Source organism: Elephantulus edwardii, unplaced genomic scaffold, assembly GCF_000299155.1.
Source record: "Elephantulus edwardii isolate Elephantulus edwardi_28Jun2011 unplaced genomic scaffold, EleEdw1.0 scaffold00015, whole genome shotgun sequence".
Classification (NCBI taxonomy): domain Eukaryota; kingdom Metazoa; phylum Chordata; class Mammalia; order Macroscelidea; family Macroscelididae; genus Elephantulus; species Elephantulus edwardii.
The window spans coordinates 11,135,962-11,196,909 of NW_006399765.1; the positions used below are offsets into that span (position 1 = coordinate 11,135,962).

The window sequence follows — 60,948 nt, forward strand, 5'->3', positions numbered from 1 at the left end:
TGGAATACTATGCAGCACACAGGAGCAATAATTTTCTAAATTATTACCTAACTAGGGAGGGACTGGACAGCGTTATACTGAGTGATGTAACTCAGTCCCACAAGGACAAATATTGTATAAAACCATTATTGTAGAATGAGCATAAGGATCCAAGATGGGGGTGGGGGTGGGGTGGAAGCTGAGGGATAAGAATGTGCATGGGATTGGGGTTATTAATCATGGAGTTGTACAATTTGATAGGTGGGGGTGGTGAGGGAAATTGGAAGAATCTGTTCTGGAAAACAAGGTATTCGAATTTTGTAAATGAACTGTTGTTAAGTGCCGTCGAGTTGTAGATGACTCATAGCGACCCTATGAATGAAAGACCTGAACACTTGTATAACTCTCATCGTTTCTCCAAGTTTATAGAGTTTCCAGAGGCAAACTTTCAGAAGTGGATGTCATTCCTGCTTCCAAGCTTGTTTTAATAAACTAGTAAATAAACTAATATGAAAGAGGGGGAGAGAGAGAGAGAGAGACAGAGAGAGACAGAGAGAGAGGAGAGAGAGAAAGAGAGAGAGAGAGAGAGAAGACTCTTAAAAGCAAGAGAGAAACTACCTGGGAATCAACAAGTGGCTTCTGAAGATATTTGTCAGGTGAACTTGGGGCCGAAGATGACACCCTTGACTGAGCACTGTCCCAGGCACTTTCCTAAGAGTCTGCCACATACTAATTAATGTAATACTTACAACGAGCCATTGGAGGTCTCATCAGCCTCAACAGGCAAGGAAACCGAGGCACAGTTTTGAGCCCAGCAGGAAGCTGGCCCCTTAACTGCGGGTCCCATGTGATCAGTACTCTGCTGCCACACTGTCCCTTATGCTTGGAGGCACTCAGATGGAAGTGCTGGCCAGCAGTCCCCAGGCCTCCAGATACAGCCCAGGGCACAGCCAGAACAGGCTCGCATATCTGCAGCCCACTTGCTCAGCCAGCTCCTGTTTGAAGGCCCCCTTTGAGATCTGGCAACTGCTGGCTTCAGGCTTTCTTCTCAACCACACAGTGTGGTGGTCCAGGGTTTGAGCTGTGTGTGGAGTCCTTGAGGGAGCTCTGGTGGCATAATCTGTAGGGAGTTTCACTGCTAGCACAAAGGCCTTATCTCCCTGGTGGGTCTAATCCAGCAGTAGCTCTCTACCTTGAGGGCCACGTCAAGCCAAACCAGGGCCCAGGGCACACGATAATGGCCGGACTCAGCAGACAGCAGAGGGGACAAAGCCCACTGTCACTGCAGGCCCGGCAAGCATCAAGTCCTCAGGCTGACACTGCGGTGTGGCACCAGGGGAAGTGATGAACCTCCCTGAATCTCAGTTTCCGCCTCAGTAAATGGAGTGGCATTAGTAGTGCTCACAGTGGCTTCATAGACCTACTGTGAAAACCACTAGGCCTTCTTGTTGTTGCGTGCCATCAAGTCAGAACCAAACCCTCCAGCAGGTTTTAGAGGTTAATCTCATGGGAGGAGATTGTCCATCCTTCTCCTGAGGAGCAGCGGGTGGATTCGAACCATGTGCCTTAGGGACTGCAGCACAACAACTTTTTACCACTGAGCCACCAGAGCTGCCACAGTCTTGTAAAGCCTCATAAAGGGCTTCTCACAGGGCTAGGCACAGTGAAACCCCCACTCTAAGCCCACTGTCATTGAACCTATTCTGCTCACAGCAGCAGCACTCCATCCGTTTTCTGAATCTGTAAGTCTTTTTGAACAAAGACTTCCCACTTTCTTCTAAGAATCATCTGGTGTATTCAAACCATAAATCTTTTAGTTAGCAACCTAATATGTTATAGACTATACCAGCAGGGCTCCAGGTGCAAAGAAAAGGCAAAATAAATGCTAGCTAGTTATAGTATTATTATTATCAGCCATTAGATCATTTTTATTATGCTTCATATCTGTGCTCCCATCTCCCCAGGGCTGCTATAAGCAGACATATAGTTGGGAATGTAGTTCTTTCTAGAAACAGAGGGACAGATATACAAGGTCACCTTGGAAGCCCCTCACCCCCTCCTCAGTCTCCTTCCTTCTCAACAGTAGCTGAGATCTCTCAGAAGTCAGTTTCCTTACTTGCACCCCAGATTCCCTGGCTCCTTGCCTCTGGCCCCTACTGGCTGGATGCAGTTGCCATGGCAACAGCATCTTAAGTGCCTTTGGCCCCCTTCTGAGCAGGCAGGCATGGATAGAGATGGCTGATCAAATACCTCCTGTGTTCTTAGGCGGGTCTGAGCAGAGGAGTGAGACATGGGGAAATGGCTGGCTCAGGGATGGGTCTCAGCTCCCAGATGTTTCTCACTGGTACCCCACTTTCTGAGTTGCATGAGGAAACACCTAACAATTTGTTGCCAATCAGCTTCTGCCAGCAACCCAACTCCCCCCCAAGCCACCTTGCCATCAGCTCTCCTCAGAGTTCTAAGACAAGCGGGGCCATATGCACCTGGGCAACTCTTGAGTTTTAGAAGATTCCAGAAAGCTTTTTCATTCTTGAGGTTGGTGTGGCCCTCTCTTTGCTGAGGGAGGCCTTGTCTCAAATTCTGCTTCCTCTGGGACCCCAAGACAATAAGCCACTCCCAAATCTCTCCATCCCGTTGATGCAGTGGGAAGGCAAACATGTCCCTCTTGCCGAGGAAAAGTGGATATTTTCCTGTCCTCCAGGTAGGTGCTAGGCCTATTAAGAGACCTCTGGAAGGGTCTGTAACCGCTTCATCATTCTGTAGTTGGACCTGGAGTGATGAGACAACCACAAGCTTTATTGCACCTGGTCCTGACCCCAGGGGCACTTCTAAGACAGTGCTGGCTAGGGGTTTCTGAAGCTGGGATCAGGTCCACTGTTCAGATCCCTCATTCTCATCCTCCCGCTCGGACCAAGCATATAATCAGAGCTCAGCAGCCACGTCAAGACACTGGCCATGTCTCCCCAGCATCCTCTGAGGCTAGGTCCCCACAACTCCTGGGGACTCGTAGCTACAGGGATGCAGGGGGGCTTGTCTGGGGCGAGTCTTCCAGAGACGTCTGGGAGTCTGTTCCCTCTGAGGAGAAGCTGCCCCCCGGTGGGTGGGAGACCTGGCTGGGAGGATTCAGCCATGGCTGCCTGGGGTGTTGGTGCCGGAAGGGGCTGGCAGCCGAGGGGTCGAGGGCCAGGTCCAGGGGTTCACGGGAGCCTTTGCTGTCATCAGCCTGCACAGCCTGGCCAGCTTCCTGGGGCTGAGGGCCTGGCTGGGAATATCTGCTCTGTCCCCTTGCGGTGGCCCGAGAAGCCCAAGGAGATCTGGGGAGACGGTCCACATTCAGAAAGTCCTGCAGAGGCGGAGCCCACCTTCCCTTGGAAGAGAAGTCTCCATTCAGACCCGGGGCCTTGACAGCTGCCCCTCCCAGTTCTGGCTGTGCCAAGTGGGCAGTGGGAGCTGCCTGGCACGGACAGTGGGCCAACGCCTTCTGCAGGAGGGCCTGGATGTCCTGGTGCCGGCCTCGGGCCTCCTCCCACAGGTCCTGGCCCAGGCCGGTCCAGCGTAAGGAGGCCACCTGCAGCCCCATGGCAGTGAGCTTCTCCGCTGGGAACTCCGAGGCCAGTCGCTGCACATAGCGGTGGAGGCGTCGCTGGTCCCCCGGGCTCGCCCCAGGTGTCTTGCCCAGCCTGAGCTGGGCCATCAGGTCCTGACAGTCCATGTGGAACCAGGTCATCTGGGGATGAGAGAGAGGCAGAAGACTCAGGCAAGAGGGCAAGGATGTGCTTCTCTGAGCAGAGGGGCAAAAGCATGAAAATGAATTATTATCTCATTGAGGTGGTAACAAGTGACCAATTAATGCTAGGATCGTCTTTAGCTGACCCTCCAGCAAGTTTTCAGAGACTGTGAGTCACATGGAAGGAGATTGTCCATCTTTCTTCCCTGGAGCAACTAGTGGATTTGAACTACCTACCTTTGTGTTAGCAGTGCAACTCCTTACCCATGGATCACCAGAGCTCCTTGGATTTTCTTTTGTGGCCCTAATTTGCTCTGATATTGATAATGAGAACAGTAGTTTCCCTCCTTCCCTGGGCTAGATATACAGTCTCCAACACCCATAGAATCATCCAGAACCTTCTAATAGACCTATGGGCCCCAGGAAGGACTTATCCCTCTCTGGGACTCAGTTTCTCCTTCTGTCAAATGAGTAGTGGAATGCCTTCTGTCAAATGAGTAGTGGAATGAGAGCTGAAAATCTGGAATGTGGGCCTGAGCTGTGAGGGGAGTAGTGGGTGTCTGTCTTGCTTAAGGAGAACTGTGCACAAGGCGGGGCGCATCTTCTGTAGCAGCAGCCTATTTTACAGAGGAGGAAACTGAGGCTCAGAGAGGTGAAGCAACTTGCCCAAGGTCACACAGCAAGTCAAGGCTGAGCTGGTGCTTGAAGACAGATCACCTGGCCTTTGAGGTGGTGTCTTCCAAGCACCTCCTGGTGTCTGAGGATTTGGCCCAGGGTAAGGATATGAGCCCCCAACACACACCTGGCCCCATTTTGCAATTCTTCCTGTCCCCGCTTCACCCACAAAAAAAAGCCTGCAGGCTGCAAAGGACGCCAAGCGCGTCCCAGCCGCTCGTGAAAAACATAATCTCTCTCTCCATTAATTTAGGGCCCGACAGCGAGCTGTTAGGCTGCGGGGATCGGAGAACCATTTTCTCCGAGGAGGACCATCTTTCCGCGGATTAAGGGAACTTGTCTTTAGATAAATGGCTTCATATTCGCGGAAGCACACGGAGCTCATGGCCGGGAAAGGGCTCCATAAATCTCCGTTAGCGGCACAATCGTGTTATGATTATTTAGTGCCAAGGCTCCAGCACGCTCCCCACCCGGGCTCAGCCAGCCCCGGGCTGGGCAGGCCTGTCTGTGTGGGACCTTCTGGAAGCTGCCGCCAGGGATGGGTGGATCCTCGGAAATTCTTCTGCCCAACTCCTTGTATGGTTTAATGTTAGGGCCTTAGAGGAGATCTGCCCAGGTGCCTGCTGTTGGCAGAGGGGGACTCGTCCTCAGGAATGCTCCCTCCCACTGTTGGATGTGCTAGTTCCAGTCCCCACCCCGCTTCCTCCGTGCCCTCCTCAGCCACCCACAGCCCTCACTGAGCACCCTCTGTGAGCACAGGACACTGGGGACAGAGCCAGAGCAAGTCCAGCCAGGCCCTACCTCAGGGGCTCACCTCAGGGGCAAGGGGCCAAGAGACAGGCAATGAAGCAACAAGATCATTTTTTATCACAATGAGCCCCGTCAAGCCCTAGAAGGGGGCTGCTTTTACAAAGGGCAACTATCACTCTGAGGAGAGGATTTGTAAGCTAAAAGCTGAAGAAAGACAAAAGAAGAGCCGTTAGGGGAAGAGCTGAAGGAACAGCACCCGCGAAGGTCTCAGGGCTGAAACAAGCTTCGTGAATCTAGGTTGGATCAACGGGGAAGAAACTGAGTGCAATTGGGAGTGAAAGAGAAGCTTCTAGATGCTGTTAACCCTTAAGACATTATTATAACTATGTCAGCCTGGAGCCTCGGCACATCTGATCCAGACCATGGTCTTTGCAATTACTTGCTATGCCTCAGAAAGCTGGACGGAAGTAGAATTGATGCCTTTGAGCTGTGGTGCTGGAGAAGGGTATTGAATATACCATGGACTGCCAGGAGAACAAAAAGGTTCATCCTAGAGAGAATGAAACCAGGCTGCTCCTTAGAGGCAAGGACTCTGAGGCTTTGTCTGACATACTTTGGGCATGTTGTAAGGAGTGGCCAGTCCTTGGAGAGGGACGCCAAGCTTGGGAGGGTGGAGGGACAGCGCAAGAGAGGAAGACCCTCGATGAGATGGATTGACTCAATGACTGAGGTAATGGGGATAGGTGTGTCAGAGACAATAAGGTTGGCACAGGATAGAGCAGGGTTCAGAACTGTTGTATGTAGAGTTGCTGTGAGTCGCAAGTGACTCGACAGTACATAACAACAACAACATTAAGTTGTTTCAATAAGTGGGCCTGGAGAAATAGGATTTTCCTATGCAGAGGAATAAAATAATGTATGCTTCACAGCACACACAAAAATGGATTAAAGATCCAAATGTGAAAACTGGAATCATAAAGTTAGAAGAAAAGGCAGGGGTAATGTTACCAGGCCTAGCTTTTAACAGTGGGTTGTCCAATACAGTAGTAACAAAAGCACACATAGCAAAAGACAAAGTAATAAATGGGACTTTATAAAAATTAGGAAGTTTGTGTTCATCAAAAGATTTCACCAAAAAATAGTGGAAAGACAAGCTGTTGACTGAAATAACATCATGTGCCTTTAGGATTGTAGCACAGCCTCCTGCTATCAGAGCTCCCTACAACTACGTTACGGGCCAGCAATTCTACTCCTAGGTACATACGCAAAAGACTTGAAAGCAGAGACTTGAAATAAAAGACTTATATATAACAATGTTCATTGCCGCACTAACCAAAATAAACATGGAATAGCAATGGTGTCTCTCTGGAGACTAAGGTGCGTCTGATACAGGCCATGGTCTTTGCAATTACTTGTTATGCATCAGAGAGTTGGACAGTGACTAAGGAGGATAGAAGGAGAATTGATGCCTTTGAGCTGTGGTGCTGGAGAAGAGTATTGAGAATACCATGGACTGCCAAGAAAACAAACAGATTCATCCTGGAAAGGGTCAAACCAGGCAACTCCTTGGAGGCAAGGATTCTGAGGCTCCATCTAACATACTTTGGACATGTTGTAAGGAGGGACTGGTCCTTGGAGAGGGACATCATGCTTGGTAGGGTGGAGGGACGGTGCAGAAGGCGAAGACCCTCTCTGAGTTGGATTGATTCAGTGACTGGGGTAATCGTGATGGGTGTATCGGAGACGGTGCGATTGGCACAGGACAGAGCAGAGTTTAGGGCTGTTGTACATAGGGTCGCTATGAGTCGCAAGTGACTCAATGGCACATAACACCAACAACAACAACAGATATAACCTAAGTGCCCCTTGATGCACGAATGGATAACCCCAATATATATACAATGGGATACTACTCAGCCAGTACAGAGACACTAAACTTTATTAGTGGTTACCAGGGGCAGGAAAGAGGGAGAATAGAGTGGTGGTTAAAAATATTGGAAAATGGAATTAAGGACAGGGTTGCACAACTGATTATTGTCCTTTTTTGACAACAAGCTGTACCTCTGTAAAACGTTGAACTGGCAAGAGATGTGAGGTAGAGGGATATTTACAACAAGAATGAAAAATGAATAACTACTGAGGCTGTTTACATACTACCTCATACATCATGGACCTGGTTCCTGGTTTGGAGCTTTGGAGTCATCCCACTTAACTTGCCTAGTAACGGTGTTTAATGATCTCATCCTACCTCCTACTTTCTCGTGTGGTGCCTGGGATCTTAAAAGCTCGCAAAGCAACCATCCAAGGTACACTTGGTCTCTGTTTACCTGGAGCAACAAAAGGTAGGAGACTCAGGAACCAGAGGAGAAAACAGACTGTGTAGCTAATTGCCTCTGTGAATAACATTCTCTTTCACCGGGAGACCAGAAGAACTGGGTGGTACCCAGCTACCATTACTGAACATTTTGATATTCTCACAGACTCTAGACTTTCCGGAGCCATGGGGGCTGGATGAAGCCCCAAAAGTAATGCCTAGAACTAATGTTTAAAACTTAAACCAAAATATCCCATTAAGTCTTCTTCAAAACATTCGTTTGCTTGACTATTAAAAATGTCTGACCCCCCCAAAAAAAATGTCTGACCCATGCTCGCTTCGGCAGCACATATACTAAAACTGAAATGATACAGAGAAGATTAGCATGGCCCCTGCGCAAGGATAACACACAAATTCATGAACTGTACAGCTTAAAAAAAAATAATAATGTCTAACCCAAGCCACAGCATTTTGGATTTTTGGTGGTTGGTTTTGTTTTCTTTTAATTGCTTCTTAAGCATGCCAGATAAAGCTGGCCTCTGAATAAGGAAAACGAAGCAGAATCAGTGCTTTGGAACGGTGTGTCTATGGATAGTATTGCATGTGTTATGGGCTGTCAGAAGAACAAGCAGATCTCTCTGGGAGGAAGAATAACAGGATGCTCCTTAGAGGCAAAGATGGTGAAACTTCATCTCATAAACTCTGGGCAAATTGTCAGGAAGGGCCTGTCCTACGAACAAGGCATCATGCTTAGAACGGGAGAGGGTCAGTGTCACGGAAGAAGACCCTGGACGAGGTGGATTGACGCAGTGAGTACGACGTTCTTCAGTGTGACAGAAATCGTGAGGATGACGCAGATACGGCAGAGTTTGTATCACTAGGAGGTGTATTTGAATTACACCTAGCAGCGACATTTGAAAATGTCTACCTTGAGTATTATCTTTCCCCCGCAAAAAGTTATCTGTATAGGATCAAAACGGCAAGAGCAACTCAAAAGGTTAAATTAGAAACTTTAGGAGTTTAGGAGTTTTTACTAATAGAGAAGGAACTACACAGAAAAGGTGGAGCTCTGGTGGCCTAGTGGCAAGAAGCTGCACTGAAATCCCAAAGGCACAAGGTTCGGATCCACCAGCTGCTCAGCGAGAAAAGGATGGGCAGTCTCCTCCTGTGCGATTAACTGTCTCTGAAAATCCACTGGAGGGTCGGCTGTGGGTCGGTTCCAACATGATGATACACAACAACAACACAGCAACAACAACCCAGAAAAGGAGGGCAAGAATAGTTGTACAACCCAAAGAATGTATTCAATGTTACTGAATTGTACATTTCTTAGTTTTGGTCAAAGTTTTGCTGTGCATATCCTTACACAACAGCAAATAAAAGGATTTTAAAAATCAGACTGCAAGCTTAAGAAATGTGATGGACGCTAACTCTGTCAGCCACGGCAGATTAGTACTGTTGTTAATAGTTACTCTACTTTTGTGAAAACAAGTAATCCCTGTGCAATAACTGGGGGTGAGGGAGGAGAAGAATATAACATGTGTACAATGTATAAAGAAGTTGTTGAACAAGAACCTATTTTAAATGTACATTTTCACCAAAAAGATAAGAAAATATTATTTAAAAGCAATAGTGTCATAATTCACACAATGAAATACTACACAGCACACAGGAGCAATGATTTTGTAAATTATTCCCTAACTTGGAAGGGACTGGAGAGCATTATGCCGAGTGAACGAACTCAATCCCACAAGGAGAAATATTGTATAAAACCATTACTGTAAGGCAACCATTGACTTGTTTTCATCAATAAAATTAGTAAGTATTTTGTATAAATTGAGTCATATGCTGTGCATTCTTTTGGGAGGGAGACTGTTCTTGCTTTTTTCACTCCGCATAAACATTTTTAAATTCATCTCCATTGAGTATATCAATGGTTTCTTTCTTACTATTGCTAAATACTATTATATTACTATTGCTAAAATATATTCCAATGTCTATATCTACAAAATTTTGTTAATTTATCTATTGATGGACATATGCATTGTTTCAAGTGTTTGTTGTTGTTGTTGTTTAATGCCGTCGAGTCGTAGACGACTCATAGCGACCCTATGAACGAACAGCCTGAGCACTGTTCGTACATAGAGTTTCCGGAGGCAAGCCATTTTGGAAGTGGATGCCGCTCCTGTTTCAAGTGTTTAGCTATTAAAAATAAAGCTACTTTGAAAAATTGGAAAAAAAACCCCACAAACAAATAAACAAACAAACAAAAAACCCCATTATTGTAGAATGAGTGTAAGGATCCAAGGCGGGGGGAGGGAGGAAGCAGAGGGATGAAGATGTGCAGGGGGAGGGAGGATTAATCATGGGGTTGTACAATTTGATGGGGGGGGGGAGTGAGGAAAATGGGAAGAATCTGTTCCAGAAAATAATGTATTTGAATTCTGTAAATAAACTAGTATTTAAAAAAAATAGTGTCAGTGTTAGGTTCCCTTGAGTCGAGTAAGACTCATAGCGACCCTATAAACAACAGACCTGAACCCTGTCCTGTCCTGTGCTATCCTCCTCATCTCTGAAACACTTGAGCCCACTGCTGCTGTCACTGTGTCAACCCATCTCATTGGGGGTCTTCTCTTTCACTGACCCTCCACCCTTCCAAGCATGATATCCTTTTCCAAGGAAAAGCCTCTCTCCTAGCAATGTGTCCTAGGAATGAGAGATGAAGCTTTGGCATCCTTGCCTCCAAAGAGCACTCCGGTTTGCCTCATTTCCAAGATACATTTATTTGTTCTTTTGGGTCCCAGACCTGAGTCCACCTCTGAAGCACCTTGTGCTTTCTGTGTGCTGAGCCAGCCTGAGGCTGGAGACAGCCTCTTCCCACACAAAGAACCTAATCACATAATCAAATCATCTTCGTTAACCTCATCATCATTTTCATGTCTGACTGGAAATTAAAATCTGGTGCCACTTTCTCATCTCTGGAGATGGTGGCAAGGCATGTACTGTAACACGGACACTTCTGTGTTCTCACCCAGCTTCTCTCTCCACCTCTAGGGTCTCAGGCAAGGTCCTCCTCTCTCTGGGCCTTAGTTTCCTCATCTGTAAAATGGGGCCAGTCAGCCTTGTTGAATGGAATTGCCAGAAGATGACAGATATGGAATACAGGCATACCACAATGAGATGACTATCACAATAAAGGAAGCTGTGTGAAGCTGTGTGACTTTTTTCATTTCCCAGGGCATACAGAAGTTGTGTTTGTACTGTACTGCAATCTATTACAGACTATGAATAGGTTAAGTGCTGGGCTGTTAATGGAAAGGTCAGCAGTTAAAAATCCACCAGCAGGTCCTCGGGAGAAACATGAAGCAGTCTACTCTCTCAAGAGTTAAGATTTACAGCCTCAGACACCCAGAGAATCACCCTGAGGCAGAATCAACTCAAGTGCAGCGGATCCGATTTGAGTTCAGCAGGCTATCAAGTCGGAAGTGTGAGAATTACCAAAAAATGTGCCAAAGAGATGTGAGGGGAGCACATGCTATTGAAAAAATGGTACTGAGACCGGCACAATCAATCAGGAAGGCCCTAGAGAGCTTCAATGTGTAAAAAAGCTCACAACGTCTGGATACTGTTGTTGTTTCCTTCTGTCAAGCTGGAGCCCGCTCCTAGCTGACCCTCCTGCACGTTTTCAGAGGCTATAAATCACATGTGAGATTAGCCATCTTTCTCCTGAAGAGCTGCTAGTGGATTTGAACCAGATGCCTTTGGGTTGGCAGTGCAACTCCTTAGCACTAGGCCACCAGAAGTGCAATAAAATGAGATATACCTGCAATGCGAGGTCTTCTTCCTTCACACCCCAACACCTACCTCCTTCCCAGTCCCCACAGACAGTAGGCACACTCCCTTCTCTTCTGACCACAGGAGAAGCTTCTCACTGAGGTTTCTGATCTGAAGGTGCTCAGAGCAACCTTCGGGCCCCACCCTCAGCCAGCCAGCCCCTAGCTCCTGCACTTTGTTCAGGAGACAGAGAAAAGAGCACTGGAACAGGAGTGCGCCACTGGCTTGCTGCGTGACACCGACTTGGTGTGGGGCCTTCTCTGATCCTGTTTCCCTAACTGCAGAGGAAGAGTGAGAATTCCTAGTCCTTATCCTGGGGTGGTCCTGGCCTCTGACTCTGCCTGTAGAGATCTGTGTGTGAGAGAGAGAGATTGTTGGGGGCTTTAAAGGACTTTTGGAAAGGCTCTGGATGCTGCCCCATCTGAAAGGTCACAAGGAGGTGGTCCTGTGGTCTTTGGAGAGCATTCTGGCCACTATAAGGCTGCCTGCTGTGATGAGACAAGCTGGGGTCAGGGGTCAGCCAGACTTGCTTTAGGAGGGTCATTTTTCCTTCTGGAACATCAGGGTCATATCCCCTCCTGGGACTGTGGTGGATCGTGCACTGGGCCAAGGCTCCTGCCTGCCCTGCACCTGCCCGGATCTGGGCAGGCGAGGGCCACCTGCCCTCACCCACTCACCCCCCACCCCACCCCCGCCCCCTGCTTGTCCCGAGCCTACCCGGATCTGGGTAGATGCCTCTGGATCTGGGCAGGTGAGGCCCCTGCCCGCCCCACTCTGCCCGGGTCTGGGTAGATAAGGCCCCGGGATCTGGAAGGCTGAGGCCCCCTCCTGTCCCTCATCTGCTTGGATCTGGGCAGGTGAGGTGCACACAGGGCTTACCTTCTTGCAGAAGCGGTGCAGGTGAAGCAGTGTCTCCAGGTCTGTGCGCTGTCGCTCTGCCGCCATGTAGAAGTGGGTCAGCTTAGCCTGGAAGGTCCGCTGGGTGGAGGCAAAGGCCACCATCTCCGGGGCCCCTGCTCCACCCAGCTCACCGGCTCCTCCAGCTGCAGCCTCCAGCTGGGCCGCCTGCTTGGACAGCTCTAGGCCACGGCGGTACTGCGCCTGCACCGGAGAGAGGGCCAGGGCCTATGATCAGCTCCCACCTGGGCGGCCTCTCCCAGTGGCCAGGCACCTCCCAACCTCCCAGGAGACAGACTTCCTGAGCACACTGTCCTCATCTATACAGGGGTCCCTAAGAGGAGCCCACCCACTGGGGCTTTAGGGGAAAGCCCACTTCTGATTATCAATCTTTGAAAACCCTGACAGACGAGGCCACAACTGGATAACAGCTGGGTGGCTGGTCCCCTCACCGTCCTGGGAGTTCTCTGAGGGGTGCTGAATCACTCTGTGCCCAGGGCCCAACATTTCCCCTCCCTGCTCACAAGGGCTGATTCAGGAGGTCTCAACAACAAGCTCACTGCCATGGCATCACCACCGACTCATAGCTGACCTTTCAGAGGTAAATCACATGCTCATCTTTCTCCCTCGAAGCAGCTAGTGGATTCAAACCACTTGCCCTCGGGTTGACAGTGTGACTCCTTAACCGCTGGGCCACCAGAGCTTCCTTAGGAAGTCGGTGGTTTTACTGCCATCAAGTTGGAACTGACTCGTCGCTGCCCCTCCAGTGGGTTTTTGAGACTGTAAATCACGTGGGAGAAGATGACCTATCTTTCTCCCACTTAGCTTTTAGAGGTCTGTTATAAATCGTTGTGCAGTTGGTTGGATTCATGGTGACCCCCAAGGGTATGAAGTAGAACTGTGATCTGTGGTCTTAAGGAAACAGATCAATAGGACTTTGTTCTGAGGAGCCTCTGGGTGGGCGTGAACTGACAACCTTTTACCTAGTTGAGTGCTTACCCATTTCTGCTCCCCACTCCTCCCTGGGCCTCTAAGTCTAAGGCAGGCCCATGGAAATCGTATTTTAAGAAACCCTCTAGAGTATTCTGAGGCAGGCAGTCTTCAGACTCATTTGGGAAGGCCTCCTGGAGGACAGAACATCTAAACTGAACCCTTTGTGGTGGGAGTGGCTTTCTCACAGTCTCTGGAAGTCTTGTACTTTCTCACCTTTACCTGACCTCTCATTCCCCTTGCTTATCTACTAAGGTCCCCTCTGTGCGCTCAGCCCTGGGGCTCAGTTGTTTGGAACACACCGCTGCCTGAAGGAAGAATTCCTCAAACTCAGTGTGGGCTTTTTCCACTGTCTCCAAGCTTCCATCCCTCGGGGTCAGTGCTTGCAGACACCGGCTTCCTTCTTGCTCCATCCAGTCGCTGACCTGAGGCAGGGAAAGGAGGCCTGGGTGTGGCAGGCTGCTGGGAACACACCCCTTCCCCCAGCTCTCCTGTTTCCTTAGAGGACATTCAGGAGCTTGGCCTGTGACCATTGGCCTGGACTGAAACTTCTCCAAATTTGGGCAGGAGATAAAACCTCATGGGAAGAGGACCCCTGAATGGAATCCCAGAGGGCATCTCTGGGCTGGCCCAGGGCACACTCGCCTGTATGATGTCACTGGATGACATATTTCAGCTTATTCTAACCTTTCGGTGCTGCCCAGCCATAAAAGGGGCTGACTCAAGGGTGGTGAGCTGCCCATCTCTGGAGGCATGCAAGCAGCTGTGGAGGGAAAGCTACATTCTTGGAGTAAAGTTCATGGGCCAGCCTTACACCAGCTGTGGGAACTGGCAAATCACTCCTCATCCTGGGCCTAATTTACTCAGTGGCCAAATGAGGCTCGCCATGGAGAGTCAACGAGCAGCCAATGACCCAAAATGGTGCTTGATCCCAGGAGCCGAAGTCCCCTTCCTATTCTGGGGTCGCTTACATTACTACCCTATTAGATAACTTTTCTTTACAAAACTTAACATAGTTAGTGTCATGACCATTTTACAGATGAGAAAACTGAGGCACTGAAGAGTTAAATAAATTTCTCTAGAATCACACCACTGTGTAAGTGGTAGAATCAGGTTTGGAATTGGGCCATCAGGCTCCCGAGTCCTCACCACCCCATGCCTGTGACCACTGTACCCCTATTCCCAAACCTGAAGGAAGGAGGTGGGTCTATGCACGAGCAGATGGACCAAGTAGTGTCAAGTGTGGGATTCACGGTCAGACGCCCAAGTATGCCACTTAAGCAGGTGATGTCCTGTCTCCCAACTTTGGTTTCTTCAATATGTATGGTGGGAAAGTTGTCACACATAACCACGTCAACAATAGATGAGGTCAGAAAGCAACAACACAAAGGGTCCAGCCTAAGTAAGGCCTGGTATTCAGTTAGTGCTGCTCTTGGGTTTGTGTCTTTACCCAGCAAGCACTTAGTGAGAGCCACATCATGTGGCGTCTCCACCAATCCGTCTGGTTGTCCTTAGCTACGTCTGGGTCCCCAACAGCATCTGGCTTAGTGATCCGTCTCCTCTGTCCCTTATATGCTGTATAAAGGCAGGCCTGAAAAAAATCTTGGCAGTATGAAACTATTCTTAGAGGCAAAGTGCTGAATAAATGTGTGTGTGTGTGTGTGTGTGTGTGTGAGCATTTGATGGAGCTTCCCGATTAGAACAAGCTTGGAAGCAGGAGTGACATCCACTTCCGAAATGGCTTGCCTCCAGAAACTCAATGAACACTGCTCAGGTCTTTCGTTCATAGGGTCGCTATGAGTCATCTATGACTCTACAGCACTTAACAACAACAACAACAACAACATCATTTGACATATCCCAAAGATGGCTGTCTGCCCCTTGAAGGATCCCAGGGCAAACTTCCTGGCTGGGATAGTCTCTGTGGGGGGCAGCCACACCCCGCCACACACCTGATGGATAGCGGCCTCCAGCCGGCCCAGGCGCACTCGGAGCTCCAGTTTCCCCAGGAGGTGGTTGGAGGCGGTGACCAAGACATGCAGCTGCTCCTCCACGAGGCCATACAGGGCAGCGGCTTCAGCCAGGTGGCCCCTGGGAGGCAGACAGAGGTGGTAAGAGAGGACCCAGGACCCCACTCTGGCTCAGCATAAGCTATTGACCCACAAGTCCCACCAACTCTCTGGGTCGCTCCACCCTGGGTATTTCATTTACCAACTTGCTGTGTGATCTCAGAGAGGGCTCTATCCCTCTCTGGACCTCAGCCTCCCATGGGACTGGGAGGACTAGAGGACACACAGGAAATGAGGTAACCCCCTCCCTTCCCTACCAAACCCCAACTCGCAGCCTTTGGATCCATTCTGACTCAGCCCAACCCTCGATGGTGTCTCCAGGGCTGGAAATCTTTATAGACCTAGACTACTTATCTTTCTCCTGAGGAATTGCTGGTGGATTTGAACTGATGGCCTTTTGATTAGCACTATACCACCAGAGCCCCTCTCTCCTTCCTCTCTTTGCTGTTAGGCACCTTTGAGTTGATGCCAGTTCTAGCAACTCTGTGTTCAACAGGTCAAAGCCAAGCCCAATCCCTCTGTGACACAGCCTGGGGCTGAGGGCTTACTAAAGCTTCACAGTCGTCCCAGGGTGCAGCCAGGGTGATGGCAGCCCTCCCACCGTGCACAAGATACTCAGCCCAGCTCCCACCAGATGGACAGTGTGTGCATGCATGGCGTTTATCGGTGCTTCTTGTCCCTATCATGATGATGGTTTTCCTGGAGGTAGCCTCGCCAGATAGCCGGAGCTCTGTATCTGATCAGGATCACTTCTCCAGGGGAGGGGGGAGATCCTGGGGTGCCTGAACAGGATGGAAAACTCCAGGCTGCCTGGCAGAGGGAGGCAAGGAGGGGGACGAAATGGCAGGAGCTGCAGGGGACCTTCTGCAGAAAGACACTCTGGGAGGCTAGTGTGTGGCCACAGCGACCCCTGGTGGAACTTCTGGGAGGCCAGGGATCTGGGGGGTCCAGGGTGGACAGGAAGGGTCTGGGATAAGCCTGTGAAGCCGAGAATGCCGGAAAAGACAAAGCCTGCTCCATAAGGCAGAGTGAGGGCCAGGGAGATGACTTCACACCCAACACATGGACCCCTGCTTTCAACCTTCAATCTGAGTGGCTGTAACATCGCTCAGGATGGAGTGTTCAAAATTCCGGAGTCATGTTGCCTGGGTCCAAGTGGTGGCTCAGTCTCATTCCAGCTTTGTGATCTTGAGCAAGTCATTTAGCTTCTCACTGAGCCTCAAGTCTTCCCACTATAATATGAGGATAATGCTAAGATCTATCTTATGAATGGGAATCAAACAATACTTGTTAAAGCCTTGAGGGAAGGCACTGGGCATTAAACAAACAAGCAAATAAATAGGTGCTGGTGAACTGGCACTGACTCATGGCACCCCCAAATACTGCAGAGCAGAACCGTGTTCCACAGGGCTTTCAAGGCTGTTATTGCCAGACCTTTCTTCCAACGTGCCTCTGGATGGATCTAAACCCTCAACCTTTAAGTTAGTGGTAGAGCACTTAACGGCTTGCTCTACCCAGGAGTATTAGCATTGCACAAACTAAGTGACACTTGCTATTGGGTGATTGCCGTCGAGTTAAGGTCAATTCATAGCGACTCTATGAAGAAAAGACCTAATGCCTTTGCATAGCTATCATTGTTTCTCCAAGTTCATAGAGTTTCCAGAAGCATGTGATTTAGGAAGTGGATGCCACTCCTACTTCCAAACCTGTTTTGCAACTGGGAGCTCCACCAGACACTGTCCACAAATGGGAAACCATTCTGGTATTTGATATCCCCACGGCACAAGGTTCAGCATCATAGCAAACCCAGGTTACCTCATACATTGACAAAGAGTCATGTGCAAAGTAGAAGAATGTTTCTCCAGATATAACAGCACTAATCTCATTTAGCAGTGGGTAAGTGTTGTTGAGTAAAATATGACTCAGAGTAAGCTTTGCACAAAAGACCTGAACTCTGTTCTATGATTAATATAATTTCTGTTCTATGATTTACATAATTTCTGTACATTTATAAGAGTTTATAAAAGTGCTGTTAAATCAACCAATTGTTCTTAAAAGCTTATGCAAAGGGAGCTCTGGTGGCCTAGTGGCAAGAAGCTGCACTGCAATCCCAGAGGTGCACAGTTCAAATCCACCAGATGCACTGCTGGAGAAGGAGGGGCAATCTCCCCCTGTACCAGTCAGATCCAATTTGATGGTATACACACACACAAAAATGGTAAAAGAAAGTAAATGTTTTTTAAAAAAAGCTTATGCAAGCTTTCATTTAGTTCTTAAATATAAGTAAGAAGATTTGTTCTAATAGAAACTAAATAGCTGTAATAGCTTGCCAGTTTAATAACTGATTTTTCCCCACCCAAATCTCCCTAAATTAAAAGAAGTCCAGGAATTTAGATTATTTTCTCTGTGTTTCAGGGACCCCAGCACACTGTGGGGCTCTCCCAGCCTGGCTGAGGAAGCGGAGGGCAGCGTAGGGGTTAAGTGCTCAGACGGTCTAGTTCAGATCCCAGTTTGACCATTTCCTAGCTGCTGTTTATGTCACTGGACCTCTGTTACCCATCAGTCGTCGATTCCAGCCAGCTTCATGGGGCTCTTGAGAAATAAGTGAGCCAGGAAGGGCCCTGCCGACTATCTGAGTCAGGGAAAGTATATGGAATGACCAGAAACAGCCAGGAGCTGTCTTTGAGGTCAATTCCCAGTTAAAGATGGCGAGGACTGAAGGAGAGGAGCAGAGAGGTGAAAACAAAGTGGTCAAGACCCAGGGGGGTCCTTTGACTAGACCTGTGCCCTAGGACGTCCCCTGTGAGCACCCATGTCCCGGGCACCCTCAGGATTCTCTCTCTATGTATATCTTTGGGGGTTGGTCAAAGCTCTGAGCACCTTGCAGCACAGGACAAGAGTCGGGTCAGGGAGGAGAGGCACAGGTAGGCACAGGTGTTCATACCTGACGTCGGGGTTGAAGTTCAGCCTGCCAGCCTCCCACTGAAGCCTGGCCAGGATGGCTCCACCTTCCCGCTGGAGGCCCAGCAGGCCTGGATCCCTCAGCACAGTCTCCATCAGCTCCTTGGACTTGTTCAGGTATCTGACAGCCTCCTACCAGAGAGAAGACGCAGTCTAAGGTCCAAACCCAGGCCCCTTCAACAACACTCCAGGCCTCCTCATACACAGATCAAGCCTGACTTCCCTGGCATGGCATTCAAAGTCCTCCAGAAAGTCTGTCTTTCCTAGCTCTACAACATCTCAAGTCCTGCCATCCTCTTATCACCATGGCAACATATGTGGGCCTTGGTCCTTCATGTCCTCCTCACCTCTTCACTGAGCTCCTTGTTGCTCTCTGGCTCCCCCTACAGTCTACTTGCCACATCACTGTTGGCTGGGCCTCAAAACACAAATCTCTGATGGTGTCACACCCCTGCTCACAACCTCCAGTGACTCTGGTTTAGAATCAAATCCCACACAACTCTTCCTTGAGACTACCACTAACAATTTTTAAATTCTTCTTTTCTTCTTTCCTTGCCAATTTCAGTCTTCTCCACACTGGTCTTGCTATTGATTCCTGAACACACCAAACACAAACTCACCTCAAGGCCTTTACAAAATGAGGTTTGGCCTCAATATGGTGGCAGCTTCCTTTCTGCCCTGCAGACCTGCCCTGAAATTCTACAGGCTGCTTAAATCCAATCCCTTCCCCCACTGTTCTCAGTCTTACTTTCATAGTTACATTTTCTGGTTCATTTGTTTGATTGTCTAACAACTGTCTCTGCTGTCGTTCCGTGAGCTGTCTGAAGACAGAAATGAAGCCCGATGACTCAGGTTGGGTTTCCTGTTTGGAATCTAGTAAGTACCAGTCAAATGAATGAGTGTAGAACAGGAATGGTGGTGTCCACCCTGGAAGCCCCCTTTCATGAGCTCTTGAGCTCTCTGCGTGTGACTTTACCCACTTTCTGCTCCAGGCTTACCTGCAACCCCCCAGGAGGGTCATCTTTCTCGAACTCCTTGATGGATGATCTCAGCAGGGAGGAGGCCTGGCGGAGGTCAGCAAGGAAAGGGTCCAGCTTCTACAGGACAGAGGGCGGGGGTGGGGGTCAGCGTGGAGGAGCGGGAGGATGCGTTTCCCTACCAAGGAGGACTCAGTACACATGTTAGGCAGTGCTTCTCACACTTCAGCCGCTCCCTTCAGTATCTGGTTCAGGCCCTAATAATCCATGCTTCTAAGTTGCTGCTGTAGAACCAGCAGTGTTGGGATTGGGACAAAAGGGGAAGAAGACACTACTTCTAGGTGGGTGCAAACATTTTGAGGGGGAGAGGATAAGAAGGGTGAAGGGGGCAGAATTATGGGGCATCCCTCGCTAGGTCTCTCCAGCCCAGCTCCACCACCTCCTGGCTGTGAGGCCTCAGGTGGCTGTGAGGCCTCAGGGAGGGAACCTAGCCTCTCTGTGCCTCCTCTCTATGCTCCACAGAATGAGGATCATTGTAGTTCCTGTGCCGGAGTCACGTGAGAATGAAATGGCTTCGTTTGTGAAGCTCTTCAGACCGTGCCCAGCACACAGTGTTGGCCGCTGTGTCATGATCAGCTTTGTGCTCTGGGTTTGCGAGTAAGATATCATTTGAAGGAAAGGTTTTACAACCAAATTATCATTCCTAAGCTGCTGAATTAATGTGATGCCTCTGCAGAGGCAACCTGAAGGTTTGGAGGGACAGTTAGGAAAAAGATTTTTCACTATACACATACTTGTGTTCCGATTGCTTTGGGAAAGAATACTTATACAAAGTGGAAACAATTTAAGAAAAACGAAGATAAACACCTCCCTAGACAAAAAGCAAATCAACACACCACCATGTATCAGGCCAATGGTTCTCAAGGGGGGCACTTGGCGGTGCCAGATATTGGTTTTGGTTGCTGCCACTAGAGGGCGCTGCCATCATATACAGGGAGAGGTCAGGGAGGCTGCAAAACAGGCTGCAGTGACCTCCTCTCCCACCAGAGTCCCCAGAACGTGAATAATGTTGAGACTGGGCACCTCTGATAAAGGGACAGCCCTGGACAGGCAGATGCGTGCTGGGCTCAGCCTCATTTACGTCTGTCATCTTCCATGAGCTACTTCTCAAGTCACCTCTGTGTGCTCCTCCTGTATTAAATTGAGCATGAAATATCCCACTCGGGGTTGCAAGGAGGAAGGATAGAACTCATGTGGGTAAGCAGCCTTGGCAACTCCCTTGTTTCCTCCCTCAGACAGAGGGACCACATCTGCCTCCTCCATCAGACCCCTGAGCTCCACAGAGTCAATGCCTGGAAATTTAACTTCCTATTAACACTGACACACTTCAGTATGCACCAGATACTCTGCTAAATTATTTATCCAAATTAACTCAATGCATCTTCCGTGAAGAGGCACTCTTATCAGCCTCCTTTTACAGATTAGGAAACCAGGGCTCAACGGAGGTGAGTAAACTTACCAATGGTCACACAGCTGACCTGGGATCGGAGCCTGGGCAACCTGGCCCCAGAATCTGAGATCTTTATCATTCCACTCTGTATCCTCTTGATAAATGTTTGTTGAGTAACTATCTTTTTAGCTTGATTGTTATGGGGCAGGATAGTGAAGGGAGAAAAAGAGGGGTGAGAGTCCAGAGTTAGAGGTTGTAATGGTAGACACCTGGAAAAATTGCACCCACTCGCTGTGGCAGTAAGGGAAGGAGCCTTCCAGAGTTGTGGGTAACTGGCTTGGGTCCACATGGTGGCCGAGGGCCTTCATTGAGGTCAGCACCTCCACCTGCAGAAAGGGAGAATCAGGACTCAGTACTTGAGACAGTCCTGCCCTGATCCCTGCTCTAGCACCATTCAATTCCCATAGCTGAGGCCAGTCTCCGGATTTAAAAGTTGGTTTCTGGAAAGCCTAGCTTTTCTCTGGGAGCCCTGACAAATAAAAATTCAGAGCCAGACGCTGGTTAAGGAATGTCAAATAAATAGCGTTTAGACTGTTGCTGTCTTCGCCTGTGCCCAAGGCAGGCATCATTAATCAATCACAGCACATGTTCCCTCTGAGCTGAGCTCTTTCTCAGCACAGCTCTCCAGGTAATCACACAAGTTGATTGAAGTTGGCCCTAGTGATGAATCCTCTTTGCAATCTTTGCCCTGTTCTCTGGTGATGTACCAATGTGCTGTCTCTTTCTTGGGGCTGATAGGAGAGGTTACTAACTTCTTCTAGCGCCCCTCAAGACATGGACTGGGTGACTGCATCCCGTATTTATGTTTAGGGTTGGGTCAACTTTGTGTATGATTGTTTAACCACCTTCAATCCCTCCTTCTCAAGTGTGATTCCTAGACTAGCAGCCGCCCTGCCACATACAGCCTGTTGTTAATAATTGTCATAAAGCTGGTTCCAATTTGTAGTAACGCTATGTAAAGGAGAACAAATCCCTGTCCAACCCATCTACCCTCACAGGGCCCGCTGTATGTAAGCCATTGCGGCAGCCGCTGTGTCAATTTATCACATCAAGGGTCTTCCTCTCTTTTTCGGATTTTCTATTTCGCAAGCAAGATGTTCTTTCCAAGGGCTGACCCCTCTTGATGACATGCCAAAGAATGTCTGATAAAGTCCCACCATCCTTGCTTCTAAAGAGCAATCTAGCTCCATGTCTCCCAAGACAGATTTGTTCATGATATATAATCAGAACTCCTCACTGACACCACAATTCCAAGGCACCAATTCTTCGGTCTTCCTTATTCATTGTCCAACTTTCACAGGCATACGAAGCAACTGAAAACACCACGGCTTAGGTCAGACACACCTTAGTCTTTAAGGCTATGCTCTTGCTCTTTAGCACTTTAAGGAGATCTCTGGCAGCAGGTTTGTCTAGTGCAACCTGTCGTCTGATAGCTTGCCTGCTGCTCCCATGGGTGGGAATACAGAATCCCAGACCACAAGGTAAACTTGCACTTTAATGAGCTCCCCAAAGTCACTGGTAGACATGCTGGAGTTTCTGAAGCAGGCACCTCGTTTGCCGAGTGCCTATTTATGAACCAGGAAGAAGGTCTTTTAAATCACCTCCTGAGGCAGAGCAGAGGGCCGGTGTCTGTGTTCATTAGGGTGGTATATGGCACTAATTAAAGGGAACTGCAGGGTTCTTGCCTACAAAGTCCTGACAGAACTGAGCATCGATATTAATTAGGGAGAGAAATACAGGCAGAGCAGGGCAGTAGTGGGGAAAAGGCGCTGGGCTGTGAGTCTGGGGAACCCTGCTCTTGCCGTGTACCTCAATGTCCCCATCTCAAAAGAAAGAAGGGCAGAGTACCAGATGAAGCTTCCAAGAGGACTTAGGACCGACCATGTGCAACTCTCAGTTATATAGAAGCAGACAGTACCCACATTTATTGACCCGAACTAGTTGATTTGAAGACCTCTTTTAGCTCATAAATGCCGCAATTCTCTATCCCCATTACTGGAGCACAGTTCAAGCCCAGCCCCCGCCTCCACTACGTTGCCCTCCAGCCTGCACCTCACCTGGATGCCAGGTAGCGTCTCCAGCTGGAGAGCAGCTGCCTTCTCCCCCAGGAAGAGCAGAGCCTGGATGGAGGCTGGGACCAAGACCTGCCAGGGACAGCCATTTTTGTGAGTCATTCTGACCAAGCTCTCAATGAACTTCCCAGCCCCTGGTTTCTTCCTCCTTCCTCCTCTAGGAAATAGGTAACTGGGCCACTGAGAAAGGTGGGTAGGGCTCTCCATGGCTGGGCCCTTTGTGTGAGACCTTTATGGGTAAGTCTTTAGAAAGGAAGCGAGCTATGGGTCTGAGCCATGTTGCAAGTTTCCTGGACGGTCCTCCTGTGAGCCTTGAATCTCCAGCTACAAAGTATATGCTAACCTTCCATTTACAGTGTTGCTTCATGAGAATATCTTGGCCTCTCCATTCTCAGTCCCCAAGGTTCACATGACTTAAGTCTAAGCCAATGAGTGTGTTACATTCCCCGGGCCACACAGATTCATTGAGGAACAGAAATCACAGCAAATAAAACACCAGGAACTTTCACTAGCTTCTCTGAGCATATCACAGTCTTTCCTGCTGAATTTAAGTAAGAGATCATGGGAAGCTGGAGGCTCCCACCCTGGGGAGGGGGTGTCACCCTCCCACTAAGTGGGTGTCTGGGTGGGAATAGCATCCTCCTACGAGATGGTCCAGAAACGGATAGAGAAGCCAGGTTCTGGTGACGGGAGCCCCTGGATCAAGCCAGATTTGAAACTAACTTAACTCCTGTTCAGTTACATGTGCCAACAAACCACTGTCTTTAAGCCTGTTTTTCCTCAACTTCCTGCTCGTTGAAACCAAAAGTCCCAGCTAGGTATTGTCCAGGTCCCTGGGGTTCCTGGTCCCAGGTCCAAACCCTCTGCCTGTAAGAATGTCAGGAGACTTCTGGTGGGACCTACACCTTGCTTGGTTGGGACCCTCCCCCTCCTACTCACCTGGGTGGCCTGGAGGGCACTGATGAGAGTTGGGTGTGGAGGCTGTTTCCTGGCATCAATCATGACCACCAGCCCCTTGGTTTTCGTATCAGACCTGTGAGTGGCAAAGAGATGTGCATTCTTAGTGGGCGGACTGCAGACTGTCTGGAGGAGGGCTTAGTGAGGGGCTCCAGCTGCCAAAAAATCTTGGATCTACTGGTAAACTCTTCATCCTGCAAGATCAGTCTCTAACAATCTCTCACCTCCAGGAAGCCCTCCGTGATTCTTCTCCAGGCAGAGTCTACAGCCCCCTCCTTGGGCTCCCATAGTACTTTATACAGTGTCCTTTACAGCCCTGGTAAACACAGCCATGGCCACTTGTCTCTGTTGTGGTGGGACATCTAGCACCACTTAGCTTTTTTGCTTGAGCAGAGCATCTCTTTTGTCAAAGAAACCACCTTCCTCCATACAGTCTCCAGGAGTGTCTGATGGGATTAATCGAGACCAAACCAATTTCTACGGAAATGATTGTGACTCACAACAACAGCACGTGTTTCAGAGCAGAATTGTGCTCTCCAAGGTTTCCTTTTGGAAGTAGATGGCCAAGCCTGTCTTCTGAGGCGACTCGGGGTGGCCTTGAACCACCAACTTTGCAGTTAGTGGCCGAGCACTTAAACATTTATGCCACCTGGGGCCATTCCTCATTTATGTAACAGGCATTCAAATGCTTGCTAACTGTCCTAGAGAGGACCCATACTCCTCTGTCAACTCGTGACACTGTGGTGGCTTTTGTGTTGCTGTGACATTGACAGTAGCTATATGTCACTGATATTTCAAATAGCAGCAGGGTCACCAGCCCATAGTGGACTGATTTCAACAGAGCATCCAGACTAAGACTAGAAAGAAGGACATGGCGGTCTACTTTGGAAAAGAATTGCCCATGAAACCTGAAGAAGAGCAGCAGAGGGAACACTGGGTCATGCAGTGTGGGAGGATGACCCTTCAGCCTGCAAGGTGCTCAAACCATGACAGGGGAAGAGCTGCCACCTCAAAGCTGAGCTGACCTTGGCTTCAGGACCTTTACTTCAGGTGTTGATACGACCCAACTCAAATGAGAGAAACAGCTGGAAACATCGAGTGGATACAGCAGGAAAACTGGAAATCAAAAGTGAAACGGGCTGCAACTACAATCCCAGAGGCGCACGGTTCCAATCCACCAGATGCTCTGTCGGGGAAGGAGGGACAATCTCCTCCTGTACCAGTCAGATCTGATTTGACGGTACACTCACACAAAAATAAGAAAATGAAAAAAAAGTGAAATGGAATGCATAAAGATCTACACCCTAACCATCTGAGATGGACTGAGTTTTGGCCGTTTTGAATCAGATAATCGTGTGGTCTACTATGCCAGGTGAGAAACTGAAGAGGAATGACAGCACATTAGTAGTCAAAAAGAGCATCTCAAGATCTAGCTTCAAGTACAAAACTGTTCGTGAAAGGAATATTACCTCTGCGCCTACAAGGAAGACCGGTTAATAGAATATTATTCAAATTTATGCAACAATCATTGATGCCAAAGGAGACATTCAAGATTTTTACCAACTTCTGCACTCTGAAACTGATCAAACATCCAAGCAAGAGACTCATTGGTAAGTTTGCTGTCGTTGTTTTGTTGTCGTTGTTAGGTGCAATCGAGTTGCCTGCTGGTGATTAAATGGGAAACAAGGAATTGGCAGTTGAAAAATAATGCCTAGGTAGAGAAATGACCTCAGAGACTGTATAAGGGAATTTTGCAAGATCAATGCAAATATTTTTTGCAGCAACAATAACTAAACAAGTGTGTCTCACTGGATGGAACACACAGGAACGAAACAATACATTTGTGGACAGAGATTTGTGGACAGAGATGGTGGAGAGAAACGCACCAGCATGTGTCTTAACAAGGCCAGGGGCTGACCGCAGAACAGACCATCAATTACTCCTATGCAAGTTTAAGTTAAAGCTCAAGAAAATGAAAACAACTCCACGAGAGCCAAAGCACGACCTTCAATATATCCTATCTGCATTTTGAGGACATATGAAGAATTGATCTGACCCATTGAACACTCATGACTGAAGACCAAATGGCTCGTGAGATGACATCAAGGACAGAATGCATGAAGAAAGTGACAGGTGGTTTCAAAGACCATAAAGCAAGGAAAAGAAACAAAATTAATGTCAGAAGAGACTCTGAAACTTGCTCTAGACTAAAAAACAACTTCCTACATTCATTCTTCCTGTAGTTAAAGGGAATGGAAGAAATGGTGCAGAAAAGCTGAACAAAGGAGCAGTGTGAGAGGCCAAAGCACAATAAAGAAATGCGCAAAGACCTGCAGGTAGAAACTAGGAGCAAAAACCACACTTGGCATGATGAAAAAAATTGAAGCCTTGGATTGCAAAACAGAAGAATTACATGACTAAATGACAAATGATGCCAGAAGCCTCAAGAGAAGATGGAAAGAATCTGCAATCACAGTACCAAAAAGAATGGGTCAAGATTTAGCTATTTTAAATGATAGCATCTGATCAAGAACCAATGAGCCTGGGGGAAGATGTCCAAGTGGCACTGAAATAATTAGTGAGAAATAATGCTGCAGGAATTGAATTTATATCAAATGAGATGTTTCAAGAAGCTGATCCAAGAACTTTGTAAGACCTGAACAACTGTCTGGAAGAGATGCCCAGGTGCTACCATTCCAAAGAAAGGTGATGCAACAGAATGCAGAATTTATAGAGCAGTATCATTAATGTCACAAGGTTTGCTGGAGATAAAACAGTTGTGGCCGTACTTTAGAAAGGAATTGTCAGTAATTTAAGCTACAGTCAGAAGTCAGAAGAAAAGGGGGAATGAAGAATATCATTGCTGGTGTGAGATAGAACTTAGCTGAACGAAGAGAGACTACCAGAAAAATGTTTACTTGCTTGGTGTTTTGTGGTTTGTTTGTTTTCTAATTATGTAAAAACATTTGACCATGTAAGTCATAAAGTATGGATAACATTGAGAAGAATGAAGAATTTCCGAACACTAATTGTGCCCATGTGGAACCTGTACATAGATCAGGAGGCAGTTGTTTGAACAGATGAAGGGGACACTGCATGGTTTTTAAAATCAGGAAAGATACGTGCCAAGGATGTTCCTATCCTTTATCATACTCCTTCAGTCTGGATTCTGAATGAAATCATCTGAGAAGCTGGACTACATATGAAGAAGAACACAGCATCAGGACCAGAGGAAGACTTGTTGGCAACTTGGAATATGCAGATGACACAACTTTGGTTGCTGAAAGTGAAAGGGATTTGAAGCACTTACTGATGAAGATCAAAGATGACAGCCTTCAGTATTGATTGCACCTCAACATAAAATAAACAAACAAATGAATCTCACCATTGGGCCAATAGGCAGCATCGTGGTAAATGCAGTAAATATTGAAGTTGTCAAAGATTTCATTTTACTTTGATCCACAGTCCAAGTCAATGGAAGCAGCAGGCAAGAATTCAAACCACTTATTGCACTGAGTACATTTGCTGCAGAAGACATCTTTTAAATATTAAAAACGGAAGAGATTTTTTTCACCCCCGAACTAAAGCGCACCGGATCCAAGCCATGGTATTTTCAATCACCTCATAGGAAATGTGAAAGCTGAGTGATAAATGAAGAAGAAGGGAGAAGAACAAAAGCCTTTCATTATGATGCTAGCAGGGAAGATGAAACGCATGGCCAGAAGAGCAAACAATTCTGTCTTGAAGAAGCACAGCAGAATGCCCCTTAGAAGGAAGGATGGTGACCTTGGCCTCATGAACTTTGGAGGCGTGTTCAGGAGGCACCAAACATTGGAGAAGGACCTTATGCTTGGTCAAGTGGAGGGTCATTGGGAAAGAGGGACAGGATGGATTAACTAACCTCAACAAGATGGACTAACCCATTTCTACAACAATGAACTCAAGCACAGAAACAAATTTGACCAGACCACTGACAAATTGGTCTCTATTTGTTGGAGAATCACTCATCCACAACATTCCACCAGTTTGCCACACACACTCCTAAATGTGGCTCATCCTTGGTTGATTTCTTGGCACTGTTTGTCTTCTCCACCTTCATCTGTATAGAAATCTCCAAGGGCAGAGACTGAGTCTGTTCCCTTTCCTGGATGTATCCTTGGCACCTGGATCCCTAGCTTAGGTCTGATTCTTCTGGATGGAAAGATATGGGATGGTTCCATTGGTGTTCTGTCCAGGGCTCTGGCCAACAGGGCTAAAGTCGGGACGGAGTGGCCAGAGGGATCCCCTTACCTGGGAATGGTGAACAGATAGGAGAGCCATTTGGTCACCTCTGAGACTGAGCACCAAGGGGCTTCCCAGGACCCCTCATCTGCTGACACCAGAAGCAGGGGTCGCCCTGCCTTGTCCCGGCCACCTGGAGACGAAAGGACAAACATGCAGTGAGAGCCTGGACAGAGTCATCTACATGAGCCTGCCCTGTGGTCCCCAGGCCTTTGTTCATAACGGCCTGTTTGCTTACAATGCCTTTTCTCTCCTCCTCCTGGAAACTCTGAACTCATAGTCATCCTTTAAGATCCAAGCCCCACTTCCTCAGAGAAGTCTTTCCTGAACCCCTCAGCTCCATGCAGTAATAGTCACCTTCCTCTGGACCTGGCACCCTGGGAGGCAAAGCTGTTGCAATGCTTTTTCACACAGATAGGGGTTCAATTCCTTGCCCTGAACCAATTTTATGTATGTTTTGGGGCAGGTCTGTGGATTTCAGTTTCCTCCTCTGTCAAACAGGCTGAGTGAATGAAAGTACTGCATTTATTAAGTCATTTCAAGGCTTAAGTTACAGAAGCAGGTAGCATGAAGCAAAATGTCAATAAACAAGGGGATCTCTGGTGGCCTAGTGGCAAGAAGCTGTGCTGCAATCCTGAAGGTGCATGGTTCGAATCCAACAGATGCTCCACTGGAGAAGGAGAGACAGTCTCCCCCTAATGCCAGTCGGATCTGACTCAATGGTCCGTACACACACACACACACACACACACACACACACACAGAGAGAGAGAGAGAGAGAGAGAGAGAGAGAAGGGGGAGAGAAGTAAATAAACAGTCATCATTATCATCATCATCATCATCATCATCATCACCTCTGTCTCTAGCCCGTGATGTGGGTGTGTCCCGCGTTGAGGCCACCAGCTCAAATGGCCACTAGATCACTAGACATAGTCTGTCAGTTATTAGTCACCACAAACAATTTCCTGTTCCTGGGAATCACTCCCCGACCATGACCATGAGGCTGAGTTCAAGGAGTCGGCACCCCTTCTCTGGATGGGGACAATCAGGGACGTTAACTGGGGGCAAAGAGGCCCAGGTCTCTGGGAAAGGGCCCATTCTGTGTCCCACACTCACAGTTACTCCCAGAACCATCTTTCTCCCAGCTGCCTTGCAATGACCACCATCCACTGCAAGGGGGCATTACTCTGCAGTGTGCTTGGCCCTTCACAGTCCATGTGGTTTTGGACAGATTGGGTCATCTTCACAAGCACTACCTTACCTGGAATAATCTCTCTTTCAAGCATGTTAAAAAAATTGACATACTTTTTAACATTTTGAAATGGATATAACTGTGTGTGCGTGTGTGCACGTGTTTTATCAGTTGCTGTAAAGCTGGCTCTGACTCCTGTGTCCCTGTGTGTGAGAGGAGAGCTGTGCTCCAGAGGATGTTCTAGGACTGACTTTTAAAAAGTAGATTGCCAGGCCTTTCTTCCAAAGTGCTTCTGGGTGGACTTGAATGCTCGCCTGGTCCCTGGTGAGTAGAGTTGCTAACCCAAAGGCCATATCTCTCTCTGCACATTTGAATCCACTGGTAGCTCTGTGGGAGAAAGATGGGCAATGTCTTTCCGTGCAACTTACAGTCTCAGAAACCCAATGGAGGGTAAATCATGAGTCAGTCCTGACTCAACAGCAGAGTACGTACACGTACAGTTATGCAGGAATCAAGAGCTCAGGTGGGAGTCTCAACCCCTAGGGTCCAGTTCACCCTGTTCTGCATTAAAAGCCTTCAGTAAAAGGTCACAGAAGCTCTACCTGAGGCTCTTATGTCTAAGGGCAGACAGAGTCATGACTCCGCATGTCATCAGTGTCCTCTTCCCTGGAAACTGTGTCCCCACCACTTGACATGCAGAAGGGAATCTGTAGATGTGGTTAAGAGCACGGACCCAGATATGGGAAGCTTTGTCTGCCTTATTATCCAGGTGGGCTCAATCTGCTGACATGGCTCCATAATAAATAAACGAAACAACCTGGTTGCCGTGGCGTCAAGTGGATTCTGCCTCACAGTGGACTCCTCAGCAGAGAACTTGCTCAGGCTTTGACAGGTACAAAAAAGGTGTCAAGATGGAAGGGTCAGAGATGCAATGCGGAAAGTAATGAGGCCTCAAGCTGAGGACTGTAGAGAACCACTAGACTCTAAGAAAGACAGGAAGAGGCAGCAGCATCCCTCAGTTAATGACTGGGAGGCACAGGGGTACAAAAGATCCCTAAGGTGGAACCAAGTCTGTGGTGCGATCCACACTCCAGAGCTTTCCATGGGCTCAGGCTGCGGCAGACCTCCAGCGGAGACCTGATCCTGGCTCAGCCCCTCCCCTGCCGTGTCCAGCTGTCTTCGCTCTGTTCTCCTGAGAGCACGTTCCCATAGATCCCTATGGAAGACTCTGCTTTAAGGGAACTTCATCCTGGAAATACACACTGAAGCACCCTCACTGAACTTTGAGTGGGTGGATGAACGGGGACCCACTTACCTCCTGCTTTAGCTCCTACTCTTTTTTTAATTTTGTGAAATCAATGATTTAAACTTTTTTCACATTTGAACATGTCTTTAATTGTACTTCAATACTTTTTTTTTACTAGTTTCTTTACAAAATTCTAATCCCTTCTTCCCCCTGTACATTCACATCCCTCTGCTTCCAGCCTCTCCCACTCCTCCTGGATCCTTATACTCATTCTACAATAACAGTCTTATACAATATTTATCCTTGTGGGACTGAGTTAGATTTCCACTCTTATTGAACCAATAGGACAGAGTAGAATTTTTCATAGGACTTCATGTTTATGGAAACAGACTGTATCATCTTTCTTCCAGGGATTGATTGATGGGCTCAAACCACTAACCTTTTTGTTACTAGCTGAATCTTTTGACTGCTGTGCCACCAGGGCTCCTTGGATGAGAGAACAGATACCTAGAAATGTCTTTCATTCATTCCTAGTCCTTCATTGAACAGATGAGGAAACTGAGACAGAAGGAGACTGGTCCAGACCCAGGCTCCCAGGGCTTTCTCTGCCTTTTTGTACTCACCACCGTCGGAGGATGCCCAGGGACCACCCTCCAGCCTCCCCTCTCCCCTTGCTCTATCTCCACCTTCCTGTATAGTCCCCCCAGGACCTGGTAGGCACGCTATCCTTGACTGGCAGAGATCAATACTCAGAGTCCCCATTCTGGGCTCAGTCCCTGGGGGTGCCTCATCCTGGGTGGGGCTTCTTTTGGGAGGGCCTGTGGAAGCTTCTGGGAAACTAGCCTTCGCGCCAGTCAGTGGGCCTGAGTCAGCAGCCAGGCCAGATGTTTGGGTCTGAGTTGATCCAGCTGAGACAAAGCAACAACAAAGAAAAGGATGTTAGCAAGGGATGGGCTTTCCAAGGGGGGAATGTCTTTTCATTCATCTTCTCACTAATAACAATAGCTTCCAACTATTGATCTCCTATTGTCTGCTAGGCATTGTGCTAAGCTCTTTCCTTCTAGTATCTCTTAGAACCATCAAAACAACTCTGTGAAGTAGGCAAGATCCCTTTTGCATACAGAGAAGCTTGGACCAGAGAGGTTAGGGCCTTGACCAAGGGCACACAGCTATGGGTGGCAAGGCCGGACTGTGCTATCAGGCAGTCTTGGCTAAACCACAGAGACTGGCTCAGTTTCAGATCAGTGAGACTGTGGTTCTTAAGACACGGCAAAGATCAGATGTATTGTTCACTGAGGTTACTCTAAGTCAAAGTCAACTCAATGACACGCAATAACAACAACAACAATATCCCGTCTCATGCACTAAAGCCTAAGTTTGTCTGTTGTAGGTGAATCTCTTCCTTATGACCAGAACTGTCGTTTAACCAGATAAAACCAAGGAGCATAGTTTCCATGTCCAGTGGAGTCAGTGGGGACCTTACCTTTCTCCAAGGACTTGACTCGGTTGGATTTGGGGGAGTAGAGAGAGCACAGAACTTTCCAGGGTCCATCGTGCTGGACCAGAGCTTTCTCAGGAGATGCAGGAGACAACCTCTGTCCTTTCAAGAAAGAGAACTTGAGTCTAGGGCTGGGGGACTCAGAAGAGGAAGTGCTTTGGCTGGGGCTGGTTATAGCTGTGGGCAGGCTCCCATTCTCCTGTGGGGCTTTTTCCTCCATCCTTGGCTCAGGGGCTGGAGGAGAAGCAGGGTAGAGGCGAGGAGAAGAAGCTTGTCTTGGCCCTGGCCTGAGCTGGGACATGGTTTCTGGGTTTTCCAGAGCTCTCTGACCTTTGGAAGCAGCTGGGCCATCTGAGACCCTTGCACTGAGGCCACAGGCACTGTCCAGTGGGTTCTCCAGGACACTGAGGTAGGGTTCTTGGGGTGCACCCTCTGAGATGTGAATGGGTGCTTCAGGGCTGACCTTTCTCTTTAAGTGTGAAATACAAGATTCCTCCTCCTTCAAGCTTGCTGACTTTGAACAAGTCCATTTTTCCAAAGATCTCCCATTGATCCTTTGAGAGAGATGGATTTTCTTTGTTCGGGATAGCTCCTCCAGTGACCCATAAGAACGCACACTAGAAGTCTCTGTCTCTTTACTGGGAGACCCTCTTCCTCTGCTCTCTTGAGAAAAATCCAGAAGAGCCACATAATCTCCCTCCGAGTCCTGGCTAACTGCATAGTCTGCCTTGAGGGCCACTTCTCCAGGCCTGGCTTGCTCCACCTTGATGAGCCCTGGATACTTATGTCCATTAGTCTTGTCCTTACCTTTGGTCAAACTCCAGGTAAGAGACTCAAGGCTGCCAGGGGACCTGACCTGGTTCAGCTCTTGGGGGCTGCTCAAATCAAGTGCCTCTAAGTGAAGGGATCCCCAGACTGGGGAGAGGACACTTACTACTTGAGGTCTGTCGTCCACAAACTCTGGGCTAGTTATCTTGGTCCAAGGCAGGCGGGAAATCCCATTTTCTGAAGCCACCAGACAGCTGTGTAGAGGACTTCCCTCAAAGTCGTGATTGATGGCTGCCAGCCATTCTTGAGTGAAAAGTACAGGGTAGGCGGACTCCGGAACAGGCTTCTTGTTCACCGTGCGGAGATCCAAGGAGAGGCACTTGATCACGATCCAGACAGACTGCTCCTTTTGAGGCTCAACTTGGAGGTAGAAGTCACCAGGACGCAATAAGAGGGGATTGAGGGGTGCCAGGTGGACCACCACTTCATTCCGCAGACAGAGCGGCCAACCTTCATGCAGGAAGAGACAGTGTGAGTAGGGGACCTGCAGAGAGAAGGGGCGAGCTCAGACAATCTGGCCATGGAAGAACCCATGTCTTAAGTCTACTTCTTCTATGGGAAGCCAAATTTCATACCAAATATTATATGAAAACCATATGCTTGTTCAGAAATTGAAGTAATTACTACAAATTTATAAGTTAGGATTTCTCTTGTGACAGATCACAGAAAATGAGCTGTTTCCTGTAGACAAGAGACAGCGAGGGACCCCCTACAGAGGGAGTGTTAATAGGTGTGAAATACTTCTTTCCTGAGCTAATGCATTAGGTTGAACAATAGAGAAAAATGCTGTTTCATTTACAAGAAAATTCTCTTTATGATTTGCTTCCACTGATTATCAATAAATATACAGAGAGGTGTGGCTTGAGGCCCTTCAGTCCTTGGAACTGCCGCCCCCCTGTCTTTTACGCTCTCTGTTTTATCTCATTCCTGGTTGTCTGTAGCATTATTAATAATTATAAAAATACTTTACCCTCAGTCTGCAACATTCTTCCCCTCTCCTAGATACAATGTAAAATAGGACAGGAAACTAATGTGAGACCAGAGAATCACGTTTAAGGAGGCCCCTACCCTCAAGGTTGTACAAGCAGACACACAACGCTGAGAGTGAAGGCTTCCTTCCATTTTGTATCCCGGATGTGCCACTTGCTTCGAGCCTAGACAAGAAGCACTTTCTCCTGGGTGGTCTTCTTGCTTTGACTTCCTTCTCCTCCAAAACATCTCTCAACCCAGCTCAAGTCCTCCCTCTCCACTTCAGAGCCAGACAAACATGATCCCATGGTCCAAATCACCAACTTGTGCAAATTCTTTACCTGCACTGTACTTCAACAGGGAACGATTGGTAAATAAGATCCCTTTTGTATTTTGGGTTGGTGTGAGAGGTAAATAATATCCATGTGACATACACGGCTTCCTCCGATCTACTATGAGAAACTCCCATTTGACCTGGGGTTATAAGGATCATCCCAAATTCTCCCTGTGTGGAAGTGGAAGGGACAGGACCTCACACAGGGAAAATAAAGGACTGCAAGGGCTATGTCTATGGGAGAAATAAAAAAAAGTCACAATGTGGATGTGGTTGAAATGGCCACACAAAGGAAGTGAGTGGTTGTATAACTAAAAGGAAAAATAAAGATGGCTAGGGGATTACATGAAATCATACACACTTGGAAATGTGAAAGTTGTCTGCAAATGCTTCAACAAGACGTGTCTGCCTCCTGCTTTAACAGTTATTGTGTTAACACTGTGAGTTATGCCTGTGTGCCAGGCACTATGATAAGTGTGTTAAATGACTGGTCTCCTTCTGGCTCCAACTGGCTCCAATTTTGGTCCCTACCCTGAACTCCTAGCCACCACTTTCTTTTTCTTTCTACTACTAAAATGGCACACACAGTCCCCATCTTTCTTTTAGTCCCCATGCTGTGACTCTGACAGACAATGAGAAACACAGAAAAGACTAGTTGGACCTATTAAAATATTTGTAGCCTTCATCTTCTGATCATAAGAGTGACCACATAACCAACCCTGGCCAATCAATCCTGGTACCACCTTCCTCTAGCTGCAGTGATTGGTCTAGGGTAGGTTGCAGTGATTGGTCCAGTACAGGCATGTGATCCAGCCTGGCCAATCACAGGCCTTCCTTGAGATTTTTCTATCTGTAGCAGATGGAGAAGAGTTCACTTTTTAATCTAAGGATAACCTAGAAATAATTCAAGAGTGGGCCTGGACTCTAGCCTAGTGAAACACCTAGTTTAAAACGGTGATACTGGAAGCAGAAAGAAGCAGACAAGAGAAAAAAGAATGAGAGAGGGTTGGTCCCTGGGATCAAGTAATGCCTGAAGCCTAATCTACACTCACCTCATCTGATTAAGGATTCTGTCATTTATAATCAACAAGTCCTGTTTAAAACACTTTTCCTTCCGTTTTGCCTCAGGGAGAAGATTTCTTGAGATCTAGGTTTGAAGGGGAGGTCAGAGAGAGCCCGATTGCCCTGGTGTCTACAGGAAAGCACTGGAACATACATAGTTATTTCTATTGACGTTGACATCCTTCAACAAAGATGGCCTAGTGATACCCTCAAAACTAGACCCAGGACAGGCTTCAGAAAGCCCAGAATCCCCAAGGAAGTCTTCTAGGCAGGCCTTTCTCCCTGGTAGTCACAGTATGTTGTTGTTGTTGTTGTTGTTGTTATGTGCTGTCGAGTCGTTTGCGACTCACAGCGACCCTATGTACAACAGCCCTAAACCCTGCTCTATCCTGTGCCAATCGCATTGCCTCTGACACACCCATCCCGATTACCCCAGTCACTGAATCAATCCACCTCATAGAGGGTCTTCCCCTCCTGCGCTGTCCCTCCACCCTACCAAGCATGATGTCCCTCTCCAAGGACCTGTCTTTCCTGACAACATGTCCAAAGTATGTCAGACAAAAGTCACAGTATACATTTGTTTTATTTTCAGGTCTAAGAATAAAGGCCCAGGAGACGCCATTTGAGGGGATTTAAGTTTCCCTCTGAGCAAATAATGATTGGTTAAACCACTTCATAGTCTCAACTCCTTCTATGAGGCAAGAAAACACACCAATCCCCTTCCTTCTCATGGCCAGCCCCACAGCACTCTGGGAGAGCTCCCCTTTGAGCCCTACATCTTTCCAGGACTTACACAGGCTGCTTCTCGCACTTGTTCACATAAGCGCTTGGCAGGGATCAGGAAATCCAGGAGGAAGTTCAGCCCATCCCCATGAAAGTCGGAATCCAGGAGCCGGAATACCTGACCCAAGACGGTAGGTGCTGTGGCCTCAAATGGGGGGTAGAGGCCTGCCAAGGCATGCTGGATGGCTGTGTCCAGGGATGGTGGATCCTGTAGGGGGCAGGAAGAAAGGAGGAAAAGTAATTGCAAAAAGAGCAACTGTAAAAGGAGCAAGGAAAGCGTAAAAAATGTGGAGATGGGCAAGTCTGAATTCTATTACCTCCACAAAGGAGAACTGCCCCTATCAATAACATCCACTATATAAAAGCAATTCCTATGAGGAGAAACATGGCATCAGGATTGGAGGAAGACTCAACAATCTGTGTTATGCTGATGACACAACCCTTCTTGCTAAAACTGAGGACCTGAAGCACTTGCTGCAGAAGGTGAAGGCCTACAGCCTTCAATATGGATTGAAGCTCAACATGAAGAAATTTCTACTGGGCCAATTGGCAGCATCATGATAGATGATGAAGAGATTGAGATTGTTAACAGGTTTAGTTTGTTTGGCTCTACAATGAACACTCTTGGTACCAGCAGCCAGGAAATTAAAGGACGAATTGCATTGGGAAAATCTGCTGTCAGAGACCTCTCCAAAGTACTGAAGAGCAATGATATAAGTCTGGAGACTAAGGTGCACCTGATTCAGGCCATAGTCTTTGCAATTACTTGCTATGCATCAGAAATCTAGACAATGACTAGGAATGATAGAAGAAAAATTCATGCTTTGAGCTGTGGTGCTGGAGAAGAATATTGAATATACCATGGACTGCTGGGAGAACAAACAAGTTCATCTTAGTGAGAGTGAGACCAGGTTTCTCCTTGGAGGCAATGATTCTGAAGCTTCATCTGATATATTTTGGACATGTTTCAAGGAGAGAACAGTCTTTGGAGAGGGACATCATGTTTGGGAGGGTGAAGGGACAACACAAGAAAGAAACATTCTCAATGAGATGAATTGACTCAGTGACTGGGGTAATGAGTGTAGGTGTGTCAGAGATAATAGGACAGAGCAGGGTTTAGGGCTGTTGTACATAGGGCCACTATAAGTTGCAGGACTCAATGGCACATAACAACAATTGTAATTACAATGTTATGAAACAAAATGTGTACAAATGATCAAATGAAAACAATATGACTTGTAAACTTTTCCTCAAACAATAGCAACAACAAGGAAAAAAGTATAAGAAAAACAAAAGAAAACTAATTCCTTGGTAGGACAGTTGTACATACTGATGCATCTATCTACTTCAACACCAGGCCCAAAATTCATTGCAAAAGTTGTGTGATTTATTAGGGAAACAGGTTATAAGTTGTGGGAGGGGGGTGGAGGAAAGCAGAAGACATCATAGAGTGAAAGTCCAGGTTCAATCTAACAGCACAAATGCAAGAAATGTCTGGTTTCCTCAATCATCCAGCAAACTTTTGCCTCATAGCAGCCAGCTCTTCCTTCAATTGTTCAGAAGCAAAACCTTTAACTCTGGCTCTGACTCCAGGGCTCCATCAGGCTATGCCTTGCCACACTCTTTCTACAGTCTGGCCAGCTCTCCTTCTCATATTGGCCCCACAGCTGTTGACAATGTAAAAGATGCTGATCACCAACTAATCATGTGTCTGCAATTGAGGCAGTTGAGGCAGATAGAGACCATGTGCCTAGAGGGGGTTAGGACAATGGCTAGAAAAGCCATTTTCAAAAAGCCTAACACCACAGTAATAGAAACAAAATTTACAAGGACACTATCCATTCTGCCTGAAGAGCTGACCTCCCATTTTTTTCTCTCCCCCTTGCTTATTTGAGGTCACATAACAACCACAAAACAGAGGTCTCGGAGTTGGAACTGACTCCTAGCTGGCCCCACTGGATTCCCGAGGTTGTAAATCACACTGAAGGGGATTGTCCGTTTTCTCCCTCATAGCTGCTGCTGCTGGATTTGAACTGCCAGCAAAGCGAAGCCTTTAAATTAGCAGTGTGTTCTCCCTCATGAATATCCTCTGTGACTGATTTCTCCCCTACCACGATTTGAGAGATGAATCCAGCCCCCAGTGCCATCCTGAATCTACTACTGTTACCCCGATATTAATAGTTTCCAGGCACCTAGTAAGAGCTCCGGTGGCTTGGTGGTAAGGAATCGTGCTGCTTACCCAGAGCCACACAGTTTGGATCCAGCTGTTCTGAGGGAGAAAGACGGGTATTCTCCTCTTGTGTGATCTACTTCCTAGGAAAACTCATTGGAGGGTTGATTATGAGTCAGTTCCAGTTCAACAGTACGTAACAACAGCGAGGTACCTACCAGGAGCCTAACCTTGGACTCACATTCTCTTGCTTAATCCACACAGTATCCTGAGGAACTAAATAGAAATAATCCCAATTTACAGGCAAAAAAACTGAAGTTGATTTTGCCCAAGATCAGAGTAAGGAGAGACACAGAGACAGGATTCAGTCACATCTGGGTCTGCCAAGTCCGCTTCTTTCCCAGTCTTGCAGCCCTGTCTGCCTTGAGGCCACCAGCAGCCACTGGCTGTTTACCCAAAGAAGCTGTTTACCTCGGGCAGACTGAGGCTCTATGGCTGAGAAAACCTTTGGCTTTGATCAATTGGCTTAGTGCTCCGCACACTCAAATCGTTTAAAGGGCAGCCAGCACAACGAGGATGTTCCAAGCTAACAGAGCTCGGAGCTCTTGACCAAAGCATTACCTGCCACAGCCCTGCACCCCAGGGGCTCATAAGCTATCCAAGTATTTGAAAGAGTGCATGGTTTCAGTGTTGAGGGGGCCCAGTAGATTGCAGAAAGGGATGCTGACCACCCTCCACCCCAAATCAAGCAAGCAGCTCGTTCTGGGACCACAGGAACCCCAGCGCCGTCAGCCAGACACAGGCCCCTCAAAATGATTTCCATGAAACTTAATAGACGTGTTTCCATTCCTGCTCAGTGAGCGCAGCCTGGCTGGGCCTTTAACTGTTCCTCTGAGGAAGCCAAGGCCAGAGACAGCCTGTGTGAGGCTGAAAGGGAAGAAGGTGAGAGGAGGGGGAGCCCATCCGCAGCCCCCTCCCCTGCAGCCATAGAAGGAGCTCATCGTCAGGGTGGGCAGAACAAGGTCCTCATCACAGGGCATCCGGGTATGGTGCCCACTACGTCTTTGGACTGACACAGGGAACCTTGTACAGTGCACAGAGGGTCACAGACATTGTCTGTTCTGTGTGGTTGTGCTTGAGGCGTAAAAAGAGAAAGCAGGGGTGTCTATATACATCTAGTTCAGTGTCTCTGCAAGGAGCCTTTTACTGTAACTGTCATTTCCAGTGTGTCACTTGGAGACTGTAGGCGGCACAAATAGTTAAACTGCTAGGCTACTAGCCAAAAGAGTTTGCACTTCAAAATTACCCAGAAGCACCTTGGAAGAAAGGCCTGGCTAACTACTCCCAGCAGCTCAGAGCCATTGAAAACTCTCTGGAGCAGATCTCCTCTAACACACATGGGGTCACCATGAATCAGAAATGCCAGCAGCGATTGGGGGGTTATTGCTTTATTTGGGGATGCTGTCTATGTGCGTGTGGTAGGGGCAGGGTGGGAATATGTTACGTGTTATTTGCGTAAATCCAAATGAACAAATATTAAGTGTACATCTCTGTACGTACTTCAGTAACAACCACCTAGATCAAGAATCTATAGGTAGATTTCTACCATTCTAGAAAATTCTCTTGGTGCTCTCAAAACCCCACCCCAGGGGGAATGACTGTAATTTTTTGAGGGGGAAAAAACCCTCATGCAGTATCTCTCCTGTGTATAACGTATATAATCCTAGACATAAGCCAAAAGGACATTAAATAAGGTGTTAACTGCAGTTCATGCTGAAGCCGTGAGAGGTAAGGGGTTTAATTTGAGGCACCGTTTTCATTTTCTTCATACTTGGCTAGGTTTTCCAAATGTTCCCAAACCAGCTTGTGTAGCTTTTATAATTGAAGGGGGGGGGGCAGCGCTGAGAAAAGTATAATTGTATGTGTTTTGAAGGCTGGTTCCCCTTTTAAATGGTCTCACCAGATGTTAGTTGGGCTTTGACAATGTGGGCTGAACCTTTCTTAAAGGCCCAGAATCAACCAAGTGCTCCAACAGGAAGCTGTCCTGTTACCACTCAGAATCTGCCAACTCCTTGCTTGGGAAAAGGGAGGACAGAGAAGAGCCAAGGTAGATTCTGTTCTGCGTTTGCCTTCAACCCCTGCTCTTTATGGGACAAATGTTTAGGGAGTGTGACTCACTCAGTCTCCCCAGCTGTAAAATGGAGGCATTGTACTTTTCTTTTTCTAAGCAACTCTTAAATTCCAAATATCAAGTTTAGGAAGGCTTGGAGGCAGAATGCAATTTCTGATGGGATTAGTTCATCTTCCATTGAAAAGAAAATTTAATAAGATCGCTTAACTATCTTCCTGCCTCAAGGCCAAAGAGAGTCTATATTAATAACCACAGACACAAATGCCTGACGGGCCTGACAGGTGACATGGAAGACAGAAGTGGGCCCCATGTGAGAATATGACCCTCTTGCTCCTGGGCAAGTGGTTCCTGAGAGGTAGCTGCAGGAGCAGGGGAGCCACAGAGAGTAGTGGGGCGCGGGGCACGTACCCACCCCATAGCATCATCCCCGTCCAGCGATGCCTTAGCCCAGAACTGCCTGATCTACTCGCATTTCAGCAAAACCTTCCCGTTTTTTCAAGTTTGGCCAAGTTAAACACGTCTGGGAGTCACACTCGGCCTCGAAGGTGTCAGAATTTGACCTCTAGGCTCGACCACCTGGGACATTTTCCTTCGACGTCTCTAGGCTGCAGCGTCTAAAACCCACATTCTGTTGTTTTGGCCGGCAGGAAGTTCTCACTCATGTCCAACTAAAACTTCTGCTTTCGTTTCTTTCTGGTTTTGTGTGGGTGGTGATGTGAGAATTGGCTCTCTGCGCAAAGCCTTCAGAAATGGGAAAAACAATCTGCATGCAGGGAAGAGAGAACAGAGTGGGCATCAGAAGCCCACGTTCAAGTCCAGCTCAGGCCCTGCCAGCCGTGTGACCCAGAGCAGAGCACTTCACCTCTCTATTGGAAGTCTTTTGCACGTCTTTCACTCAAAGTGTGTAATGATAATTTATTGTTGTTATGTGCCATCGAGTTGCTTGTGACTTATAGCGACCCTATGTACAAGAGCTCTAAACGCCGTTCTATCCTGTGCCAACCTAGCCATCCCAGACGCACTTATTCCCACCACTCCAGTCACAGAATTAATCCATCTCATTGAGGGTCTTCCTCTCCTTCGCCGCCCCTCCACTCTGCCAAACACGATGTCCCTCTCCAAGGACCAGTCCCTCCTTGCAACATGCCCAAAGTATGTCAGATGAAGCTTCAGAATCCTTAACTCTAAGGAGCATTCTGCCTTTACCCTCTCCAGGACAAACCTGTTTGTTCTCCTAGCAGTCCATGGTACATATTCAACACTCGTCTCCAGCTCAAAAGCATCAATTCTCTTTCTATCATCCCTAGCCACTGTCCAACTCTCACATAATTGTGAAGACTATAGCCCAGATCAGGCGCACCTTAGTCTCCAGCCTGATATTGTTGCACTTCAGTACTCTTGAGAGGTCCCTCACAGCCAACTTTCCCAATGCAATTCGTCTCTTGATTTCCTGGCTGCTGTTACCAAGGGTGTTGACTGTGGAGCCAAGTAAACTAAAACTATTAACTCTCTCAATCTCTTCACCATCCATACTGATGCTGCCAACTGGCCCAGTGGTGAGAATCTTTGTTTTCTTGATGTTGAGCTTCAATTCACATAGGAGGCTGCAGCCCTTGACCTTCTGCAGCAAGCACTTCAGGTCCTCCTCAGTTTCAGCAAGCAGGGTTGTGTCATCTGCATAAGGCAGGTTGTTGATGGCTCTTCCACCAATCCTGATGCCACATTTCTCCTCATACAGCCTAGTGTCTTGGATGATAACAACTATAATTAAATGTTTTTCTTACTGAGTACTCCTTTTATGAAGACTGATAGATCTGATGTTAAGTACTTTCCATGCGTTCTTTCAACAATGCTGTGGTAGTTTTATTCCCATTTTGCAGGTTAAGAAACGGAGTCCAGAGCTCCAGCTATTAAATGGTAGTTTTAAATGTGAGCCTGCTCCTTTCACCTTGTCCTCAGGTTCTCTACCATCAGGCCAGGTTCGCCTTGGATCACCACAGTGGCCTTCCACCACCCGGATCCAGTTGTAATGCTGACCTGCTCAACAGCCTCTGATGGCTGCCCATTGCTTTAGCGTCTCATTGTCTGGACATTCACAGCCCGTTATCCTGTCCCCAGCTTCTCTTTCTTCCACCTTCTAACCCAGTTAACATCCTAGCCCAGGGTTTCCTAATCACACACCACACTCATGATGCTTTTATGCTGTGCTCACAGATGCTACTTTATTTTTTTGCCTAAAATTTATCATTATTTATGTGATGTTTGTCTTTTTTTGCCAAGTTGTTTTAATCTAAATTTATGTGTGTTTATTGTCACCAGTTTGTAATGTTTAAACCATATCCTTGTCGATTAAGAGGATAAGCTGAATTTTTTTAAAATGTGCATCTAAACGCCATCTGAAGCCTCCCTTCCCAGCACCCAGGGAGAGGTCCCCTTTGGGAAGAGTTGCCATTTGCAAAATTCCAGCCTCTGACCACTGCTCCCCTCTCCAGGAGAAGCAGAGTCATCCTTTACAGCCCTACTCAACTGGCCCTCTTCTTAGAGCTTTTCCTGACACTCAAATTTACAGGTGAAGGATGTCCTATCACCTCTCCCACAGCCTCAAGTTCTCCCAAATGAGTCTGTCTTCCCAGGAATTGCAAGCCTAGGGTCAGGGACCACAGCTTGCTCATCTCTACCCTGCGGTCCCTCCACAGGGCCCAGCACACAGTAGGTGTCTTCAGAATAGTGAACGAATTAAATCAGACTCCACCAGTTTTTCTCTAAGGAGGGGATGAAATCACAGCTTGGATCACAAGCTGTTCTGGAGAGAACACAACTCAATGTGAAATCGTAAGGAAGTCACTCAAATGTTTGCCCAAGTCCTCCTGATTAGACTGGGAGATCTCAGTTCCATCTTGAACACTTCTCTCAGACACATAGTCATGACTCCTTCGACCTAAGGAGGAAGGAGTCCTTGGCTGGGGTCATCCACAGGCAACCTCCCTTGACCACACTTGCTAATATGACTGTGTCTTCCTTGTATATATTTGATAATTTTTTTCTATTGAATCTGTCTTGGTCATGACAAAATTTCCTGTTGATCTGCTTTGTTTTGTTTTTACTACAGAAATGTTTCACAGAACAGCAGAGCTTTACCTCCGTGGAGGCAGGTAAGCCTTAGTAAGTACTCTGTGAAGTGGCTCTTCTCGTGGGAATCCATAAACTGTCACTGATTGGACAGAAAGGAGCTCATTGAAAAGACGATCTTTATTTTTTAAGTTGATAAGGCAAGTTGACTTAAAGATAAAGGGTAATAAGTATCCTTTTATTTCCTTTATATGATAATTCTATTTCTTTATATTTTACTCAGTAAGTGGGTATAGAAAAATTGTTATAATCATACTGAAAATTGACAAATGCATCACTAAATAAACCCTAGGCCTCTTTGCCATAAGATTCTTTGACATTAGGCCACTAGATTATTGTTGTTGTTGCTATTCACTGTTGAGTCAGAACCAGTTCATCGCTGACCCTCCCATTGGTTTTCAGAGGCTGTGAATCACAAGGGAGGAGACTGCCCATCTTTCTCCCTCAGAATAGCTGATGGATTCAACCACATGTCTTTGGGGTAGCAACACCACTCCTCACCATGAGGCTACCAAAGCTCCTTTGCCCTTGATTATTAGACAGCCATTATTAAAATGGTAATAAAAACAGGAATAATCCTACAACCATGGGGAATGCTATAAAGGAGAGATGCTAGCATTAACGTTGGGGAAATCAGAGGAGGCTTTCCTGAGGAGGTAACATCTGGGTAAAGATTGAGCGAATTCATTGGTAAATGTGGTATGCCCAGCAAGAACTGTAGTGCAAAGGCCCTGTGGCAGGAGGGAGTAAGAAATATCAGAGGCTCTGGCCAAAGTGGCTGAAGCAAAGAGGTGAGGCCAGAGAGGTGGGGAGATGACAAACTATACTAGTTAAAGACAAGAGATGAAAGGGAGATCTCTTTGTTGTTCTCACTCAGGATACGGTTGATTGGCCTTTAAAAGGGGCAACCCCGTTCCAACCCTTGATCTGAGGGCTGCCTGGTGGGTCTGGAGCTAGATGAAGGGTTCCTGGATCCTAAAACTAATGACAAAATAGATCAAAAGTTAGGGTTGACAGTTTCATTGTGGTCCTGGGGTAACCATGGCAGCTGACTGCAACCTCAAGAGTCGCACCACCCTAAGTCCCACTTCCTGGCAAGATGACCTGGGACAGCATTTACATTCCTAGTAGGTAGAGGATCTACTTTGAGAGTTGGTGTGTTATTTGTGCTCTGGCATGTGAATTACCCAGCACTGGCCTTTGGTGAGATTCAAATAACCACTGTTGTAGTGGCTGTGTGCCGGTGAATCAGAACTGACCCATAGCTGACCCTCCAGTAGCTTTTCAAAGGCAGTGCTTACATAGGAGGAGATTGCCCATCCTCCTGCAGAGCATCTGGTAGATTCGGATTCAAACCACATACCTCTGAGATTGCCGCGTAGCTTCTTACCACTAGGCCATCAGATTTTAGCTTGTGATTATTATTACTTCAAATAGCTCCAAGATAAATGTGTTTGTGCGCCTGCCTGCTGCAGTGTGCATCTAGGTGCCAGGTGTGCAATATGTCTGTAGCATGTTTGCAGATGTATGTCCATATTTTAGCTTCAGAAGCAAGTGGACAAGGGCAAAGTGTGTGTGTGTGTGTGTGTGTGTGTGTGTGAGAGAGAGAGAGAGGTGTGTACTCTGCATGTATCTGTTGTGTTATCTATTTAAACACACCTTTGCAGAGAATTCTTTTGTGAACACGCACCAGAGCTAAAACCCACAAGAACGCACCATGGTGGAGCCCTGTCTAAGGGTTAAAGCTCAGGCCTGCCTTCACAGCCTGTTTCCAAATCCCCAGTGCTTCTGTGAGCCCGCCCCGGGCTCCTCAGCTTGTCTGGAGCCCAAATACAGACTTTTCTTTTATTCTTAGTCCCAGATACTGGCGCAAACTCTCCCCCACACACAGTGCTCCCAGAACACCTTCTCAAGATGCTGGTCCAGAGGACTGGGGTTGAGGGGTACTCCCTCTTCCCGCTCCCTTAGTCTACTTACTCCCCAACATATAAAGCACTGGAAGCATTCCACATACAACAAATTGCATAGCTCTAAGTTTAAAATAGTAAAACCACCCCAAATTTTGCCCAACACCCAAAGGCTCAGAGATGGGTTGGACAGCTTCAAAGTTCTGAACTCCTCTCATCTTAACTCCACAGATGGAGAGAGAGGCACGTGAGATGTGGGACATGGTTTGAGAAGTGCAGTGCAGCGATTGATTCCTGCATACTGTCCCTTATTGGGGAGTCAGAGAGAAGGGAAAGGAGTCAACAGTTTCCCAGGTCACTGGAGGTCATTTCAGCGTTACAGGTAGGGATCAGCCTCGGATACCCTCCGACCTCTGGGGCTGTTCTCATAAGTTTCTCGAGAAGGGAAGACCGAGGTGGTCCAGTCTTTGGCATGCGTTACCATGGTGACCGGCAGGCTACAGGCGGCGATGGCAGCTCCTCTCCTGCAACGTCCGATGATTTGTCTGTCTTTTTCTCCAGTGCAGCCCTGGGTCGCCTCCTAGGACTAGAGCCTGCAGAGCGAGCTGGCCAGGTGCGCGCCCCTCAGCCTCATCTCAGAATCTCAGAGGGGAGGCCGGGGCGACAGAGAGACAGAAGGTGCAGGAGAGACGGGCGGAAACGAGAGTGGAGACAGACAGAAAGAGAGACGCGGAGAGCCAAGAGAGGGCAGGCCTGGCGGACCCGGGTGCGAGCGCAGCTCCCCGCGTGGGACCGGCCGAGACAGCGGCCCTTTGTGCCTCCCGGGCGGTGATGAGAACCAGGCGCCCCTCCGCCCCTCGGCTGCGCCTGCCAAGAGCAACTCGAGCCGCCTGCGGTGCTGCCTCCCCGCTCCGCCCTCTTCCCCCGCAGCGCTCGGCCTGGCGCGGCCCCGCCCTCCCTGCGCGGTCCCATTGCTCAGACAGGCACATCGAGGCCATCAGCGCGTAATGGTGCCTGAGGGCCACCGAGCTCAGCGCACTTGGATTTCAGGGTCAGAACTCAGTTCACCTCCTTGTCTGTTTCTCAGCTGGGCAGATCATGAACTCTGTTAAGCCTCATCTTCCTCATCTGTAAAATGGGAATGATGGGATAGTAATGATGATATGTGCCTTAGATTTGGTGGCTGGGAATAAGCATCTGTCCCAGCACCCTGCCCTGTCAATTTTGTCGGCTTTACAACAACAACACAACAACTCCATTATGACGGCACAGTGCAGAGCTTTGAATTGATGGCCACTATTTGCATAATTTTGGCCTTGTTTCTCTGATAATGATCTGCTGTGTGACCTTGGCCAAGACTTGTCCCTCATTGGCCTTGACTTTTCTTATCTTTACATAAGGAGTTGTTGCTGTTGTGGTGGTGGTGTGTACTGTTGAGTCTGGACCAATCCAGCAGGTTTTCAGTGGCTGTAAATCACACAGGAGGGTATTGCTCATTCTCCTGTGGAGCAGATAGTGGATTCAAACCGCCTGCCTTTGGGATGGCAGCACAGCTTCTTATCACTAGGCTAGACTGAAAGAGTAGTACAGCCCAGTGTGGGTCCAGGACTTTCCTGGTGGTAAGAAGATGTGCTGCAATCTCATGCTTGATTTAGGCCATGGTATCTTCAACACATAGGGTCGCTATGAGTCGCAAGCGACTCAACGGCACATAACAACAACAACAACATCTTCAACACTGCACACAACCCTGCTCACTGAAACTGAGGAGGACCTGAAGCGCTTGCTGCAGAAGGTCAAGGACTGCAGTCTTCAATATGGATTGAGGCTCAATATCAAGAAAACAAAGATTCTCACCCCTGGGCCAATTGGCAGCATCAGTATGGATGCTGAAGAGATTGAGATAGTTAACCGTTTTAGTTTACTTGGCTCCACTCCAAGAGTCAACACTCTTGATAACAACAGCCAGGAAATCAAGAGACGAATTGCACTGGGAAAGTCTGCTGTGAGGGAGCTCTCAAGAGTACTGAAGAGCAACGACATCACGCTGGAGACTAAGGTGCGCCTGATCCAGCTATAGTCTTTGCAATTACGTGCTATGCATCGGAGAGTTGAACAGTGAATAGGGATGATAGAAAGAGAATTGATGCCTTTGAGTTGTGGTGCTGGAGAAGAGTGTTGAATATACCATGGACTGCTAGGAGAACAAGCAGGTTTGTCCTGGAGAGGGTGAAGCCAGATTGTTCCCTGGAGTCAAGGATTCTGAAGCTTCATCTGACATACTTTGGGCATGTTGCAAGGAGGGACTGGTCCGTGGAGAGGGACATCATGTTTTGGAGAGTGGAGGGACGGTGCAGGAGAGGAAGACCCTTGATGAGAGATGGATTGATTCTGTGAGTGGAGTGGTGGGAATGAATGTGTTTGAGACGGCGAGGTTGGAACAGGATAGAATGGTGTTTAGGGCTCTTGTACATAGGTTTGCTATGAGTCGCAAACAACTCAATGGCACATAACAACAACAACAACAACAATCTTCAACCACTGCTCTGCATCTGAGAGTTGGACAATAAGTAAGGATGACAGGAGTGATGCCTTTGAGTTTGGGTGTTGGAGAAGAGCACTGAGTATCCCATGGACCACTGGAAGAACAAATAGATCTATCTTGGAGAGTACCCAGTATGCTCCTTGGAGGCTAAGATGATGAAGTTTCATCTCACATACTTTGGGCATGTTGTTAGGAGGGGCTATTCATTGGAAAAGGACATTGTACTTAGAAAGGTGGAAGACCAGTGAAGGAGAAGATGACTCTGGGCCAGATGGATTGATGTGGTGACTGCAGCAATGGGCTTAAGTATGTCAGAATTGGTGAGAATGGCGCAGGATAGGATATGGTTCAGATCCATTGTTCACAGGGTCGCTACAAGTTATAGTCAACTTGTTGGCACCTAACAACAGCTCCAACTATAAATACAGATTCCAGAAAAAAAAACCACACAAAACTCCAGATTTTAATATCAGCTACAGAGTTCTGCTGGCCATGCAGGGCATATCATAGCTGGGAGGCTCTAGAATCTCCACTTTGTAGCCAGCCAGTGTTGGAGTGTTGCAGGCAACAGAAGCTGATGTTTGTTGTGCAGACAGATAATGTGTTGGCAGAGCATCAGGGCCTCCCAGAATCATTGAGCAACCTGGGGCCTATCATCAGGAAAGGACGGGAACAAGCAGAATGTTCCAGAGAACTCAGCAGGGGTAGATTAGAACGCCTTGAATGCGGATGGAATTTCTTCAACACAAACAAATATACCAAATAGAACTTAGTACGTGTCAGGAAGTGCCTCAAGTATTTAGGATGTACATTCTGTTATTGTACCCATTTTATAGATCAAAAGAACAAGTCAAGGGAGGCTATTTATGAAGCTTGCCCAGTGCCAGACAGCTAGAAGCTAGGATTGGACCTAGGTTCAGAGACTATTATATTAACAACGTTGCTATGTTACCTAAATGAATCTCAAGCATTCTTCCTTCTTGGTATCACACCCTGCTAGATTCAAAGCCCTAAAAGAGAGATTCTAATTAGTTTCACCTAAGTCAGATGTGCAGGATTCTACTAAGACAACCCAAGTTGGAAGAATCAGTCACTCAGGAGAAAAATGCATTGCATACGAAGTGGTGAAGGAGCGTAGATGTGGAATGCCTGTGAATACCAGGTGTTCATCACAGTCCTGCCCTTGATCTTCCTGACATGACTCAAACTTGCATCCTCATGTGTGTACTTCATGTTCTCATATGTACCCCTCCATCCTTCTTTTTTTTAAAATTAATTGTAATGAAAGTATACCGAGACTTAGGGTTTCCAGTCATTCATTGTTGCACTTTTCTCCCTGTCCCCTCCCCCCCATTCACTTTTCTCCTTAAGAAAAACTCTTTCATTTTTATACAATCCCTTCCCCCAAGTCCACTCCCACTGTGCAGCCTGCATTCCGGACTCCTGTCATGACAATAATACGCAATCATATACCTCTTTTAAACAGTTCTCTCCCTCATCTGTTTTAATGCAGTTTACATTATTGAACCCATCTTTCTCAGTCTCCGCCCAACCCTGAGGTCAGTCCTGTTTTACAACAGTGGCACTATGCAGTATTTGTCCTTTTGTGACTGAGATATTCCATTCAGCATAATGTCCTCCAAGGTCATCCATTTTGAATAATATTGCATGAGCTCCTTGTTTTTCAATGCAGAATAGTACTGCATTGTGTGAATATACCACAGCTTCTGTATCCATTCTTTTGTTGATGGGCACCTGGGTTGTTTCCAGCTCTTTGCTATTGTGAACAAAGCTGCGATAAACATGGGTGTGCATCCCTCCATTCTGCTTATGCTCTTGCATGTGCTTCCAAAAATAATACTTTCTACTAATAAAGTACAGCAATTCTATACGCAATTTAAAAAGGGCTGCACACACATTTGTGGTTTGGATCTATACGACAGAGCCTCCAAGAAATTACTGTACCTTTCTGAGCCTTAAGTTCTTCTTCCAAAAATTTGCTTTCTCTTGGAACTGTGTTGTTGTTGTGTTATGTGCCGACGAGTCAGAACTGACTCCTAAGTGACCCTCCAGCAAGTTTTCAGAGGCTGCAGACAACAGGGGAGGGAGCATTATCATCTCACTCAGTTTCTGTAGATCAGGTGTTTGGAGGTGGCTTAACCGGGCAGATCTCACTCAGGGTCTCTCATGAAATTACAATCACATTGACAGAGGGGACAGCTGTCAGCTGAAGACTTGACTATTGTTGTTATGTGTGCCAGAGAGTCAGAAGCAACTCACAGCTAACCTTCTAGGAGATTTTCCAGAGGCCTTAAATCGCCTAGAAAGAGAGTGTCCATCTCCCTTCCCACAGAACAGCTAGTGGATTTGAACAGCGTGCTTTAGAGTTGGCAGTTCAGCCTCTTGCCACTAGGCCACCAGAGCGCCTTCATGGAGCTGTAATGAAGATTAAATAAACTAGTGTAGATATGGTGCTTGGCTCCATGGCTGGTACTTCACAGAATTATCATTCAACACCTAAAATGGTATTGTTTTTGAGGAGCTGATGGCTGTGAAATCCGCCTCCAGATAGACAGACTTAACTGTTGGGTTAGACTCAGTTCATCTTCCAAGGACTTTTCAGAGGATTTTCCAAGCACTTTCCAAGTATGCATTTCCTCTGTCTTTGGTGAATGAGTAACTAGCTGAATCATGTTTCAACCACTTGGAAATCTGTCCCTGGTCATGCTTGAGGTGGAGTGGAGAAAACACAGAAGCGATGAAGGAATGGGCTCGGTTACGGATTTACTGCGTAGCCTTGGGTAGACCAAGCTCACCTTTCAGGGCCTCAGTTTCTTCAGCCTAGAACAGATCTTGATCCTTTTTTCATGAGGCTATTCTGAGAACTCAATAAGCAAATTCACTCAAAAGGTTTAACACAGGGCCTGGCATACAAGAGGCCTCAGGTAAACATCAGTTCTAACCATGATGCTGAGATTCCCACAACGAGGTGTCAGGTTCATTGGGTGGAAAGGAATGTTCTGATTTTGCAAGATCCAGAATTATTTTAAAATTAATTTTCTCCCTCCCATTCATTCAATAAATATTGATTTCCTTCTACTTTGAGGATTTAAATATGTGGCACCCATGTGTATACTTACATTTTCTACCCACACGGTTGTTATTGTTGTTGTGACCGCTGAGTCAAAACCGACCCACAGCTGACCTTCTGACGGGTTTTCAGAAGCAGTTAATCACATGGGAGGAGATTACCCATCCTTCTCCCACAGAGCAGCTGGTGGACTCGAATTGTGTGCCTTAGGGATTGTATCACAGCTTTTAGTAACTAGGCCTCCCTAGACACACAGTAGACACCATTAATCAACAATGCAACTTCCTACCAAGCCTAGAAGGTTTCAGAATGCTCCCAACACAGAACCCAGGCAATTGTTACGTTAATCAGTTTACACCGTAGAAAGTGCTTGTTTGCCATCTGTGGCCCATGAGATATGTAGAAAGCAGGATGGTACTTTGGAGAACACAGGCTTTGGAGAAAAAAACCTTGGGTTTGAATACTACCTCAAAGCCCCGATTGGCCTGCTTAGGTCACATTACTGAATCAATCACTGTGGTCTGTATAATGAGGACTTTCTCATTGGTCAGAATAGATCCCATGTCCACCATGGGGTAGAAGCAACACAATGGATGACTCTACCAGCACCACATGGAGTGATGGGAAGTTCCCCAAAGAAACCAGAAAAAGAATGGGAGCATTGTTTGTGCCAACAGAGACTGATGCTGATAGACCACTTGATAAGTTGTTGTTGTTGTTGTTGTGTACCACAGAGTCAGAACCAACCCATAGCAGACCCTGTAGCAGATTTTTCAAGGCATTTGATCACACAGGAGGAGACTGTCCATCCTTCTCCCGCAGAGCAGCTGGTGGACTTGAACCCTCTGCCTTCAGTTTAACAATAACCCACAACACTCAATCAACTACCATGTGCCTTCAGGATTGCAGCACAGTTCTTATCACTAAGCCACCAGAGCTCCCTATCCCATAAGTAATGAGAGGCAAAAAAAAGATGGTAATAATGTGGTTTCCTCTTTTAAAGATCTTCTCTTTTTTGTGGGGGAAAATATGGCATTTGATTGAGTTTTCTGAAGCCATTTACAGGATGGAAGAAGGACCGGTGGACACACAGACTTCTTGGCCACTGACCCTCCTTCTCCTTTGATGCCCACGGTCTTGTGGGAGATGGAAATTACTCAGGAGACTCCTGAAAGAGATTTTTAGAAGTCTCCTTGTTCAACTGTCCCAATTCACAGCAGGAAGCTCTACTCAGAGACACATAGCATGTAACGTCACAGTCGCCAGCCAGGACAGCTCTCAGTTGTACTTAGCTTGCTACCCTCATGGTGGAGAAACCAACACCATAAAGTTCCTGAGTTTGAATCCCTGCTTGCCTATTTACTACCTAGAGAATCTTGGGGGTTTGTGTAAAGTCTCTGAGCCTCAGCTTTCTCCCCTGTACAAGGCTCTGCCTTCCTCCCCTGCGTGCTATGACACAAAGATCATGACCATTGGCCACATTCTGCAAGCCGTGAAGGTTCATGAGATGCATATCGAGCATCCGCTCTGCCCCAGGGACAATGTACTGGGCACCTGAGGGCACAAGTTGGCAGATGGTCCTATCCCCTAATGTAGCTCAGAGTCTAGAAGGAGATCAGAGCTTAATAGTGAATACACCACAGAAGAGGTATGTTGTTGTTGTTAGGTGCCATATTGAGTCGTAGACAACTCATAGCGACCCTATGAATGAAAGACTTGAGCACTGTTCATAGAGTTTCTGGAGCCAAGCCATTTCAGAAGTGGATGCCACTCCTGCTTCCAAGCTTGTTTTCACTGGGAAGCTGCACCATGGGTAACCATTATCGCATTTGGCACAAGAGGTATAGAAGTATGTAGAGGAGGAGGAGCACATATGGAAGGAACCTGCTGGATGCTAAGGCATCTGGGAGGGCTGAACTGAGGTCCTAAGGCAAAATCTGAAGAGAAGGCAACTGTTAAATAAGAAGCATTGCAAAGGGGGGAATTAATCATTGGGTTGTACAATTTGATGAGTAGGGGGGGTGAGGGAAATTGAAAGAATTTGTTCAAATTTGTATTTGAATTCAGTAAATAAACTAGTAGAGGGGGGGAAAGTGTGGGGGGAGTGTATAAGAAGAGCATTGCAGTCAGAGGGAACCACACATGCAAATGCCCTGTGGCAAGTCAGAATGTTGGAGGTCCCAGGAGAGGCAGGGAGGGAGGAGTTGGGAAAGGACAGGAGAAGAGAGGGACGAACGAGATGGACAAGAGTTTACAGAACACACAAAGTAGTTTGAATTTTCTCCTCCGAGCCACGAAAAGCCAGGGGAGGAACCTAGGGAGGAGAGTAACATGATCGGATTAACTTTCTCTGAAAGATTCCTCTAGCTTCTGGGTAACAGAGACTGTACAGGGGGAGCAGGAGGGGCACCCACCAGCAAGGGAGCTAGTGTGACAGGCTGGCTCCGAGAGCAGTGGATTCCAAGAGCTAGGGCTCCACAGGGACTTCGGGTGCAGAAGATTAAGGCACAGGACACTGAGGGCCATTGAGTCCCAATCCAGCCCATCCCTTAGCCCCCACCCTTCTGGGAATTGTTCTCCCTGGGGCTCCCCTCTTCCTCCCAGTTCAGCCCTTTCTTGTTATTGTGGGACAGACTCCATGAATGACTCAGCCAGGATTTGGATTTCTTGTTCCAGCCGTCTGCTCTTCTCCAGTTACATCGGGCTCCTTGGGGGGCCTGCAGGCCTCACCCCTCACCATCTGGGGAGGCAGCCAAGAGTCCCTCCAGCTGGAGGGAAGTAAAGAAGAAAGGCATCTCAGGCACTATCCACACTTTGCTGCCTTTTCTTTCTTCCAGGGCATGCCCTCTCTGAAAAAAAGACGTTCATCTCTCCAGGACCTAACGTGCTCTTCACTCTTTCCCTAAGCACTCATCCTGTAGCAATGACCTTGACCCGGTGCCGGTCCCTGAGCACCTCACCTCTGGTGAAGGAGGCAGAGCAGTGCACTGATGGAGCTACAGGGAGAAACCAGTACCTCCATGTAGAGGTGGGTCAGCTGAGCATTCCTAGAGGAAGGGACATTTAGACCTGGGCTTTGAAGTATGAGTAGGAGTTCACTATGGGGAGTGAGATGGAAACCAGCCCATGACAAAGAAACAAAGTGTGTGGTGATCCAGAGACGTAAAACAAACAAACAAACAAACAAAAAAACCCCAAAAAAAAACCCCACACGTAGAGGTAGCAGGTGATTGTGAGTCATTACTGTGTGAGAATGACTTTGTTTACATAACTGTTGAGTGACTGAATGAATGTTCTGGGGAACACTGAGGAGTTCAAAGTGGTTGTAAACTGGCAGCATAGGGGCCAAATCCAGCAAACGGAATGAGACAAAACAAATGTTGAGTTAGTCGTCATCCCCTGAAAATTGGGAGGTTTCACACAAATTTTCAGAACTGGCTGACACTTCACCCTTCAGCCAGGCACAACCTGTCCACCCCTCTGCTTTCTCTGCCTGCCTCACTTCACTCATTTATGCCACTTTCTGCACCTTGTGAGCATTTACATTTGCAATCACTGGGCTAGACAAAAATGTTTCTCAAAGTTCTGGACTGACTATAAGCTGCTCCCAGGAACAGGCACCCAGTAGGTGTTCCGTTAATGTCTGTAGGTGGATCACTTTAAAACACGTCCACAAATTTCTTAATGTTCCTCTTTTCAAAAGATGAAGCCTAGTCCCCACCCCACACCCCTGCAGTGTGGCCTGGACTTAATGACTCACATTTAACATGTAGAATTTACAGTGTGTGGCTCCTAGATGAGATCTGAAAGGACATTGTGGCTTCTGTCTTGCTGATTCTTGACTTGTTTGCTCCAAGGGGAGACAGTTGTCTTGTTATTTGGAAACTCAAGTAGCCTGAGGAAAAGGCCCACATGGCCAAGGAGCATAGACCTCCTGCCAACATCCCAGGCTGACTTTGCGATCATGTGAGTGAGCCACTGTGGGAGTGAGCTCTCCAGGCTGAGTCAAGTCTTCCGATGACAGCAGTCCCATCTGACGGTGTGATCTGACAATGCAGCCTCATGAGAGGTTCTAAGTGAGAACCACGCGGCTAAGTCACTTTCAGACACCTGATTCACAGAAACTGTGTGAGATAATAAACGTTTTGTTTTGTTTCAGATGCTGAGTTGTGGGGTAATTTGTTATGTAGTAATAGATAACTAATGCGGATGGAAGAGTGGATGGATGGAAGGAAGGAGAGATGGTGGGAGGGAGGGAGGGAGGGAGGAAGGAAGAATACATGTATCGATGAGCACGTGAATGGGTATATAGGCAAGTGGATGGATACAGGGATATTTCATTGGAAAAGTGAGGATCAGATCCTAAGCAGGTTTGTTACCTTAGGAGCTAGAAGAATCTTTTTTCTTGTTGTGTACTGTCAAGTTGGTTCCAACTGGCACAGAAGGAGGCTGCCCCTCCTCCAACAGAGCATCTGGTGGATTCGAACTGCACGCCATCAGGACTGCAGCACAGCTTCTTGCCACTAGGCCACCAAAGCTCCCTAGAAGAAGCTTTTGATACTAGAGTACCATAATCATCTAACTCTTAGGCAGGTCGCTCAGGCAAACAGATATGGAAGAAAGGTGTTGATGAACTTTGAGGCCAAGAGGTCAACAGGAGGCTGGGCCACTCATCCCACAGAGACAGCACACCCTGTGTCTCCAAATGCAGCTTCTTGAAGCAGCAGTCCCACCCCCCACCATGTCCTTCCCATCCCATGGTGCTGATTTCTGTCAACCCTGGTCGGCCCCCATGTCACAGAGAAGGTCAAGACTCCAACATTTTTCAGAGGCCAAGTCATTCTGTCGCTCAGAGTCTTCTTTGTGTGGAAGAAGCAATTTCTCCCTCAGATGGTGAGGGACTTAGGGCACTCAGGGGTCTGCAGGAAACAGAGAGGAGGAGCCAGGCATCACGGCCTCTGTGAAGACCCACTGGCCCTGATGGGTCCCTAGGCCACAGCCAACACCCTCCCACGGAGGCAGGCTCCATGTCTAGAGCCAGGGTCCTGGGCTTTTTCGAAAAGGCTCAGTTATATGTCCTGAAAAATATAGATCAAAATAGCCTTAACTGTTTTCACGTGAATTAAAACTATATGGAAATACCCTTTCTCATGTGGGAATTGATGGTAAAATCTCTTGGTAGAACCTTTATGCAAAGTAATATGCTAATGTCTTATCAGTCTGTGCCTGGATTTCCCTCTAACTCCGCAATTTTCCTTCTGGGATCTGGTCTAAAGATATAATTCCACAAAGACAAAAACCATTTTTATATAAGGCATTATTCGTAATAGAAAAATGTTGGAACTATTCAAATGTCCATCCATACACAGAAAACTAGAGGAATGAATATATTCCACTGCGTGGTCAGAGCAGGAGAAAGATGGGTGATCTCCTCGCAGGCAATATATAGCCTTGAAAACCTGCTGGAGGGTCAGCTATAAGTCAATTTCAACTTGATGTGAAATAACAACAAACAAGAACAATCACTAAGTGGTTAGAGTCCTGTGGCAGCAGTATTTGAATGAATTCTTTACATGGCTGTGTTAGTATTTTAGGGAACACTGGTGGCCTAGAGGTAAAGAACTACACTACCATCCCAAAGGCAGGTGGTTCAAATCACGCCGCTCTGCCAGAGAAAGATGGGCAATCTCCTTCCATGCAATAAAATTGCCTTTGAAAACCCACTGGAGGTTTTGCTAGGGGTCAGTTCTGACCCGATGGCACATAATGATAACAACATCATTATTCTGGCATGCAGTCAGCTCATCTGTCTGTCTTGGTACTCAAAGCTCTACTTTTAAATCTTCATTCAACTTTATTTTGAAAAAGGCAAAATATTTATTTGGTTCAAAGATTCAAAACTAAATAAAAAATATGTTCAGAGAACTCAAACTCCAGCTTCACTGCTCTGCGGTGACATGAGGAAATGCCCCAAGCCTCCCAAGCCTCTGTTCTCTCCTCTGTGAAATGAGAAATCTCTACAGTAGCAGCTCTGACAAAGCCCTTAAGAAGCCCATCAAGGGTCTGCCATTCCCAACTAGCTGGGATTTGGGAACAGATTCTTGGACTAGGGCCCAGGACAGATTTGAATTCTGATCATGCAGTGGACAGGCCATGTGGCCGTTGAGAAGGCTGTGGTCTTCTCTGGCCTTCCTTCCAAAGTAATAGGTGCATCCAGAATGAAGTTGTCTAAGACAGCTTGTGACTCAATTACTCTGTTCTTGCTTCCTTGCACTCTGGAGGTAAAAAACAAACAAACAACCCCAAACAAACCAACATCCAAAACCCATTTAATCCCCAAGCCATAACCTCCCAAATAAAGCCTTGTCAAGCCCTTCCCATCCCTGTAATTCTCAGTTCTGAGATGTCTTCCCCAGATTCTGGCTTCCTCTGCCTCTCTTCTCACTGAATGGCCCTCTCCCTCCACAGAATTACACAGATTCACCGCAGGTCTCTCTTCTGCAGTGTGAGAAGTGGGCAGGTGCAGCTGTGACAAGAAGGGGACACTGCAGAGGCCGAGGTCACACAGCAGCCTCGCCTGGCAGCCAACCGGCTGAGACCTTAGATCAGGAGGAAAGGCTGGGTCGCCTCTGCAGCTGTGCTTGTCTTTCTCCCCGCTTCAGCTGCAGCCCTGCTATCCCTGGGGAAGGGGCATCTCTTCCCACTTCAGCTGCAGTCCTGCTAGGGGAAGGGGAGTGGGAGGCAGCTACTTCTTCCTGCCCATCCCCCAGGCCTCCAGGGAGTTCTCCAGGGGGTCCTCCAGGGTCACTGTCCCCTTCCGGTGTCTTGTCAAGGCACAAGCTCTGGTCTGCAGAGCAGAAAAGGGCTACGGCAGCCATGGCGTCCAGATGTTGTCTCATCAGAATGACCGAGAGGGTGCTTTATGCACAGATGTCCCCTCCTCACCCTCGTACAATGGGAACACCAGAGTTAGGGCTGAAGATGCAGTTTAAATAAATACAGCTGGCTAGTCCTGAGTACCCAGACTGGGGAAAGGTGGGGCCTGGAGAGGCTTCAGAACTTGCTCAAGGCCACAGGCCAAAAAGAGCTGTGGCTAGACCAACTCATTTATTTGTTTATTCATTCATTCATTCTCTCATATATTAATACAATCACTCTTCACAGCTAAGGATTTACCAGAGAGAAGGTGTGCTCACAAAAAACAAACAAACAAACCCTCACTGTCATGGCGCTGATTCTGATTTCCTGCAACTGTTCAAAGGGTTTTGAGTAAACATGACCAGAGACTAGGGGAAGGAAGGTGCTGTCCTTGACTTTGCTACGTAGGAGGGGAAGCAGCGGATAAGCAGATCAGTACATCCCTGATTTACCTCAGAAGGTGAGGGGAGAGAAGGGAAACAGAACAAGGAGAGGAGAAGGCCAAGGAGACTGAAAAACTCAGTGCCAGCGAGTCAGAACCGACGCACAGCTGAACCAATGGCAGATTTTTGGACCCAGTAACCACATGAGAGGAGATTGCTCATCTTTCTCTAGAAACACCACCGGGGGTTCAGGTCACCAGAGAGGCTCTGCCTTTGGGTTAGAAGCACAGGTCCCTACAGACTAGTCACCAGAGCTCCCTGAGGCAGAGGTGAAGGTGTTCCCAATCTCTGTAGGGTGGGAGGCTCAGGACTGAGTAAAAACGATGGCTGGAGGGCAGGGAGTGGACACAGAAGGAACAGTCTGGCTTTGGGAGACAAATGAGGCTCTGAGGTGGCTTGACTGAGGAAGGGGAGGGAGGGAGGCCTGGGATCAAGAAGGAGTTTTGAGGGAGCTCTAGTGGCCTAGTGGCAAGAAGCTGCACTGTAGTCCCAGAGGTGTGCAGTTCAAATCCACCAGATGCTTTGCTGGAGAAGGAGGGGCAATCTCTTCCTGTACCAGTCAGATCCGATGTGACGGTACACACACAAAAAACCAGTAAAATAAAAAATAATTTTTAAAAAGGAGTTTTATCTGATTTTATGAAGGGAGAGAGTTTTGCAAGCTGAGAGAGAGAGAGAGACAGAGATGAACTGAAAATGTGAAATAAGGAGGGGCAGGGGTTCAGATAGAGGGCTGAGTTTCAGAGCTGAAAGGAAAAGAGGGGAGAAGAAAGAAACAGAGATGTAGGGGAAGGAAGGTGAAGTGTGGGTGAAGTAGGGTCCTCCTGGAGTGAGGTGCAGGGGTGGAACAGGTTCCTCTTAAGTCTGGGGCTGAGGCGCTAAGACACAGGGGGGCTCCAATGTGGGGCCTGAGCCCTCCTGCAGTTCTCAGACTCCCCTCCACCTCCACCAAGCTCTCAGATCCTGCCCTTCCTCCCCACTTCCTCAAGGGCCCCTCCTGGAAGGTCTCTGAGGGGCTCTCCCTCAGCACAGCTGTCTACCAGATCAATGGGGGCTGTGTTCTCTGGAGCCCCCCTTCCATGTGTCGCCTGGTGGCAATCACAGGGCCCCACCTCGAGGATCACATCCACGGTCAAAGCCGTCGTCATCTGGACACGGAGGAGTTCAGCCTCCACACCGACAGTAATATTTGAAATTCTTAAAATTCTGTGTTTGCGTCTTATCGCATCATCAGTCCCTGCCCCATCTTTCGAAAACCCTCCAGTGTCTCTCCATGCTCAGAGGACAAACCCCCGGCATTCCAGAGCAGCTTGCCAGTCTCTGCGTGGTCTGGCTGCTTTTTTGTTTTTTAAATTTTGAAATCATTTTAGACTTACAAAACAAAGTTGCAAAAACAGTACAGAAAATTCTAGTATATGTTTTATCCAGCTCCTCCTGACATTAACATCTTCAAAACCAAGGTCTATTTATTGAAACTAAGAAATTAACATTAGTTCAGTGATATATTCCTTTTACAATAAATAAAAAATTTCAGAATTAATTTTTTTTTTATTGTGATGCATATCCGACTGGCACAGGGGTTAAGTCCAAGGCTGCTAACCAAAAGATTAAAACCCATTGGCTTCTGTGGGAGAAAGATTTGCAACCTTGAAAAACAGTTCTACACTGTTCTCTGTAGCACTGCTGTAAGTCAGAGTCAACGAGAAGGCAGGTTTGACCTCACATATATGTGTGTATATGTAGGGCCAGTGATAAAGAGCCCATGAAAGAGAAGAGGAGCCTCTTCTTCATCTTTTTTTTAAAATTGTATTCTTTTTACATGTACCGTCAAATCAGATCTGACTGGTATAGGAGGAGATTGCCCCCTCCTTCTCCAGCAGAGCATCTGGTGGATTTGAACCACGTACCTCTGGGATTGCAGTGCAGCATCTTGCCACTAGGCCACCAGAGCTCCCTTGAGCCTCTTCGTCTTGATAAGATGCATTGACAAAGAGACTCCAACATTGACTTTGACCATGATCCAGATGGTGGAGATGGCTCAGGACAAGGCGAGGTTCAGATCTTTTGTCCACAGAGTTGCTGTGAGTCCAAAGTCAACCCAAGGGAACCTAAAAACAAAACATGTGTTGGCTTGTCTGTCTTCAAGCTTTATAGATAGACTCATACTGAATATATTCATCTATGGTTTGTTTCCCCCACCCCTCAGCATTCTGCCTTCGAGATTCATCCTTGTTCAAACAAGCAAATAGAAGTGCATTTTTCCTGCTTTATGGTATTTCATTGTGAGTATATCGCACAATCATTCTCTTTTCTATTGTTAAAGGATACTTGAGTCGTTTCCAGCTTTTTGTGTGTGTTTTTGTTTTGTTGTTGCAAGCAATGCTTCTGTGAGTATTCCTGTGCATGCAGCTGATATTCGGAACAACGACTTCTTTTGGGTAGAGTGGAATGTGTGTGTGTATGTATTTACCTCCTGGAGAGGGCATCTTCACGTTTTCTTGATAACTGTTATAATTGAACTGTATCCCCCAAAAGGACATGTTCAAGTCCTATCTTCTGGTACCTGTAAAAGAGAATGTTTACAAATAAAAATAGAGTTGGAAAATATTACATCTTCACAAATGGTAAGGCCATTGGGATGGGCCAGGCTCTAATTCCATATGGCTGGTGTCTTGATAATAAGAGAGAAGAAACCCAAAGACACACAGG

General features: G+C 47.4%; 1 protein-coding gene across 1 annotated transcript; it reads right to left on the reverse strand.

The window, feature by feature from the left end:
* Positions 1–2,989: 2,989 nt before the first annotated feature.
* Positions 2,990–46,240, reverse strand: KIAA1755 (KIAA1755 ortholog). Its single transcript, XM_006881710.1, has 15 exons — positions 46,005–46,240; positions 45,646–45,766; positions 35,916–36,113; positions 31,915–33,241; positions 31,142–31,339; positions 28,003–28,126; positions 23,695–23,788; positions 22,741–22,827; positions 20,893–21,009; positions 19,195–19,293; positions 18,180–18,328; positions 15,119–15,257; positions 13,469–13,591; positions 12,159–12,380; positions 2,990–3,706 (listed from the first exon to the last, which is right to left on the reverse strand). The coding sequence occupies exons 1-15, from the start codon at positions 46,238–46,240 to the stop codon at positions 2,990–2,992; spliced, it is 3,951 nt and encodes a 1,316-aa protein (XP_006881772.1).
* Positions 46,241–60,948: the final 14,708 nt, after the last annotated feature.

Excerpts from the sequence above, each read along its gene's own strand:
- KIAA1755 (XM_006881710.1), bottom strand. The coding sequence starts at position 46,240 with ATGGCCTCGATGTGCCTGTCTGAGCAATGGGACCGCGCAGGGAGGGCG. Across the intron at positions 23,789-28,002 it reads TATCTGTTCACCATTCCCAG|GTCTGATACGAAAACCAAGG; the intron begins GTAAGGGGATCC and ends TGCCACTCACAG. Across the intron at positions 19,294-20,892 it reads AGTGGGTGCAATTTTTCCAG|AAGCTGGACCCTTTCCTTGC; the intron begins GTGTCTACCATT and ends TCTGTCCTGTAG.